Source organism: Setaria italica, chromosome III, assembly GCF_000263155.2.
Source record: "Setaria italica strain Yugu1 chromosome III, Setaria_italica_v2.0, whole genome shotgun sequence".
NCBI classification, from domain to species: Eukaryota; Viridiplantae; Streptophyta; class Magnoliopsida; order Poales; family Poaceae; genus Setaria; species Setaria italica.
In genome coordinates, this window is record NC_028452.1 from 21,511,603 (window position 1) to 21,581,937 (window position 70,335).

The following is a 70,335-nucleotide window of genomic DNA, read 5'->3' on the forward strand; positions in this document are numbered from 1 at the left end:
GTCGCGATTTGGAGTCTTGGAGCAGGAGTGGTCGGCGAAACAATAGAGAATCCTCCCGCGCCGAGCCATCCTCAAGATACCCTGCCTAACTAAACTCCTCGGCCAAGCCGAACGAAGGAAATTCTTTCTCCCTGATCAACAACAGTTTGCAGGACAAACAGGAGTCTCCGACGGACGGCGAAGGCAGCCTCTGGAGGAGCATCCTTTGCTCCACCAAAGGCTCGGGGGCTACTGTTGGGGGAAAATATTAACGACCTCCTTAAGCCCCTTAAACAACAAATCATAAAGGCCTAGGCCCACCTGCGGTAATGACGATTGCCACCGACCCAGCATGGGTAGGGAACATCCCACTCCGTCTCGCCCGACCCAGGGTTCCGGGGTCGGACACTCCCGAACCCTCGATGGCAGAACTCCGCCTCGCCCGACCCACGGTCCCAGGGTCAGGTGCGCCCGACCCCTCGCCGCAAGGCTCCGCCTCGCCCGACCCTAGGTGTAGGGGGTCGGACTCATCCGGGCCCACAAGACAAGTATCCGCCTCGGGCGCAGACCAGCAGACGAGGGCGTGGATCTCGTGGACCCCCCGTCGATCTTGCCATAAATGCACCGCGGCTCTAGCGCGCAGAAAGGCGCCCGCTCCCCTCGATGTGACCCGCCATAAGTACCCAAGCGGAACACTGTAGCCACGACCGCACAGGCTACAGTGGCCGCGGCTCCCTCTGATTCGCCATAGGGCACTCATAGCATGCGCCGCCCGGCATAGGAGGGAGCGCCGCCCGTTCCTCGCGCCCAGCGTATCCGGCGACAGGGACGCGACGTCCGTGTTCCACGAGACGTAAGCAGGACAACAGGGGTCAGCCGTCTCCCCCAACGTGCACAGTTGCCACGACCGGACACCATCATCATGCCCGGCGGCGACGGTCGCCCAGAGGACCGGCGACAGGATCCGGCGACAACCGCCCTCCCCCGATGGCTGTGCTGACAGGAGCCCGAGGCTGGAGCAGGAGGTGGCGACCCGGGGACTTGGTCCTTCTCCTTGTACTTTACTTTACTTAGCTTATCTCTTTTACTTCTCCTGACACCTGGCTCACCTATAACCCTTGAGCTCTCCTTGTGCTATAAAAGGAGAACCAGGGGGCCCGAGACCGGCAGGACTCTCAAGCCAACAGAACCCACACACTCACCTCTAGAGCATCAGTACACACCCAAGAGACTTGGGACCGGCTCCCTCTCTCGCCTGTTTGTAACCCCTACTACAGACCTCGCGTGAGTAACACGAGCAGCTCCTCATACTGGACGTAGGGCTTTCTTTGCCCGAACCAGTCTACCCCGTGTCCTCTCACGCCACCATCCGAAGCCTTACGCGCATAAAAGAAATTTACTAGCCGTAGTCTTGATCCGCTAATCTTGACAACAACAATGGTCTTAAGTGGAATCAACATCCATGCATTTTCCTCTCTATCTCCCTGCAGAAATGCAACCATATAATACATTATTCCACCCTTAAGTATAAAAAATGGATCCAACTTAGGAGGAACTAGGTGGTTTTCATTAAGAATTAAGAAGAAGAAAATAAGCACCTAAATTCAAGCTAGAGGGGATTTGAACCTGGGTGGTTAGGGTGCACGATCACACCTTCCATCCTAATCAATTGAGCTAGGCTCACTTCCTCTAACACCCTTAAGTATTATTCAATTAACCAAAATTCACTTAAGGGACTAGGTGCACTTTCAAACCATGAAAGTATTCATGCATAATTTAGGAGAAGAATCTAACTGATGTAATGGCATAGAGGCGATAGAGATAGGGCCGTAGTGGATGGAGATGGAGTGCTGATCTCCTTCAATGGCCTTCAATAAATGGTGATGTCTTGTATTTGTACACCATCAAGATCTTCTACACGACAAAAGCATTGCGCGCTCCTTGCATTCCTCAGGTTTTCAATGTGCAGTATGAGAAATTAGGGATACAATCATAAACATGGAAACTCAGAATAAAAATGGGAAAGTATACTAATCACAATGGCGTTGATTATCATAAAATTGGCTAACGTACTGAACATTGCGTCACTTGAAAAAATACAGAAAAGATAAGTATTATATCATGCCCTGATGCCCATGCCCGACGTGTGTTCATCTAGCGCAAAGGATGTGCCCTTACAGTTTCAGATGTAAATTAAGTTTTATATCCCACGGTTTTGTATCCCACGGTTTTGTAACCCTAGGAAAACATGAGAATTATATTATATCATCCTAGTAGTGGAAAAGATTTTATCACGACATGTTTGGCTACCTTAAACTGCACAATGTTATTTATTGCATCGCTTACTAGCTCCCAGTTTTCACCCATGTCGTGGACGAGGACAACAAGTGCCTGAAATATTAAAACATTTGGGTTTATACCATACTGGGTCCAGAGAAATTAATGAGATTTTGAGAAGAGTTACTCTTTGGAGAGCACAATACGATGAATTTTTTTTTATTCTATTGGATTCGAAGAATTACAACAAAATCTTTAGAAATCATTTTTTTTCTAAACATGGTAGATACTTGTATTCAACTTTTTTTCGTCCACCTGTTTTCGGCCCTCGAATTTTTTAGAACCCTTTGAAAATACGTTCAAGGGTTCTCAAACAAAAAAAAAAGGATGTCCTCCGGGAAGCTTGTATCATCAAACAAAAAAGGTATCTCCTCCTCGAAGCTTGGAAGATCAAACAAATAAGGGATCTCCCATACACTACGTGAAGCCATCTGCCAGATGGATAAAACTTTTCAATGAACAAATCGTGAGAAAGAATCATGCGCGTATAATAATTCCACTATGATATTTGCATGTTTACAAATATTACTGCTTATAATCCAGTTACTCACCAAGAAGAATGTGTCAGAACTCAGAAATTCAGTAATTTATCTAGCGGTCCATATCCCAATAAACCTTTTAAAATTTGTTCTTGTCCTAGATCTAAGATCGTCAATGTATAGGCAGGCATGATTAGGGGTGATCAGGCATGGTTAGGGGTGATCAGATCGTGGAACGAAGCTCATTAGATGCCAAGCCGGATCAGCTGAGCTGGATATGCTGACAAACAAAAGTGCGAGCATGGCTAATTTACAGGCGAGTCCCGTCGATCCGACAACCTATCGGCCCGTGCCCACGTGCATCTCCTGGGCACTCCATCCTCCTACGTGCTTCTCAAATCATCAAGAAAAACTATATATAAACTTTTACACACAATATTTCCGTGCAAAATTATTTGCATGCAAAAATTTGCGAACCAACTTTTGTAGAAAGAAGTTGTTGAAAAAAATCGGAACAAAACTATAGGAAAAATTTGGGCAAAAAAGTTTTGAAAAAAATTTAGGAAAGATACAGCAAAAAAATTAAAAAAAATGAAACAAAAATTTATGAGCAAAATTTGTAACAAAGATTTATGGAAAAATCTAGAAATTTAGAGAATTTTTTGGAAGAATGAAACGAAAAGAAAAAAAAACAAATCGGCCTGGCGCGACCGCTACCGGCGGGCGAGCACTCCATGCGGCGGGGCCCCGCGCGCTGCCGCCGCCGGTGGGGGGAGCTCCCCTCGTGCCCGCACCGGCGCTCCAGGCGGTGGACCTCGCCGCCGGGGCTCACGCTCGCCCGGCGGGGGAGCTCCTGCCGGGGAGGCCACGCCCCGCCGCTCCCGCGCGGGAGAGCTCGGCTGGGGGGCCACACGCCACCGCTCCCGGCCGGGGCCGCAGCTCGCCCGAGGGTGCCGTGCGCCGCCGCTCTCGGCGAGGGGCAGGAGCTCGCCGCTGCCCGCGCGTGCGAGAGCTAGAGCTCGCCCCGGCACCTCCGAGCAAGCACGCCCAGGTCGCCAGGATGCTGCCCCTGCGCTGGATCTGAGGTAGAGGTGTGGGGAATGGAGGGACGCGAGGTGGATGGGGAGAGAGCGCGTGGTGTGAGGTTAATGCCACGATGAGGTCATCTTGCACTCCGGCGCTGAGGCGGACGAGTTCTGTGAGGAGCTGATGCTTCCGTCGCCCCAGCCGCGGACATATTAGCATGTTTGGTTTTGACCAGGGGTTGGCTCTGTTCCATTTTTTTTTGTTTGATCCAATTTATCTAGTATTGGATTGAAAGGATAGGTCTAAGCTATCTCATGTTTAGTTGAAAGGGTTGAGAGGGTCGGTTGGATGTCATTTTAACACCATTTGTAATTATTATACATTGGTTTCAGTATAATTTTTTTATCCATCCTTCTTCTCTACTTCTCCCCACCGGGCTCCCCCACCCCTCCCTATCTCTCCCCACGCCACCATTGCTCCCTCTCACGCGTCGGCCATCGCTCGTCGGCTGCCCCTGCCCAGCCTGTCGCCGCCTACCTCGCCGCCCACGAGCTTTGCGCACCCTGATAACCTCCCTCCACGCAGCGTCGGCTCGCGAGCACAACACCACCAAGCAAGCGCCGCCGCCGCCGCCTTTTGGTCTCACCCCGTCGCGCTCTCTTCCGAGCTGCCGCCGCCGCCGCCTCACGGGATCCACACCGACTAGGACCTGGCGAGGCCATCCCCCGCCAGCCTCTCTCTACCTCGCGTCGCCGTCCTGGCCGCGCGGCGCCACACAACTGGAGAGCCGCCGCCGCCGCCCCACGGGATCCACCCCGACCAGGACCTGGCGAGGCCGTCCCCCGCCAGCCTCCCTCTACCTCGCGTCGCCGTCCTGGCCGCGCGGCGCCACACAACTGGAGAGCCGCCGCCGCCGCCCCACGGGATCCACCCCGACCAGGACCTGGCGAGGCCGTCCCCCGCCAGCCTCCCTCTGCCTCGCGTCGCCGTCCCGGTCGCGCGCCACCACACGACTGGAGAGTCGCCGCCGCCGCCCCATGGGATCCACCCCGACCAGCACCTGGCGAGGTCGTCCCCCGCCAACCGCCCTCTGCCTCGTGTCGCCGTCCCAGCCGCGCGCCGCCACGCGATTGGAGGCCGCCCCCACCCCTGCCCCACCTGATGCCGCTGCCCCATGCAAGAACGGAGACAAACGGGATCGAAGCGGGCTGAGTGCGTCCGCTCGTTTTGGACGGATGCATTCGACCCGCATCTAGGAGGAATATTCCCTCCTAGGATCGACCCAACCCAGATGCATTTCCAACCAAACGCGGGTCGAGATTTCCAACTAAACGCGGGTCGAGAGAGTCGAATCCGTTCCAACCTAGTTCGACCCCAAACAAACACACGCTTAGGGTCTCCATCCTACCCTTCTCGTGGCGACCACACACCTAGTGCGCCCGCCGCTAGCCTTAATGCCCCTGCATCTGCCGAGGCATATGGATTTTAACAATAGCCAACTCGAAATGCGTGGCCCTCAATCAAGAAGAATGTGCTCGCCGGAGATACTCTCTGAAGCTTAGTGCTCGAATCCACCTAGTTCATTGTATATATTTTTCCGTTCCACAGATTCATTGCAGACACAACTAAGTAACTAACCATATAATTCAGGGATTTATAAATCCAATTTATTTGTATAATCTATAATCCAAATTCTTATAATTTATAGAGTAAATTGTAATCACCGTACAATACAACAACTTGTGCACATTGGTCCAACAACTTGTAAAATACTCGTTTAGTGCAATAACTAGGCAGTGGGTGTAGATTGGGCAACCAACTTGTAAAACGCTCAATTAAGTACATTAACTTGGTAAATTGATGCATCCATAGTTCAAATGTTACAATGGCAACGTATTTGCTAATACTAGGTCGCAATGGATGGTATATTCACGTCGGAATAAATAATTGAGCATTATTTGGTCATTGATATTTGCATCACAATAGCAATGTATTTGGCTAAGGCAAGAACCTTCCCAGTGTAAGAAATTAATGTATGTCTTCATATTAATTATATTTTATACAATAATTTAATTTTAATTAAGAATATTTAATTTCCTAATCGATTTTAATAAGTTCAGCCGCACTGTTTTCTACTAATATGATTATATGCAGTTCAACTAAAAAAACAATATATTTATACCTATTAACAATACCTATTACGAGCTTGGCATAAATATTTTTGAAGCCTCCTGGAGCTAACGTGTTCTATACATTTGTAGCACATAACGAACCTAAGAGATCAGGATGGACTTCAGTCTCTCGGTAATGTTAATGGCATAATTCTAAAACTTGATTTGAACTAATGAATAAATAAATTTTGTACACAGTTGAGAAGCAACAATCTGATCATGATCAATAACTTTTATTGACAAAAATATAGAATTATTGGCTTGAAGAAATTTACATGTCCATCTCATTTACTTAATACGTTGTTGCTGCAATGTTTGGACTTAGATGCACCGATTTACCAAAGTTATTGTACTAAATTGATCCTTATGGACCAATTTGCACCCACCTGTAAAATTATTGTACTAAATTGAGCATTTTGACAAGCTAATAGACCAATTTGCACTTATGTGCTAAGTTATTGTATGGTGAATGCAATTTTCTAATTAATTTTTAGTACCTTTATCTATAGATTTGTATAATAATATACATGAGATTCAAAACAGCATCTTAGATTACTGGCCTTAAACTGTGTTCCTCTATCTATGGATTCGTAATCTATTGCGGCTCCTTTGGCTCGCTGCGCTGTTGAGCAGGTTCGAGTCAGCACGTTAATCATTCAAGCTAAAAATTTAAGTCTGGCTTGTTCACAAAACACAACGAGGCAAGCTTTCCCCGACCCCAGTTTTTTTTTTCAAAAAGAAAGAGAGAGAGAGAGCTTGCCCCGACCCGAACAAGCCCGTTTTCGTCCAGCTCTCCAGCTCTAGGTACGTTTGGCCCAGTAAACTCACCTCAGATCTGGCTGCTTTGCAGCTGGCTGTTGCTCAGAGAGTAAGCAGCTGCAGCAATCTCCTCCAGCACGCACCAGCCGAACAGCGGGACCTCTTTGGTAGGGCTCTGGAGCTGTTTTTGCTAGAGCCGAGCCAAACGCATAAAAATGAAACGGCTTCAACCGAGGAGCCGGAGCTCTTTTTCAATTGGGCGCACGGAGCTGGAAATTTTGGCTCTGGCGGCTCCCTCCCACATGCGTCTGCTAATTGTTACGAGATGGCCCACATAGTTGCTCAAATTTACACCCAAATGCCACCGCAAACAACAGAGGAGCCAGAGCCCTTCGCCCCTCCGCACGCGTTCAATCCCGCACCGTTTTCTCGCCTCGCGTCGCAATAGCAGCGTTGGCGGCGCCATGAACCAGGGACATCGCCCAATAGCGGCATGCAGGGAAGTTCCTCCGGGTGGGGAAACCAGCTGATCGAGCCTGGCTGACCTCGATCCGGGAGTTGGGGGGCGGTGGAGGCGATACATCTAGGTTGGATGCGGCCCTTCCTGGATCGGCGGCGGCCAGCCAAGCGAAGGAGCATGGCCCGGCTTCAACCGCAGGCGGAAGAGTAGGAGCTAGGCAACGGGGAGTGGGGCGGCGGGGCGCTGGGTGGTGGGGAGCTGGGCGACGCGATGATGGGGAGCTAGGCGACGGGAGGCCGGACGACAACTCGAGGCTGCGCGGTGACTGGGATGGCAACGAGCCGAGGCGGCGCGGCACCAGGGAACCCGAGGGTCGGGCGGCGACAGGGAGCTGGGCGGCGATGGAGACGAGATAAGGTAGAACGTGGAGAAAAAAGAAAAGGAGAAGGAAAATGAAGAAAAAAGAGAAGGTGAAGGAAAAAAAGAAAACAAAGAAAAGGAGGGAGGAGTCCCTTTGCATTTATTTTAATCTGTAATTATTTTAATTAATCCTTCTCACATTATATACAGGAAGAAGGAAAATTATTGAAAAAAGAAGGAAAATAAATAGGAAGAAAAGAAAAAAGGAAAAGGAAAATAAAAGGGTATTATAGGTATTTCATCTTATCTAACTATTTTAAACTACACGGAAGAGACGTTTTGCCAAACGGTTTTCAAAAGGAGGAGCCGGAGCCGGAGAAGCCACTCCGCCACATGATCCGGAGCCGTTTTCAGATAAGCCGGAGCGCCGCGAAACAGTTGCAGCATGCAGCAGTAGGCAGTGACAGCAGCAGCAGATTTGCACCAGCCGAACAGCGGCCTCATCTCCCCCAGCACGTACCAGTAGCCAGCGGCAGTAAGAACCATGCAGAAGCCGAACAGCTTCCTGATCTCCCCTGCTTTAGGTTGCAGCGGCACGCACAAGCAGGCAGCGGCAGCAGCAGCTAAGCTCCAGCAGAACAGCTCTCGGATCTCCCGTGCTTTAGGTTGCAGTGCTACTTTAGGTTCCAGCAGCACGCACCAGTAGGCAACGGGAGCGGCAGTACCAGCTATGATCCAGCGGAACAGCATCGGATCCCCTGCTTTACGTTGTTCGCGAACAGTCGCCAGTTTCACCTGGCGCCCCTCATGGTCGTCCTTTTCGTTGTGACTTCTCTGCAAGTATAGAATGGCCTGCTCGTTTAACTGAGAGAACAATGTTCACATTAACGATAAACAGCAGGAAAGGATATACACTGCTCTTTTTATCTGCATAGACCATGGAGTACAAGAATTTAGGTTGAGCCCTAAGAGTTAAGGAGTTGTAAAACAAATAACTACATGATCAGTCATTGTGCTGTCTGTCTCCTAGATGAATTATTTTGGACTGCGACAATTGAAATCAGTTCGTGCAATCATTAGTATTTTTAGGGAAATTCCCGCAATCATGCATCTTGGACTACCATTTCATAAAAAGGAAGAAGAATAAGACTGGTATAGACAACTGTTCGTTTAAAAAAGGTATAGATTATTCCCACCGGAGCCACATGGTTACTGAGCTAAATATAATGTTCCAACTCACCACTTTTTGCATCCTTTGAGCCAAAATCTTAATCGCTAGAAATACCATACCGCTAAAATACTCAAGTATTACTACTACTGTTCCGACAATTGAACGGTAATGGTGAGAACTTGCCTTGGAACTTCCCCTCCTTAGGATTTTAGGTGTGCCTTGCTGCAGCCCACTAGAAGTCATTTCTGCCTGTTGAACAACTACCTACAGTATTGATCTCAGCCATTAGCTACGTTTGAGTAACACAAACGAAAACAGAGATGTACACATACTCTCGAAAATGAAATTCCATGTTGCATGAATTTACCGGTGCTATCGAAAAAAAGTTACTCACGTCGGTCTCCGTAAACCTATCCATACTCTCCGCTTTAACAAGCCTATCGACTATTTGCTTTGCATCTGGTCTCCTCCTTGGGTCATAGTCAGTGCATTCTGTCCCTATCTCAAAGCATACTCTTAACTGTTCCAACTGTGAGCTTGTCTCCAACCTGTCTCTCCAACTTTCTATTACCTAAGGAATTGCAGAAGTGAATAAGGGTTTTATGAAAATGAGCAACATCTTTTAGATGGGAAATTAGAGCATGTAGTGTATGCAAACCGCATACTTGATGTAAAGTAACAAAAAAAATCCAAAAAGGTAAATGAAATCCCACAGTTCATAGTCTACGTTGCTTTGCCCCCTTTGCATATTTTAGTGCTGCAAATGATGCATTGATACTCGCGGAAAAATTGTTTGTTTCTTTGTGGCCAATTTGTGCTTTGGGCTGCTCGATATACTTCATAGTGCTTAAATATGGAACAATGATATTATGAAGATTAAAAATGTAACATAATTATTTTAACATCTATTCTTTATCTTGAAACAACGTCACTATTGTAAAACTTACATCATAATCCTCGGGGGACACCTTTTGTCCTGTCAATATCTCTTTTATTATAACACCGAGACTATATATATCCGACTTGAACGTGATTATTCCACTGTGAATTTCCGGTGGTAAATAACCTCTGGTTGGAAATTTATATAGTCAAATAATTGAAAGGAAATAAGAGAATGTGATATACTCCTTCCTGTCAATATCTCTTTTATTATAACACCGAGACTATATATATCCGACTTGAACGTGATTATTCCACTGTGAATTTCCGGTGGTAAATAACCTCTGGTTGGAAATTTATATAGTCAAATAATTGAAAGGAAATAAGAGAATGTGATATACTCCTTCCATACCAAATTGTAGGTCGTTTTGACTTTTCTAAATTTATAAATATTATTATGCATCTAGATACAATGTATGTCTAGATGCATAATAATATCTATAAACTAGAAAAACTAAAATGACCTACAATTTGAAATTGAGGGAGTAATTCATATCCCCATGATCCTTCCGGATACGTACCCCTCAGAAAGAGCTTTCAAGAGGCTTAGTAAGCTTACAGTGATCCCCAAATATTTGAAGTAATAGCCCAGCTTTGCTTTTCATCAAAGCACCTTGAGAGACCAAAGTCAGCAATTTTCGGCACTATATCATAATCTAGCAGTATATTAGCAGGTTTCAGATCTGAGTGTACAATACGATTCCGATGAAGATAATTCAAACCTATGCAGATTCCTTTGATTATTTCATAGCGTTGCCTCCATTCAAGTCCACTGGATGCATCTAGAGTAGAGGATAAAGTGACTTTAGTACTTGGGGATACATTCGCAATATAATATTTGAAATCCAGCAACCCAGCAAATGTACGACAAGGTAAGTAATTTCCGTTATATGCTGGGATGCTTAAAAGAAATAATCTTTGATAAAGAAAAAAGAGATGAAAAGAAACCAATACTCCTTCTGTTTCAAGGTAAGTAATTTCCGTGTTATATGCTGGGATGCTTGAAAGAAATAATCTTTGATAAAGAAAAAAGAGATGAAAAGAAACCAATACTCCTTCTGTTTCAAATTGTAGGTCGTTTTAGCTTTTCTAAGTTTATAGATATTATTATGCATCTAGACATACACTGTATCTAGATGCATGATAATATCTATGCACCTAGAAAAGCCAAAACGATCTATAATTTGAAATGGAGGGAGTACAATCGTACCGGTAATTTGATCACGGAGACTCCCTTTAGCTACATATTCAAAGCAAAGCAATCTTTGTTGTACATCTGCCATGACAAGCTTTCCGTTGAAGCTTTCCATTTTCCCTTGTGTATTAGCACAATATCCAAGAAAACGTACTATATTTTTGTGCTTCACTTTCATCATACATTCAATCTCTTGATGGAATTTCTTCTCATGCATATACGTATGGGACAATTTCTTAACAGCAATCGTTCCGCTCCGAATCATTCCCTGCAATTGCGGCAAGGCTTTTCAGCATGAACTTGAGTTTTCAAATCAGCTATAATAATGTACGCACTGACCAGTCTAACTAAAAAAAACTTAAGCTGAAGGAAAAAGTGTGCAATTTACTTATAATTTAATAGTTTCTCTCACGTGCGGCTTCCTCAGACCTCAAGGATGGAATTACTGATACTATTTAATTACATCTGCTAGGATTCAAACTCAAGACACATTGAGTAGCATACACCTACCAGTATAAGCTGATTAAGAAAAGTGTGCAATTCAATTATACTTCAACATTTTGTCTTCACTCAAACTTGTCATCAATACTATAGAAAAAAATATATTGACATCTAAATAAGCAAATAAAAACCTTACCAAAACATATTTTATTATGGATTTAATTAAACTAGCTTGATGTTATAGATGCTGACGCATAATTATAAAACCTATCAGGTTAAAATTAGAAAAGGAAATTGACCTAGGATGAAACTAAAAGCACAATACAAGTTGGAAAGAATGGAGCAGCGTACCTTGTATACCACCGCAAACCCACCCCTGCCAATTTCCTTATCAGCTGAGAAATTATTTGTAATGTCTTCCAAAAGTGACAATGGCAGGTCAGTCGGCTCTACACTTTCATCGAGTAGCATGAGCTCCAGGACATCGCGTTTTGTACTTGCTGCGTGATCCATTTATTAAGATACTCCTGAAAAAGGAACAAAGATCTTGCCGAAATTACTCAACTGATCATTTTTTTTCCGAAAGACCATCAACTGATCATAAACACATAATTACAGAATGATGATCGCTCTTATTTCCCTCACTCCCTTATCACGCAAACATTGTTTTAATTAGATAAAAGACCATTACTGTCCTGCTTTTGATCGAAAGCAGATAATCACGCAAACATTGTGAAACAAATACTCTAAATAAACTGGACAGCTTTTATAAAAGGAGACGAGAATATCTCTTCCGTAAACAAAAAATTATTTTTGTTTACTATTTAATTCAACCGGCGAGCTATAGGTAGCTATAACAAGATGGCAGCAAAATTGGCGTTGAACCATCAGGGACAACCTTGGCATAATAAATCCCTTGGTACGACACAATTGAACATAATTAACCAAGGGAAACAAGCTCAAGCTCTTTAGCCTTACAGAAATACGGAGTACAACCATATGGTTCATAGAAATTACAAATACAAACTACGAAAATATTCAAGAAAGTGAACTACACTCTCGTTTCACTGCTTTCTCCACCTTTCTTTTCCACACGAGGTAGAACCCCATTTCAATTAAGGATCAATGGAAATACATGAGTCCTTTTGCACTCCCTTATTATCAAAATATTTGTCACTATTATTCGAAAAAAATATTTGTCCCTGTTGACTTTTTCTTACAACGTCTGACCATTTGTTTTATTTAAAAATTTGTTGTAAACATATGAAAAGATAAGTTATGTTTAACGTATTTTTCATGATAAACTGAGTCACACACAATAAATGTACTTATATAAATTATTTAATAAAACAAATGATCAAATATCATGATGTGATAAATATTTTGACACGTAAGTAGCAGACATCAACGAGGCCTGACCTGCTACCTAGATAGGAAGACTGAAAGGGGAACTAGACCGGGAAAGATAGTTCTAACCAGCGCGTCGTTACCAGTAGTAAAGAGGATACCAGACTGAGGGAGAACTAGAGTAACTGACCAGCCACCTGTCTAGATCCCCACACTATACAACGAAATTGGCCGACCAAGCTGTCATGGGAGAAGGTGGGCGAGATGCGAACTTCCTCCATCCATTCGGCGGTGGCCGCTTCGAGAGCTATACTCAGCTTCCTTCACCTACTACTTTTTTTTTTTGGGATCCAATCATAGGGTGATTGAACCAAACGGTGTGGAATCATCAAAAAATCATGAAAGTATTTAGCCAAACATCAAAACTTTAGTTGTTACGAGTAATAGCTTCGTTTGCTGGGTCTCGACACCTTAGTCCTGGAACCAGCGTGCACGGATTCATAAACAGATCTGCAGCGTCTTCTTCGCCTGACTAAGACGCCATGGCTGTTCCTTCCTAACCCCAGCAGTTCAGCACTGCCGCAAAGGACAAAGGTTCTACCCTGGGAGCATGCATGCATGGATGGAAGTTTCAAAGCATTCTATGACTAAGCGACAGCTTCTGAAATTTAAGTGAGCGCTCATGGGAGAAGGGCATTTGCACAACAGCAACCGAATTAATCATCTGGAGATCTTTCAAAGGAAAATTGGTAAATACCTGGACACACCCAGTTGCGTTGTGAAGGCGAATTTCAGAAGTTGCCCAGTCCGCGAGAGCGACGGAGACAAAAACGGAGGGTAAGGGATGTGAATCATTTGACTCCAGGGCAGGCAGCTTGAGAAAAGGGCCGCGGCACATAGACAGAGATTAGATCTGGACATTACTTTAGAAAGTGTACCATAACGCGGAATACTAGGGATGAGCTTTTTTTTTTCTCGAAAAAGAAAGTGTACCATAACGCGGAATACTCGGGATGAGCTTTTTTTTTCTCGAAAAAGAGGAGCTATTGACTATACTATTTCTGATAGGCTGGTAGTAATTCTTTCACTATCGCATATAATTGGCTTTGAGAACGGGACGGTACTCCCTCCGTTCGTATTCGCTTTTGTTAACCATATTTCAACAATGACACAATCATAAAAAAAATAACTCTGCTTATTATCTAGAAGTTTTTTCACATTAGCCCTATGACGTTTGCTATAATAACTTCTCATTGTCGATACAATTATTACTGTAGATCATATTTTCGCCCACCGCACCCACACTGCCGGATTTGACCACCGTGCTACACTGCCGCTGGCTTGCCCTGTTTACCGTGCCCCTCTGCCATGGGTCGCCGCACCTCTTGCCCCGTGCGAGGCCGCAGCTGCTTCTTGGCCCCATCGGCCACCGTCATGCCCCACTGGCCGCGACCGCCGCTCCTAGCCCCGCGGCCGCTCCTCACCCGCTGATATATTTCGACGAGGGCAAATCGGAAGGGGGAGGAGAAGGGCCACGAGAGAGAGAGAGGAGAGAGGGGGGGATCGGAGGAGGGAGGAGAGGTGCCACGAGCGAGTGGAGAGAGGGGATCGGAGGGGGAAGAGAGGGGTGAGAGAGGAGATAGCGGATGTAGGAGAGGGGGAGGCACTGCGGCAGAGGGATATATATAAAGAGAGAGGGGGGGTGGGGAGGGAGAGGGAGAGTGAGAGGAGAGAGCGAATGCGGGAGAGGGGGAGGCGCGGGACTCCTGAAGACTATCAACTCAAATGGATAAAAATTTCGGATCCGACACCTATCACCAAAAGGTTTGTTATACGAGCCGCCGGTAATAACATCACCGGTCGTTGGAACCGATAGTGATAACTATTACTGCTGGTTCGTCGTTGGAACCAGCAGTGAAGATGTTTTCACTGTTGGTTCCAACATTCACAACGCCCGCCCACTTGATAATCGGCAGTGATACTACATCACCGTTGGTTCATCTAAAACTGGTGGTGATAGGTCATTAGTTATAGAATAGCTCGTTCTATAGTAGTGCTAGGCTAGCTCCTAGGTATATACAATAATTAATGAGTACTATGTAACTTGACACATTATCTTTTTCTTACACGTGACACGCAATTCATGAGGATAGAAAGGGGCTTGTCTTCGTCTCGCTCGCCTGAGGACGGCAGCAGCTTGTGCTAGGAGCCTCCGATGCAAATCGACAATATCTGTTATCGTTGTACCTTCCGTTGCCCACCCATCAGTAAGTGAATCCAGTTGGTTAGAGCAATTATAATAAGATGATGTAACCAGAATAATGTAGAGTGTAACACACCAAATTGGTAATGAGGTGGAGGATAGAGTGGGAAAGAGAGAAGGGAAGTGGGTTCAGCTAGCTAAAATGCACGCTTCGTCAAAAAAATTTATGAGCGTTGAGATGGGCTGTGGAGTACTCCGTATATTATAACTATGGTATATATCAATTACCAAACCTTAGAGCAGTATAACAAAAAGCGAATCGACCGCCGTGTCAGCCTGCAAGATGAGGTGGATGTAAGAGAAAGTGCATGCCTGTCGATGTTGCCGTCGAACACGCACCAAGACTCTCATCCCACTTGCTAGGGCCCACCACGTCCCGCTCTCGTCACAGGTCACAGCATGCAGGTGAGGAAGAAAACGACGATAATAAAGTATCCTGTGTTTTAGCATGTGAAGAGCTAAACTGCTGTACCATTTGGTCTTACATGATGACAAGAACTGTCTAGCTAGTAGCCAAGTGTTTGTCTCAACTTATTAATCTTACTGTTATATGAATCGGCTGCTAGATTAGCTGTAACGAGACACTAGTTAAAGCTAGTAACGGGCTAAATTATTAGCCAGACGTACGGTAAATATGTGTGATTTCTCAACCGTGCACTGGTCGCTATTTCTACAAACGGTAACGGTGGGTAACATGCGCCCGATGCATCGTACGCCACCCGCTCCACTCTGCTAGAAAAAGCTTTCGCTTTCTCCCATAAGCCATAATCACGTCCAGAAGTCCGTATTTTTTTCCTTACTAATCGCTACAGGCAATACAAATCATAGATAAATAATGTACTAATCTTACTGGCAAGCAATCAATTCAGTAGATAATATAAACTACATTTGATCATGTTAATGAAAAGCATACATGTAGTTGCAAAGTATTAAACAATATACTTAAATATAGTTTATTATAATCAATACTCTTGCGTGCATACGAAAATTAATCTTCTCCTCACTCATAATATCAATTGGGCATTTATCATTACTGAGCATTACTGAATAGTGCAATACACATAAATGGAATTACAACTAATCATGAAATTGGACTAAAAAACGACATGCTTACTGTACCGGAAATATCACTACTGCAGGTACCCTCATATGTGCCGAATCGAAATTGTCATTCGTGCCGTGATGGCCCCGCACCACGGAACTGGTACGAATGAGGGTCTGTTATTCATGCCAGCGCACAAGAAGCACCTGTTAGAATATGTCTTTATTCTAATCGGTTTTTGTTAAGCACCGGTACATATAAATAACTAAGACTACTGGTGTTTCTTAAGCGCATACTCCTACCGGTGTTTTTAGAAGAGAAATATTATTCTCAAAGATTTAGAAAAATTTAGTTAATGAATGACTCATTTAAAAATTTCTTAATGAACATCAATAAACTAATAATCCTAAAGATATAAATAAAAACTCGTATATACTCATTTAATTGATTTTTGAATGCATGTTTTTGAAGAGATGCCGTTGAGAAGAATGGCTAAAGGTTAAATATACCTAATAACTACTTTGCGATAGCTCATCTCCTTTGGTAGGGTTCAAAGCGCGAGGTATGAAAAAAACTGAGATTCCGTGAGTAGAAGGTTTATGAAGAGTGACTTGGGTTGGTGGAGATGAATCACGATGATTTCAATTCCAAAGATACATATGCCGGATGGAGAGTTTACGTGATGATAGTGATGGTGATATTTGTAACCTTGATGGTGATATTTATAACCTTTTGTAGTGGCCAAATTCCAATTCTGGTTGTAAGCGAAAGAATGATTACAGGTCACATTTTTTTAATGAACACATCTCTATGCCTCGTTATCATTATGTTATCCTACTTTATTTGTTGCGATTTGTGAAAGCATGAACTGGCTAGGAACTATTGCTATATTACATTGATTTCGTTTCTCGCTTGTCTTTCATCTGTTCCCTTCTTTCCTTTTTCTGAACAAATTCGTCAACAAAAGCAGTTTTATATTTGCTAGGGAAAGATATTTGAACAGGCAAAACCAGTTAGGTTCTGTTTGTTTGAGCTTCCTGGCAAATTCTCAACGTGAAAATCCACAAGCTCAAATAAACAACAAATTTCTCATGCAGCTTCTGAAAAGCTAAAAGCTCAGAAAAGCTAAGTTTATATGGAAAGTTGGAAAACTCAGTTTTATGAACTTTTCGTAGCTTTTTGAGTTCAGAAAGCTAAACACATGTTTTAAAAACTAGTGATGGCTTTTCAGAAAAAAGCCAGTAACAATTTTTCAGAAAAGTTCAAAAGCTGCCACTCAAGCAAACAAACTTTACTACTGCTCTAAAGGATAAGGGAGTGTGCTTTTGTTGGGGGTGCAGGTTATTGTTGTAGTTGTAAGTACAATTTTCATTGTAATGTGCCTCTTTATTTGTTACCTTTAAATATGAAGGTTTGGCCCACTGAGTGATGTGTGTCTTGGCTCACATTCAACAAAGGTTGATGTGGAGTTGTCAGAAGTTTTTTTTAATTCAGGCTGTTGTGCTGTTACAAACCACGTTCATTACTGTCGATGATATGAAAGGTCAAGCTTAGATATTATGTATTGGGAGATGGACCTACTCTCTTCCATTGCTAATGAAAATCTGAACTCTGTATTTTTCCTATCTAATACTAGAGGTCAGATGGCCAATTTCTATACTTGGAGCTGAGATTAACAAAATATCCCCATAAGAATTAGTTAAGCCGTTCGGGAAGGTTCTTTCTACAAACTTTGAAGTAAGTTCTCAGGTCTTTTTGTTTGAGGTTATTGATAGCTTCTCTGCATGAAATGACAGAAGTTGAAACAAATAGCAAACAGCGAACTTCTTGTGCGGTTTTAAAAAGCTGGGAGCCTAGAAAGTCGAGTAATCTCAATTTTATTAATTTTTTTAGCTTTCTAAGATAAGAAAGATAAACACATCTTCTAAAAGATAGTATTAGCTTTTAAAGAAAAATAGCAATAGGTTTTATAGAAAAACTTAAAATTTGATGACTCGAAATTTAAATAAAAGCTGAAGGTACCCGTCAGTCGGCATGCAAGATCACCGTAAAGGGACACGCCAGCTCCACGGAGCTATCTGAAGTCTTTAGCTAGAGGTTCAATACGCGGAACTAACTTTTTTGAAGATAATATATAAAGTTTATTGCTCAGCGTAGTGGAATGTACCTTTTCCTATTTGGTCAAAGTTCCGCGTCCGGGTCCCCTGCGCTTCCTAGTTCCATCGGTTAGGAAACAGACAGGTCCCGCTCCCCCACCCTTGCCAACCGGAAGCGTTCCTCACCCTCTGCCACCGACCGTCAGGCCGATCGGCGGCAGCGCATCCCACAGGCCAATCGACGGTGATGCCCCAAGGAGTGTGAGGCCGACGCTTTACCAGGCTGACAGACGACGCTCCCCCAAGCCAGCTGGAGACGACGCCCCACGCGTCCAGGCCCCACAGCCAAGCTGTAGCGCGTCCCACAAGCCGACCGGTGGCTGATTGCCCATCCTTCTGTTTTTCGTAGAAACTGGGTAAGAGGCTAAATACGGTCCTGGTATCGCATTATAGGGAATGTTTACATGAGGTGCTAAACTTTAGTAGGGTCACATCGGATGTTCGGATACTAATTAGAAGAACTAAACATAAGCTAATTATAAAACTAATTGCATGGATGGAGTCTAATTCGCGAGACGAATCTATTAAGGCTAATTAATCCATCATTATCAAATGGTTACTGTAGCACCACATTATCAAATCATGGACTAATTAGACTTAATAGATTTGTCTCACGAATTAGACTCCATCTGTGCAATTAGTTTTGTAATTAGACTATATTTAATACTCCTAATTAGTATCCAAACATATGATGTGACAGGTGCTAAAGTTTAGCGGGATGTATCCAAACACCCCCTTAGTTTCATGGATATGTGGCTTCGTGCAGATCAGCGGCGTCTGAATTTGGCAGCACCAGGCTACCCCAGGTAATTGCTATTTTCTTAGTTTAAAAAAAAATATGCGGACGATTAAATTTGCTGTTGTTGTAAATGCTATTCTCACAAGATGGCTAGCTCATATTCAAGAATCATCTCTTAGCTGCGACATCCATGATTGGATCTCAGTGAAATAAAATAATAGCAAGTGGAAGTAGCTAGTGATATCGTGGTGTAGTTCCCTTTCTTCACATTTTGTATTTGGTAATTTCTATGAACTGTTTTAGTTGTACATATACATATTTGTGCAAGACTAGAGAACTTAGATTATTTTCTGTTGAAATACGCAATGCATACTTGGAACATTCTAGAAGATTGTGGAGATCTCAAGAGACTAACTTTGCTATGTACAAGGATAAGATCATAGTAAGGTAGGAAGGTTCTAGAAAATTGGAGAGAATGCATGAGCCATAGTTGTCATGGTTCATGGTGAAGTGTAGAATATTCTAGAACTAGATATTTTAGCATGGTAGAAATATAAGAAACTAGATAAGGATGAGGAGGGTTCTAGAGTTAGGATATTTCGTATGGAAGAGTGTGAAAACTGCCACATGGCAACACCACAATGACCATGAGCACCTATAAATAGATGTGCTCTCCTCCCCCCTAGTCCTACCATGGTATGTGAGCCATAGGTGAAGAGATGGCAAGGTTGTCATGTAGTACAGTGGTGTCATGGTAGGGTAGCCACATACAGAGTGTAAGAGTGAGTGTTGTATCAAGTTGTGAGTAGGTGAATAAAATATTTGAGTTCCCTTGTAGAGAGTTGATCTCCCGTGTTGGTGTCGGTGTGAAGGTCTTCTCAGAGTAGTGTGGGTATAAGGTCCACAGAAGAAGTGGTGTCACACCACTTTGGTGCCACTTCTAGGGAGTCGGTGTCAAGATTTGGCCGCCGATTTCTCAACTATTTCTTTCATTTATTATGCTGGATCATTGTAGCCCTACTATGTTTTAGTTCAACCTTGTTATTGTCACCAATGCTATCAAAGTTGGCCAGTCGACAGGTAAACAACAAATTAATCATGTACGTCTAGGGGAGATATATTTGTCCCTCTATGCGGTACTTGTTTTTGTTCACATAGAACTTTTGTTTTACAATGTTTGCCATTGAGTGAACAACACTAAAACAGAAGAGTGTTCAACTGAGTAATTGCACATTTGTTTTTGTTCCTGTTTAAAGGAGATTGTGGTACATGGATCGAGCAACAACTACAAAGCGTGAAGTCCTTGAGCGCATGCTACTCAATGAAAGCGTAGAGCCTATTGACATGCCATTATCACTTTTGAAAGACATCACCAATGGTTTCTCTGATGATAAGAAAATTGGCATAGGTGGGTTTGCAGTGGTTTACAAGGTATCATGGCTCTCAAGTCGATCAATCTTAGGCCCCGTTTGGCAGGGCTCCAGGAGCGGCTCCTCCTGCGGCTTCTCCTGAAGCCCTGCCAAAGGGCGCGCTCCGGGTGAAAGGGCTCTGGCACCGGCTCCGAAGCCCCGTGAATCCTGCTGAGAGGAGCTATTTCGGGGAGGCGGAGGCCAAAAAATCGGCTCCCACGGCTCCTCCTCAGCTGTTTCCCACCGTGCCCTCGGGGGAGGGCCCGCAGGCAGCGGAGCCGGCAGCAGGTAGGCCGGGAGGCGGCGACCGGCGGGAGGCTGCCGGCGGCGGGGAGGTGAGGGCGGGTGGAGACGGCGATGGCCGGGAGGTGACCGGTGGCGGGGAGGTGGGGGCAGGTGGAGACGGCATCGGCGACAGCCGGGAGGCAAGGGTGGAGGTGGCTAACGGTGACGGCGGGAGGTGGGGGCCAGCCGCGGGCCGGCGGCGGGAGATGGGAGCTGGGCGACGGGGGCTGGAAGCAGATAGGGAAGAAAGGGAGCAAATAGGGAGCCGATGGTGGGAGGTGAAAGAAATAGGAAGGGAAAATAGGGAGAGAAATAGGAAGGGAAAAGAGAAAAATAAATAAAAATGGAAAAGGAAAGGGTATTATGGGTATTTCATTTTATCTAACCATTTTGAACTACATAGAAGAGCCGTTTTACCAAATGATTTTTCAAAAGGAGGAGCCAGAGCCGGAGAAGCCACTCCACCGGTGGAGCTAGAGCCGGAGCCATTTTCAGAGGAGCCGGAGCCCTCCTAAACTGGGAGCCCTCCCAAACTGGCCCTTAGTCACAGTTGGTCTGAAAACTCATGTTGATACTGACAAGCCTTTCTGTGAGTGCAGGGAATGCTTCAGAATGGGACGATCGCTGTGAAGAAGTTGTTTCACACGCATATCCACGAGCAGAAATTCCAGCAAGAGGTTGAATGTATGATGAAGGTAAAGCACAAAAATATAGTACGATTTCTTGGGTGCTGTGCTGACACACAAGTGAAAATGGAGAGCTTCAACCGGAAGCTTGTCACGGCTGATGTACAACAAAGACTGCTCTGCTTTGAATATCTACCTAATGGGAGTCTCCGTGATCAAATCACCGGTAGGATAATGTGTGGCAGGTAGTGTTGATCTTTCCATCTCTGTTTTCTCTATTAAAGATTATTTACTTCAAGCATCCCAAACATATAATAAGAAATATATACCTTCACTTTATCATACTACCTAGACTTTATAAAATACTATATTGCAAAAGTATCTAAAGTACTAAAGTAGCTTTATTACTCGCCTTTATAGATGCATCCTATGAACTTGAACGGAGACAATGCTATCAAATAATCAAAGGCATCTGCGAAGGTTTACATTATCTCCATCAGAATCGTATTGTTCACTTAGACCTCAAGCCTTCTAATACATTGCTGGACGATAATATGGTGCCGAAAATAGCAGACTTTGGTCTTTCAAGGTGCTTTGATGAAAAGCAAAGGCAGGCTATAACTTCAAAACTCTGCGGATCATTGTAAGCTGCCTATGACTGTCGAAAGCCCTTTTTTGGATGCGGTGGTGCTTTCCTTTGGGAGGAAGGAGGGCTCTATGTTCTCTTTTACCGTCAGTTGATTGGGCTCTATGCATTTCCATGCAGGGGGTATTTAGCACCTGAATTCCACTGTGGGATAATCACGTTCAAGTGAGACATATACAGTCTTGGTGTTATAATTACAGAGATACTGACAGGACACAAGGTTTGTCCTGAGGATTATGATGTAAGAACAGCTTATGCGATTGTTTCAAGATAAATGCTACTTCCTCTGTCCCAAATTGCAGTTCGTTTTGATATTTTTGATTCATAATTTAGTATGTATCTAGACATAGTGTATATATAGGTACATAGCAAAAGCTATGAAGCTAGAAATGCTAAAATTACCTATAATTTGGGACGAAAGGAGTAGATGTTTAAAAAAACTTATCACGCTTTTATATTGTATAATATCATTTTCCCATTTTTAGACACCATTCTTGGAAGCACATTGAATAGAGCAAAGCACAAATTTGCTGCAAAAGGATCAAACTTCTTATTTCCTGAGTATCAGTACTGCACTTAAATATGCAAAGGGAGAAAAAAAGAGCATAGACTTGAACTTTGGGTGTACTTTATTTTTTTTGGATTCTACGTTAACCATGCGAGTCTAATATACTACTCCCTCCATCCTAAATTACTATTCGTTTTGACTTTTCTAAGTACATAGCTTTTGATATGCATCTAGATATATACTTATGTCCAGATACATAGTAAAAGTTATGTATCTAGAAAAGTCAAAACAAATAGTATTTTGGGATGAGTGAGTACATACCTCAGTTTCCATCTAGTTGCTTCATTTCGTAAATCACTACTCACTATTGCACCTGGTAGGTACTCGAAAGTTGGAGATACAGATTAGAATACACACAGCTGGAAGAATTACGGGTATGCATTCAGATAGGGAAAGAATGCACTAACTATGACCCAGAGACCAGATGCACGGCATATAGTCGATAGGCTGGATAAAGCAGAAAGTACGGATTGGTCTCTCAAGACTGTCGTGAGTAACTTATCAAGAGCAAAGGTAATTAAGTTCATGCAACATGGAATCTCAGGCTATGCGTACATCTCCAATTTCATTGCTCTGTTGTTCCAACCTACTAGGTAATGTCAATTCAGTTAGACCTTAATGTGAACTTGGTGCTCTCAGATAAACGAACAGGCCCTACTGTGTACTTGGCCCAAAACTGGGAGCTATAGTAACCCACGTGGTTAATGGCATTGTGTAGTTTAGCGTGAACTTTTCAGCCATGTATGATTTTATCATTTTTTTCAAATAATTTTGATTTATTTCCAGTCCTATGCTTTGATTTTTGTTGGTATATATGTAGTACGTACCCTTCAACATAAGTTAGGTTTCTTTGAATGGGTGCTCTAAGCATGGAATAATTATATAGTTACATTTTCTTTAATTTGAAATGATATCATGTGTTATTAGGTTTTGATAATAATATTAGCCACTGTTAATCTTTTTTAATATTTTTTGGGTTCCTTTGTATTGTTGTATCCTATCTATGCAGACCGTACAAATACAAACTAGAAGCAAAAAACGCCAGAAGGTTTTTGTGGATAGAAGTTCTAGTGATGGTGCTAGTAATGAAGAGTACTATAATACTCTACTACCTGGTATTCCGAAGGCATGCTCCTACACTAAGTTTTTTAAGTAGGTTTTACTGCTTGAATGTTAGCACAAAGGGGAAGTGAAACTCCACTATGGAAGCAGTACAATTTAATGCGGTGATTCCTCACAAGCACGTCACCAAACGCTTTGTGTGCATACAAAGAAACAGCCTCTTGGCATCACATTCACCAGAACATCTGTCCAGTCTGCACAAGATAATACCTGATAGAATAGCTCACTAGAAGATCATACTGCAATTCCCCAAGATAATCATCAACATATCAAATCACCCATGTATGTCATGCTTCAAGTGTCAACTCAAGCAAACTGCACCAAACTTGAGCAAATCTTACTATTACTAATTGAAAACTCCCTCTCAACCTCCACGTTAATTCTCACGAGAAGTGTTATGAAAAAAGATAAATTCTACAAATTCTCACAAAAATTAGAAACATCTAACTATCAATTCGGTATGCTCTTATCATCATAGCCGTTAGATTTATTATGAAAATAGTCTAAAATAACCCCCTAAATCTAGATATATAAATTACCCACCACTGCCACTATGAAAAATAATCTAGAGTACCTCATAATCTTCATCTAAATTATCCGCATATGTCATTATTTTAAGTTATTTCTATATGTAGAAAATAAATTAAAAATAACCCTCTAAATTGTATCTCAATCACACACTTCTATCGTTATTAAAATATATATATAAAAATGTATAGCTGCTAATTTTTTAAGTAACATAATCTAAAGTAATTTCTAAATCAGAATCTAAATTACCTACATGTGTCATTAAAAAGAAAGTACACCAATATGTGATTCTAAATTATATGTTTCTATCATTATTAATGTAGATAATACTAACTTAAGGTATATATGCATGATGTGTCACTAGGTCACCACATGGACCATGTATAAATGTATGCTTCCATTGAGAAGCGATGTGAATATCGAGATTTAGGGGAAGCTCCAATCACCTAACTCTGGAGAACAAGTGAACCAAACTCCTCTCAAAGTTGTGTACACTAAGGGGGTGTTTGGAAGACAGGGGCTAAATTTTAGCCCTTGTCACATCGTATGTTTGGACACTAATTAGGAGTATTAAACGTAGTTTAATTACAAAACTAATTGCACAACTCCTAGGCTAAATCGTGAGACGAATCTATTAAGCCTAATTAGTCCATGATTTGACAATGTGGTGCTACAGTAACCATTTGCTAATGATGGATTAATTAGGCTTAATAGATTCGTCTCGTGATTTAGCCTAGGGGTTCTGCTATTAGTTTTGTAATTAGCTCATGTTTAATCCTCCTAATTAGCATCCGAACATCCGACGTGACAGGGCTAAAGTTTAGCCCTTGGTATCCAAACATCCCCTAAGATCTTACTACTGCAATTTTGCCGAAAAAACCCTCGGTTTGCCAAACATCCAAAAAGTAACTTCATTTCAGCACTCTTTCATGATGTATTGGTTAAAATGAAGTCCACATGGGGAAGTTAAGATCTGCACATTGTCATGTAGAGCCATTTATTTATCCCCTTTCAGTTGCAGCTTTTATCCACACTGTTATGAAGAGCATAGCTTTTTTGAGCATGTACATCACAGACTTTGTTTCTCCAACAATGATCTTCATATATATGCCCATCTGGGTAGTGCAAGGCAACTATTCCAGCGATTTCAAGGACCATTTGAGGAAGAGAATCTTAAATTGCATTTTGAAATAATAATACAACTCATGCAAGAAGTGCAATCGAGATGCAGAAAGGTTACCCTCTCTTATTTTGGAAAGAGAGACCTTTTACTGAATGATTTATTCGCCATATGTAATGCAACATATTTACAACTCTCTAGTTCATTTATAGTGGAGGATGGGTAACTCTTGCTAAGCATTTGCTAATTTTGTATGACTCTCTTGCAAGAATAGGTTATCGTAGGTGAAGTACTCATTGCATACTCCGTTCAAATTGTATTAAGTTTTTGTAGCTGTAGCTTAAGTGTTTCTGTGTGCTATATGTGCATTCAGTTCATATGCTGTAATTAATATAATGATACTGGATATTTGCACCTTGGAGTAGTTTTTTCACCCAGGAATCTGAAATATTCTTCACACTTTTGTGTAGTACCTTTGTTTTTTTTTCTTTTTTAGTTTGCTACTCTTATATATGGTACAGCAGCCACATAGTTCCCATGTAATTGCACTTTCACAAGCATGCCGAACAGCTTATCCGGGGCTATTTTGATGTATGTGATTGTTGATTTTATATCTCTTTTTGTGGAAATTAGCAATTCATTTACCCTCCTTTCTGTTATTGCTTATTACCTGTACCCAAACCCAGAATCCAAGAGTCACCTTTGTGTCTGTATCTAATCTGTAACAGGCCATTTGATCTTTGTGATGCGTAAGTGTGATCTTGGATGCAGTTACACTTGGCAAAGGCCTAATAGTACCAGGGTTCTCAAGAAAGTGGGTTGCTCGCTGTGAAATCATCATTGTTCCATTGATCCAACTACACCTGCTTCAAAATAAAATTCCAGGTTACCATGGCCATGTCGAATGTTTGCAGGCAGCAACTTACCATGACCTTCTACATCAAGTAACCATTCTAGGTGAAAGGATCAAGTATCTTCATAAAGGTAGTGGATATTTGGCCGTGGACTGCATGGCAAAGTTCATTCTTAATACTTTATGTTGTTCTAGTTTTAGATGTCGATAGACACTATGAGTATCTTCCACTCAGTTAGGGTCCATTTGTTTGAGCATTTGCTTTTAAATTGATTGACTGTTGAATAAATAAGACATATACTACATGTAATACTCTTCATATAGCATCCCACATAAGCCAGCAAAACCACATCTGGGCCTACTTTTGACTTCTAACACCTATACAGCTGTTGCTTCTCCGAAGCCAATTTCAAAAGCTGTTTGTTTTTTTTCACTTTAGCAAAAACTAAAACAAGCAGGGCCTTTGGTCTATTTATATATTTATTACACGTGCTGAAAGCCCTGCTGCCTCAGGCACTTGAGTCGGGCTGAAATCACATTTGCTTTGACCTGATGCTTGTTTTTAGTCAAGCAAGTAGTGTGTGAATGCTTCCACGACGGAGCCAACAAATTGGCTTTTTTTTAGAGATGAAAGCCACAAAGTCTGGCTTTACAAATAAATCCAAGCTTTCTGGATAATGTAACCAATTTATTTAGGTTATAAATGAAGCCTGGATGTCCTTACGCCTGGTTGTCAGTGAGTTCAAATCTGATTTATTTGATATGTAAATTTCTACTACCTTGTAACTACGTCTTTATTGATAGATTAAAATCTCCATCTACCTAGCACTGCGTGAAAATGCATTGTAGGTACATGTAAGTCCTAGGATAGGCCAGCCCCGGTTATGTTGGTGCATGTTACCTTTTTATGCAAACAAAGGCTAAAATACTTGTAACAGTCTTTAATAAAACCATTTACAGATGTGGTTAATATTTGTAATGGGCATTTGCCCGTTACCTATGTGGTCATAGGTGGAGCTCCCCATACGGGCAGCTGCCCTAGCTAAAAATTTGAGCGAGCTCCGCCGCGGTATTTGGTAAACACTTGTAATGGGCATTATCGCCATTACATGTTTTCATAATGTGTAACTGGCACTTTCTATGACAGTTACATTTCTTCTAGCTCCATTATTAGAGCTCGCCAGCTGCTGCTCGCAGGCAGACACTGTTGCTTCTCACTACTATAGCAGCCCGCGGCTAGCAATTTAGGCAATTTTCGCCAGATTTGTGTGATTGAAGTTGGATTCCACCTTGGCACCCCTAAAGGTTTGTGATGTAGCACTGGCCCGACCTTCCGATAGGTATAGATAAACTTGATTTGATGGAGACTCGACATTGACGATCCGGCTTCAAATCAAACATGATTCAAACCCTACAACCGCTACACCACTCCTCCGTTGGTTATCAGCCAAGCACAACTTGATTGACCTCGCCGAAAAGGCTTTCCCTGCAAGCGAATCGAAGAACACAAGTAAGAGAACAGTAAACACGCAATCTGAAATTGCAAATATGGATGAAGCAAAGATCAATATGGGGTTCAAGCTCTCGATTCGAACGGACTAGTCGTCACAGGTGAGGAGAACAAGAACATGGGCCCTGGATCACTGTAAACGGATTTGGCATCACAGTTACAATGAATCAATCTCAGTTTCTCGATGGAAAATAAGAACCAAACAAAACCCGCGTTCTAAAGGGAGCGGCTACTGAGTTTTATACCCAAAGGGGCGTCCTAGGGTTGAGGGCGACCAGGGGGGAGGCGCCCACAACATGGGCTTAAGGCCCGACACGATACAAGGTCAAGTTGGTCCAAACAGGTGATGTAGCACCTTGTCATGGTCACACAGAATAATCCACGAACCTTCTGGAGCTAGTACTAGGACCAAAAGAACGGCGGTGGCATCCCCTTTCCAACGCATTAAGGAACACCTCGTTTCGATGTTGTATGAGGGACATATGGCCGAAACCGTGCAAGGGTGTCGGCTGAATCCGAACTGAACGCGATGACCGAGTTGGTGACGACTTGTGACTTGGGGAAGACCATGACTCGTGTGTGTCCAGCAAGGTGATGTCCCCATCAGTTTGCCTCTATGGATCCTCATGTTTTATGGCCCTTTTCCTCCCTTTTCTCCTATCCACCCTCCTCCTCTTGCTCCTAATTGAGAAAAGTTGAATTTTGCCATTTCCTCTCATTTTTTGGTCTAAGGAGATGCCATGCATGTTAGATTTGGTTATAGGCTTACCCGATCTACCATAAATCTCGTGTTTTAATACCACGTGTATTATTTAATCATTAATGATTAGAGATTTTTAATTATGTAAATGGCGTATAGAAGTTGGATATACCTTGAGTCTTGTCGTTGTGCAGACTTTATGATGGAGGTTAAGTATTTCATTGATGCCGTGGAGGTGTATATGATTGCTCAAGAGGCACAAACAATTTATTGTCTGTGCCAAGATTGTCATAATCAAAAGAATTTCCGGTAATCTGGAAATATTTTCTCTAATTTGATAATGCATGGATTCAGAGACAAATATACATGCTAGAACAAGCACGGCAAGGACAGCTATAACAAAGAGGAAGATGAGCCATAACAAAGGAAAAGATGAGGCTGAAGGCAAGGGTGAAGGGGAGGGTGGGTTTGAGGATGACAATGGAGATCAAGAAACCCCACCTATGAAGGATGATCTCATGATGAGGATATAGTAGATTTCAATAATGGTGATGTTAGGGAACACATGGAGTAATGTGAGCCAGGTGGTGATGGATGTAGAGTTGCAAGGTGTGTACACCATTGTTGAGTTAAAGAAACTCAAGTAGTTTATGGAAGATTCCAAGAAATCCCTTTATGTCGACTGCCTATCTTGCAACATAAAGCTTTTGCAACCGAAGGCAATCCATGGTTGGGTAGATAGAAGTTTTAAAGCATTGTTGCTTCTACTAAACAAAATATTACTGGAGGTTGAATGAGATTGCCAAGTTCGTGTATGAGGCAAAGAAGATCATTTGTCCTTTGGGACTGGAAGTACAAAAATGCATGCCTATAAGGAGAGTTGTGTCATTCTGGGGAGAATATGCAAGCATGATAATTTCCTTGAATGTAGGCTCTCCCGATATAAACGTAGAAAAGGTGGTGGCGATGGCAATGATAGGGAATACACCCGGTGGCGAATCCAGGGGTTGGGGGGTTGCAGCCCCCCTTACAGGCCGCATCCTCCATTTGAGCAAGGGGAGCTAGGGGAAGAGAAAGGTGAGAGGAAAAGAAGAAGAAGAAGAAGAAGAGAGAGAGAGAGGAGGCATGGGAGAGGAAGAAGAAGAAGAGGTCAGACCCCTTTGGAGTTGTCTCTTGGGTCCGCCCTTGATTACACCAATAATAAGAGTAAAGGCAAGAAGAGTAATAAAGAGGCTCCTAAGAGGGTGGCATGGTATTTTATTCAATTTCCCATCTAGAATGTGTGTTTCCCACCAAAAAGGAGGCCTAATTATTGTGTTGGCATAGGGAGGGTTGCTAGGAAAACGAACCAATGATATGTCACCCGGCAGATGCCGCTAAATGTGGAAACTTCCACCCCCACTATAATAGGTTTGCTATGAGCACATATGGCATGAATCCATTTGGTAATTAGAGTTTCATGCATATCACATTGCATGTTGTGTTGTCAATCTACAACCTTCCACCACGCCTTTTAAGAAACAAAAATACATGATGTTGTCGATCCTAATATTAGGTCATCCCTAGTAACTATGCAATAAATACGTGCACCTCAAGCAATTGGTTGATGATCTAAAGTTTTTGCTATGGAGGGGTGTTGCCAAGGTTTGGGATGTGTTCAAGTGACAACACTTCACACCATGAATGACATCCCGGCACATTGCAACTTGTCATGGAAGAGCAAAAGAAAGGGTCAACCTTGCCCTCATTGCTTATAGGATGATCTCATGATGAGGATACACTAGGTTCCAAGAATGTGAGGCAGATGGTGATGGATGCAGATTTCCATGATGTGCACACCATTGCTGAGTTACAGAAACTCAAATAGTTGATGGAAGATTCCAAGAAACCCCTTTATGCTGATTGTATGAAGTTCTCATGCCTATCTTGGGACATAAAGCTTTTTGCAACTGAAGGCAACCCATGGTTGGACGGATAGCAGTTTCAAAGCATTATCGCTTCTGCTGAAGAAAATACTACTAGAAGGGGAACGAGATTGTCAAGTCTGTGTATGAGGCAAAGAAGATCATTTGTACTTTTGGACTAGAATTAGAAAAAATGAACGCCTGTAAGGAAAGTTGTGTCATTCCAGGGAGAATTTGCCTTCTCTCTCGGTGCAAGTGTAGAAAAGATGGTGGCAATGACAGGGATGATGGGGATTGGACCAATAAGAGCAAAGGCAACAAAAAAAAGTAATAAAGAGGCTCCTAAGAGGGTGGCATGGTTTATTTCTTGTATTTTCCCAGCTGAAACTCATGTTTGCATAAGGAGGGTTGCCAGGAAAAGGAATCAATGATATGTCAATGTCACTAAATGTGGAAACTTGCACGCCCACTATAGTAGGTTTGCTATGAGCACAGATGGCATGAATCCATTTAGTAATCAAAGTTTCACATACCGTCTTGCCTGTTGTATTGTCAATCTACAACCTTCCACCCTGGCTTTGTAAGAAATGAAAATATACATGATGCTATTGTCAATCCTAATATTAGGTCCCAAGCAACCTTGCAATAAAATTGATGTGCACCTCAAGAAATTGGTAGATGATCTAAAGTTATTACTCTAGAGAGGTGTTGCCAAGGTTTGGGATGTGTTCAAGTGAAAACACTTCACCTTGCAGAGTTGCAGGCCATCTTGTTCACCACCATCAATGACATCCTGGCACATTGCAACTTGTCAGGGCATAGCAAAACAAAGGGTCATCCGCACCCTCATTGCTTGTAGGATGATCTCATGACGAGGATATATACAGGGATAGCTTCAACTTTAGCGTTAATTTTAGGTTCTTGTTAAACCAGCCAATCATGTCCGTTAGGGTTTCCTTAGCGCTATTCACGGCAAAGACATCATTGTGCATGTGCCTCATGCTCCATCCATGTAATGACAACTAGGGTGCTTGATCTTCCATCAAGAGTCAAGTGAGGATAACTCTCGATTTAGTGGAGTAACAATACACTTGATCTGGCTTGCTTGTGATCAGAGCAAGATCCGAATTCTTTTAAAACCCCTTAATGAAAATATAGGAGAAAATGTTATATGACATATGTGATTGCTTTGTAATGCATATTGCCTCATTAAAATCCATGTATGAGAAAAAAACCTTGATTGAAAAAACTCATTAGGAAAAGAATGCAATATTCATAATCAGAAGATTATATATAGGTTATATCAAGGATTTACTCCTCCTCATATTATTTGCTTTGAGTTGTCTCATACCTATTCCAAAAATATTATTTTGAAATAATGATGTTGGTAAAGACTTTGTGAATAAATTAGCAGGATTATCACATGATTTAGTTTGCAAGATTTCTATTTCCCCATTTTTCTATAATTCGTGAGGATAGAATAATTTAGGAGCAATGTGTTTTGTGATATTGCTCTTTATATAACATGCATCCATTCATGCTATACAAGCATAATTATCTTCATAGATAATTGTAGGATATGTGATTGAACCTACATCACATGATTGTTGTATGTGATAGATCATTCTACGAAGCCATACACACTCACATGAAGCTTCATATAATGCGATTATTTCAGAATGATTTGTGGATGTGGCTACAAGAGTCTGTTTTGATGACTTCCATGATATAGCCGTTCCACCATGTAAAAATACAAAGCCTATTTGAGATCTAGCATTATGGAGATCTGATAAGTAGCAAGCATCTATATATCCAATTATAGTTTTATCTTGTCAAATTTATAGAATAAACCAAGATCTATTCTTCCTTGGAGATATCTGAAGATATTCTTAACTCCTGCCCCAATGATGTTTTGTTGGAGCTGCGTTATATCTAGCTAGTAAGTTTACTGCAAATGCAATATTGGGCCTTGTGCAATTCGTAATATACATTAGCGCTCCAATGGCACTTAGATATGGAACTTCTAGTCCCAATAACTCTTCATCTTCATCCTTTGGTCTAAATTGATCAAGAGATGGAACGACTGTAAAATAGGAAATGTTAAACCTCCGTAGAGGCCACACCTTTGTTTATATAGGTGATAAAAGCCATCATCGTGTCATTTATAGATGAGATCTGGCGGCCAGCCTTGAGTTGTTGTTATCTACAACTAACCCAAGATTACACGCTCAAATATCCTAGGAAATACAATAAACAACTCAACAATTCTAGGTTGGCTACCCGATAAAGATTACAACTGATTCATAGGGAAATATCTCTAATATCTCTAATACTTCCCCTCAATCATAACTTATTGAAGTTTAGATTGTGTCTAAATCCTTCAAGTTGACGAACTACCAATGGCTTAGTAAACCCATCCGCAACCTGATCAGTAGTAGACACAAGACGAATCTGCAATAAACCTTGCGCAACCCTTTCTTTGACAAAGTAAAAATCAACTACAATATATTTTGTTCGAGCATGAAAAATAGAGTTTGCAGACATATATGTAGCACCAATATTATCACACCAAAGCCGAGCTGCTGGTGGGCTTTTAATCCCTAGCTCAGTCAACAATGTTTGTACCCACATGATTTTTGCAGTTGCATTGGCCATAGATTTATATTCTGCCTCAGTGCTTGAGCGTGAAACAATGGCTTGCTTTCGTGCACTCCATGAAATAAGATCAGAGCTAAGAAACATAGCAAAACCTCAAATTCTGCAATTTAACACTAAGATGATGTCGTCCATACATCTATGGGGCCACCAGAAGGTTTGGACAGTTCTAGATACAGGCTTGTACACCGAAACATGTCAGATATGGAGACTACGGTGCAGGATAGCGTAGTCTACGTGGAGGACAAGAACTAGTCAAGGATTAGGAAACTACTCGTAGAAATTAGAGTAGGACTCTCTAGTCGAATCTGACTAGTATTCTTGTAAACAACCGACCTATAACCCTACCCTCCCCCCCCCCCCGCCCGCAATATAAGGTGAGGAAGGGACACCCTCCAAACAAGTCCAATCAATACAATATAACCAACACACAGGACGTAGGGTATTACGAGGCATAAGCGGCCCGAACCTATCTAAATTGTGTGTTCGAGTTCACCTTCGAGTTCCTGATCTCAGCGAGCCCCACACATAAAACACTGCCTTGGGTTCCCCCTCGGTAGATTGCTGGGTCTAAACACCGACAGACAAGAATACCACACTCTAGACGCTTGTTTTAAACCATACAAGGTTTTGTCCAACTTACATACATAATCTGGCCAGTTCTTATCAACATACCCAGGTGGTTGCCTCATGAACACTTCTTCCTCAAGAATACCATGAAAAAATGCATTCTGCACATCTAGCTGAGGAAGGCTCTAGCCATTTGATACTGCAATAGACAACACAAGCCTAATGGTGGCAGCTTTAACTACATGACTGAATGTGTCCTCATAGTCAATTCCATATCTCTGTTTGAATCCCTTTGCAACAAGACATGCCTTGTACCTGTCAACTGAGCCATCTGCTTTTCTTTTCACTTTATAAACCCATTTACAATCAATGATTTTATTGTTATGTGTTGGTAGTACTAAGTGCCAAGTCTTGTTCTTAATAAGAGCTCCATATTCAATATCCATGGCAGATTTCCAGTTTTTATTTTGAAGTGCCTCATTTAGACATGTTGGTTCTTCATGAATAGAAACAAGACATCCATATCCATACCTTATTGTTCCTTCTGTGTAGCCCTTGGGCTTGCGAATCCCTGACAGTGCACGCGTGCGTGGTTGAGGTTGTTCCTTTGGAGCAGGCGCAGGAGTCACAAGGGAACAGAAGACTCTATTGCTGTCACTGGTACTTCTGTGGAGGCTGATGGAGTAGGTGATCCGATGGTGTTGGTGGCCAGCGCAAAAGATCCCATGCCTGGCACGACTGGCGTGTCCGTGCGCGCAGGTGCGTCTGAGGAGGACAGACTAGACGGGCTTGTGGGTCCCATCGAATCTAGTCGTCGGGGTGTGGCGATCGCGGGTTGGCTCCGCATGGTTGAAGCCGGCATGCGCAGCTCCTGTCCCCCACCGTGGTAGCCTCTAGTGGGTTCGACCACACTGAGGTTGGAGGAGGCAATCCCGAGGAGGATTCACCAAGGATCACGACAGCAGGTGCAGGTAGCTCATCTTCACTTCCTGCGCCACTCCCTTCCTGCATAAAATCACCAGGAACACCTTCTTCTAGAGCTGAATTTTCTCAAATTTCATCAGGGAGTGAAATCAAATCAAGTGAATCATTAGCCATATCAGATGCATGTATAGTTGTACCCCTGAAAAGAGTAGATGGATTAAGGAGATGGGAAGGAAGAAGTTGGACTTCAACTTGTAATCTTTTGCTAGCATTCTCATGGAGCATGGAAAAGGGGAACACCGATTCATCAAAAGTGTACATCACGGGAGATGTAAACACGTCCAGTGGATATGTCGAGGCATTTAAAACATTTATGAAGATTGCTATAGCCTAAGAAGGTACACCATTTTGAGTGAAAAGTGAGCTTATGATGATTATAGGGATGAAGATGTGGCCAGTATGCGCAGCCAAACACACGAAGCATAGAGTAATCCGGTTTCTCTTGAAAGAGACGCTTGAGAGGGGTACTGAACTAGATGACCTTGCTAGGTGTGCGATTAATTAAATAGGTGGTGGCAAGAAAAGCTTCGCCCCAAAATATTAAGGGCATTAATGCAATAGATAGGAGCGTTAAGCCAACTTCAACTATATAGTATTGTTTTTGTTCCGCTGCCCCATTCTGTTGCTGGGCATGCGGACAAGAAACAAGATGAGCAAAGCCAACTTGTTGAAAAAAAGAATTGAGTTTCTCATATTCACCTCCCCAATCAATTTGCATAGCAATAATTTTATGATCAAAGCATTGCTCAACAAGAGTCTAAAATTCATGAAATATTTGAAAAACTTCAGATTTGTGCGTAAGATAAATCCAAGTGAATTTGCTATAGTCATCGATAAAACTCACATTATATTTCTTTCTCCCAACAGAATCAGGAGCAGGACCCCGTACATCAGAAAATATCAAATCTAATGGGAATTTAGAGTCGCTGATAGAATGGGGGTATGGGAGTTGATGACTCTTTGCTTGTTGACAATCATCACACAAACTCTTTATTGACTTATTTAGAACATGGAAGCTTATTCTCACTAATAACTCTTTGAACAATAGGAAAAGCTATATGACCCAATCTACTATGCCACCTAGACACGGTCGGTTTGACCACACTCAATGCTTCCTTGTGCAACGCAGGGAGAGGATAGAGACCTCCCTTACACTTTCCTCCCAAAATGATTCTCCTTATTGCCTGATCCTTGATTAAGAAAAAATTAGGGTGAAATTCAAGAAAGGTTTGGTTATCGGAAGCAAGGCCGCCTTTTAGAAAGAGCCGCTAAATTAAATTCGCGATGAATAGAAACTAGATTTTTCTTGGCTAGGGAAACATGAAGGATGTTATTTAGATGCAAATTTTGATTTGGGGTACGAACAATAGCATGACCAATATGGTTAATTTTCATACCTGCACCACTCGCACTGCGAATCAGGTCGTTGTCGTGGTACTTGTCATGGACGGTCATCTTGTCAAGCTCGCTGGTGATGTGGTCAGTGGCGCCCGTGTTAGTGTACCAGTTGGTGTCAATGCCATAGGAGTGAGTTGCAGCACTAACGTTCCTCTCATCCGGAATGAAATCAGGTTCAAAACGATGCCAACAATTAACAGCACTATGTCCTTCCTTGAAGCATACCTAGCATCTACCATTGTACCTTGGTTTCTTGCTAGGGTTGGAGTTGCCTTTGCGCACTGTTATTTTTGCCACGTCCTCCTCGGCCACCACTGCCCCGGCCACAGCCAGAGCCTCCATGGACGCCACCTCCTCTGCTGAAGCCACCACGACCTCTAGCTACGGAGTTCACCGAGGACTGAGAGCCTCCTTTGCCAAAGATCAAGGCAGCCCTCAAAGCTCAACAGCTGCACCATCAAATCACTGACGGAGATGGGTTCCACCCGTGCTAGGACAACATACACGAGCTGGTTGTACTCCATGTCGAGCCCCATCAGGATGTACGAGGTGAGCTCTTCTTCACCGAGAGGTTTCCCAGCCGCCTCCATCTCATCTGCTAATATCTTCATCTTGTTGCAGTACTCGGTGACGGTCATGTTCCCCTTCTTGGTGGTGGCTAGCGTGATGTGGGTATTCACCGCTCGCGCCCGTGTCGTGGAGAAGAAGATCACCTCCACGGTTGACCACAGCTCCACTGCGTTCTTGGCTATGCCGACCTACATTAGGACGCCGCGGGAGATGGTGGTCAGCATGTATCGTAGAACCTGCTAATCAAGTGCAACCCATCTTGCGTACTCGGGGTTTGGCATGGCCATCGTCTTGTCTCCTTTCTTCTCATCGACCGTCGCCGGTGGAGCACGGTCAATGCCATCAAGGAACCCCTTAAGCTGGGCGCCTCGAATAGCAGGAAGCACTTGCATCTTCCATAGCCCAAGATTGTTCTTGGCTAGCTTCTCAGAGATTGGATAGTTGAGCAGAGGAGCAGCGAAGATGTTGCTGGAGCTCGCCATTCTAATCTAGATGTGTATGTTGAGGTAGGCTCTGAAGCATTGAACCTCAATAGAGGCCGCACCTTTATTTACATAGGAGATAACTGTTGTAGGTATGCCCTAGAGGCAATCATAGAGATGATGATATTCCATTTGTATCCATGATTTATATTGTGTTCCTTGAATATCCATTAAAGGCTACTTGAATTGATTTGCAATTATGTGAATTGTGTGTGAAACTCTTTTACTTGTATGGTTATTCTAAAGTTGTCCCTAGTCGGAGTTCACGTGAGGACACACATGAATATTAGACTAGCGCATGTATTAGTTGATGACTATGTTTCACAAGTCATGGGCATGGAGATGTTGAACTAATAATGTGGGCACATGTGGAGACATGTGCTAGGACTGACCCAACACGAGAAGTAGTTCTCTCTTTACACAACATATACGCTTTGTCCTTAGACTTGAGATTGTCGCATGTATCCAAGATGTGGATCGACCTACTTAGGGGCTATCAAACGCTACGTCATAACAGGGTAGTTATAAAGGTAGCTTTCGGGTTTGTCAAGAAGCATGCTATGAGACATGGTCAATCAAGATGGGATTTGCCCCTCTCTGATTGAGAGTGATATCTCTGGGCCCCTCGAGTGATCGGATCCGAAAATGCATGGCCATGCTACGTACGGTTAAGAGTTAACCTACAAAGGGATTCCAAATCACAGGATCGAGAAAGAGCGGTCGGCTTGAAGCTAGACCAAATATCGTGAGGCAAAAGGAATAGCATGTATATAATGTTGTGATGGTTCGTCTGATATGATCTTCGTGTGCGTATAGGAGTTGGCACGTCTTGCTAGAGGCTGCTACCGACTATTGGGCCGAGTAGGAGTACTCGGGCCATGTCTATACGTATCCGAACCCATAGGGTCACACACTTAAGGGGCTGGAAGCCCAATTCGGATGTGATCCGAGTTGGATTAGGTTTAGAAGTACTAATGGGCCTCGGACCCAGAGGCCCGTTAGTAACCTCTATAAATAGAGGGGTGGGGGCGCCCTAGGGTTTACACCTTTTGGCGAAACACATCTGCCGCACCTCCCACGCCCTTGCCTGTTGCAACTCACGGATCTAGTAGTCCGGCTTGCGACGCTTCTTCCCTGCACGTGTGGATACCTTGGAGGTGTTGCGCCTGCAGCACTTGGACGAGCCGCCGACGAGCCGCCGACGAGCCACCGACGAGCCGCGGCACGAGGGCGATCTTGTTGCACGTGGACGAGCTGCTGAGGAGCTGCTGGACGTCAACGTGATCGACTACGTACGACTTCGCTGCATCGACACGAATCTACATCTTCCGCACCAGTGCGTCGAGTGGTAATCCCGTGATCCTTATACGGCAGTTTTCCTGGTTTACGCGGTAGAAATTTTGATTTGCGCTAGTGTAGCCTACCTCGTATCCCTACAATAACAGCTATCACCGTGGCGTTTACATATGAGATTCGGCAGCCAGCCTTGAGTTGTTACAACAAACTCCAGGCCGGCTACCACATAAATATTACAACTGATTCACAGGGAAATAACTCTAGTATCTCTAACAATGACCATAGGTGTTTTGGATGTGGCATGCACCTTCGTCTCCTCCTTTGCCTGGTCCTGAAGCCCACTTGGCCGGCTCATACCCAGCAAGACGTTCTCGCTCGAGGCGCGCGCCGCGGGGCAAAGCGTCGCCGTCTGCACCAACCTGCTCCTCACCTTCGTCATGGCGCAGGCGTTCCTCTCCATGCTCTGACGGCTAAAGCACACCATCTTCACATTCTTTGTCGTCTGGATCCTCATCATGTCGCTCTTTGTGCTTTTCTTCCTCCCGGAGAACAAGAACGTGCCCATCGAGGAGATGGCTGAGAGGGTGTGGAGGCAGCACTGGTTCTGGAAGTGCTTCATGGACGATGGCAACCACCTCGCTGCCAACCTGAACAGCACTGCCAATAACTAATGGCGTCCTTTCTAGCATTTTCCACTATAATCAACATGCAGCAAGTGATCTTCTCGTGGTTTTGCAACCAGTGGCGTTATTCAGGCATGTAGACATCTAGGATATGTTTGGTAGAGCTCCATCTGATTTTGATTCTCTATGAGAGTTGATTCTCTGAGAGAAGGTTGAACGTGATTCTCTTTGATTATCTAGCATAAACTCTTACAATCAGGATGGATAATCACTTCACAGAATCAGGAGAAGCTACTTTTTCCAGCTCTCAGCCTCTTAGTTCATTTCAGAGAATCATTTCACGGAATCAACAGAGAATTACTTCTCTCTGAAAAACTGTTTTGGTAGAGCTCCTACTGAATTCAGCAGAGAATCAGCTCTGGAAGCTCTGCTAGTAGTTGATCACATCGAATGTCCTCATTTATGTTGGTGCAATGACACCTTTGAATTGGGAGGTGCAAACTTGGACCTATACAGATTGAAGATGCATTTGTTTACCAATCACAAATGATCCCAGCAGAAGTGCCACACGCATATATCTGGAATGGGAAAATATATAGCAAATTGTAGATAATGAACACCAAACTCAACTAATAGTTTGGCGTGGCTTCATGCGAAATAGCTCCGACTCCTGCTGCACTTGTGCGCTACTGTTTTGCCCTGCAGCAGTGAAAAAAGGGTACCGGCTCCACTCGTTTTTTGCCCAGGGACAGGAGGAGCCGGAGGAGCTGGGTTGGAATGGATCCCGCCGCTCCGTCACAGTGGTGCACGTGCTGGAGCCGGAGCTGGTAGGAGTCGCGCCAAACGCGCTCTAGTAGAAGTAGTAGACGCGGGTAGAGTGCTAAAATACCCAGCACACATGTACAAGCTCAACTGAAGTCAAGGTTGCACGTCCAAGATGGGAGACCATTATTCTCCGCTGAAATAGCTCTATTAAACAATACGTTGGTTGAGTAGAACTAAAGATTTTGCAAAACCACCCCATCACACAGACTCAAAAATCACAGCTCAAAAGTATATTCACGTACAGAATCAATATAATGCCTTTCTTGTTAAGTGTTAACCAATGTTACAAAATCATTTTCATCTTGTCACTTGCATCGAGGCATCTTGTCACTTGTCACAGTTCAAAAGTATGTTCAACGTACAGAATCCATATAATGCAAATCTTGTTAAGTGTTAACCAATGTTACAAAATCAATATCCCCTACTGATTTATATTAAATCAATATCGTCTTGTCACTTGCACTAGACATGCTGCCTACAATCCTACCCCAGCTCCCTATCATCTTTGCTCCCCGCCGTTCAGCCGTGCGCTTGCCTCCTCGTCCGAGTCACAGCGTACTCAAACGCGATGCCGAGCTCCTGCAAGTCCCACGGGTATATGGTTTCGTCGGGGAGCGCCGCCCTCTCCATCTCGACCACCTCCTGGCGACACTTCTCCCGAGCCTTGTCGACCGGTTTGGCCAACGAGCGCTTGGTCGGCGGCGGCGTGGCACTCTGGACGAGCGGGCGCTGCTGCTTCTTCATCGCTGGTTCCGTGCTCTGCTGCGCCGCCTCCGATACGCGCTTCACTGGCGACGTATTCCTCCTCTTCGCTGTTAGTACCTCCATCGGCGCAACCGATCGTGCTCCGGCAGCCGAGAAACGCGCGCCGTCATTGGATTTGGAGCCGGGGGCCGCGCCGCGGGACAAGAGCACGGCCTTCCTGTGCAGGACGCGGATGGCGTCGAGCTCCGCCCTCATCCGCTCCTGGAGTCGCTGCTGCCCCAGCGCAGGGATGACGGACGCCTTGCCGTCGAAGCCGTCGCCATAGTGCTTGTGCGTGAGCGCAGAGGACACCACGGCGCCGACGCGGGGGACCGGACCCCTGGCCATCGCGCCGCAAGCCTCGGGCTCGCCCCGACGCCGGTCGAGAGACGTGCGCGCGCCGGCGGTGTCGCCGAAGTCGAGACAGAGAGCGGTGGGAGGAGCCAGGCTGCACATGGTTTGCTGCACCAGAAGCGAGCGAGCACGGCGAGACCTTGCCCGTTGAAGCCGATCGCCGGAGGGAGGGAGAGGAAGGTGGGGCGACGGATGGATCGGATGGGTAGGAGGTAGGAGACGGTGGCTATTTATCGCGCCGACGAGTGATTCCGACTCGAAGTCAGGGTGAGATGGCGGCGGCAGGACGCGGTTGGCTGCTGCTCCGATCGGATCGAGGCCATGTCCATTCATCGGAAAGGCTTTCGGACTCCGAGCAAGCCACGGAAAATTAACCGGCCACGCAACTTCACAGACTTGGTTACGTAGATGCAGCGACGCAAAACACGCTAATGCAGATCGGGTACTGCATCGTGCAGATTCGAAGTGATTAATGGTGGTAAACTGGCGAAACTAACATCAATGAAGTTACCATTTTGTTTTTCAACCGGACAACGCAAAACAGAGCATTGCTTAGCAGAGCAGAGCCCTGTGCCGCTGTGCCATGGCAAATCGCCAAATCCGGTTGGTCGCAAAAAAAAATCAAAAAAAATCGCCAAATCCGGTGCGGGTGAGAATAATTTCAGGAAGTTTTTTGTAGCTCTAGCCGTAGTCGTTTTCGTTCACGTAATAGCATCGATTCACCATCTTAGCGAGCCTAGCGTCGTGTAAAGGCTGTAGTTCTCTTCTTGTTTCAGAGCATGAAAGACGAAGTGAGACTTCGAATCAACTGATAGTGCCGACTTTAAACAGATATCCCAGAAAAGTAGTGTTTGCTTGTTAGATGGAAGGCTGCAACTTCAGAATGCAGTCCAGGTTCTCCTCAGCACTCTTCACAGTCGTTTGCTGCACCAGGGAAAATCTTTACAAAGTGATCGAGCAGTACACCAGAAGGTCAAAGCCAACTCAAATCAAAGCTCCAGCGCGACAGAAATGGGAATCAGGTGGATCCTGGTTTTTGGGTCAGTCATAAAAAACTTCGAATTCGTCTTAAATTTATAAGTCGAGGCTGAGGGTAACTTCAATGGCAACGCAAACTAAAGCGTGGTTAAACTTTTGCCGAGAGCTCACGATGCATTGTGCTTTGCTCTGTGCCACGGAGCAGCACTTCAGTTCTGCAAGTCCATCTCTGACAGCAACTCTAATAGCTTGACAGTTATGCACAGCTTCTCCGAGGGACTAAAGGTTGAGCATTGAGTCCTCAACTCAGCCACACCCCAGATTAATTTTCTTTCTGAAACTCTCAGACTAATTTTTACCATAAGTTCAGTATATTTTACTTCACATCCATGGAAACAAGTATACACTGAGAAATATAGAGCCCATTTGTTACAGATACGTATACTTGTAATAATTGCTAGTTCTATTGCGTTCACAATCTGCTGCTATAAGTATACGTGACGAGAAATCAGCATGAGTCACCAAATAACTGAAGATGGAGGACCTGAATTGCAGATAACCAAGAATACTTGCAACAGTGAGTAGAGTAGCAAGGGCTTATAGAATTTAAAGCTGTGACTTCAGAGTTCATTTCAGGTTCTTGTTAAACCAGTCGATTGTGTCCCCTAGTGCTTCCTCAGCACTCTTCACGGCAGCCGGATCATCATGGTTGTATCTCACGCTCCACCCATGCGCCACACCAGGGAAAATCTTCACAAAGTGAGCAACCTGTTGACCATAAAAGCAAAAGCAATTCAGGATCAAAAGTTTACAGAAGCAATAATACCAGCTAGAAAAGAATCAAACGCATGGCTGAAATGATTTGGAAGGAGCCCAGGATGCTAGCGCATATACACGAGTGGCATGGTTTAGCACTAGAATAATTTAATTTTGGCTGATTCTGTAAATGGTCTAGCTTGTCAATTAAGCTGCTGAAGGTGAGTACTTACTCGTGAGTTTGCTAAAAGGACCTGCTCGAATTGCTTGACTAATTCTGGTGGAGCAGTATGGTCAAACTCGGCTCCAAGTATCGAAATTGGGCACTTGACCTCTGATGTTAAATAGCAAGTAATATAGTTAGTTTTTGAGTCATATGCAATAGAATTATAGAGAAGTGTTAAAGAGTATCTCCAAAATTAAAGAGAAAGAAGATTGACCTTTGATATCATCAACGGCAATAGGCCCAGGGTGCAATACTACAGCAGCATGGATTTCATGAGCTTTTGCCAACTCCACAACAACAACTCCTGAATGTGAGAGAAAGCAAAATGCTCAGCAGGCAAAACTTTAAAATTTTAAGTTCACAACTAAATAAGCACCGTACAAACAAAAGATGGTACTTACCGCCCCAGCAGTAGCCTGCAGCCCCAACAGAAGACACTCCCTTCTCCTTGAGAGCAGCAATAACAGGTTTTGCCTCTTCAAACCCTTTTTTCTAGCAAAAGATACATATTTTTGTTATGACTTTGTTCCAGAAATAATTTAAACAAAAAAAGAGATGCGAAAAAACCACTGCACAATAATTCCTACCCAATTCATATTGTGCTTGAAGAGATGTGTAGATATATCATGTTAACCATTGTAACCAAGATTCATATATATATATGTTGCATGTGTGCGCGCCTACTTAAATCTAAAAACTTCCAAAGCATGCTAGAAATTAGAATCAGTGAAGTTTAGCACCCAATTGATTTTGAACTTGATGGGAATTTTTCATATTTCTCACTTAACAGTGAGGGCATGCAATTAAGAAAACTTTAGTCAATAAGAGGCATCCTAAGCAGATTATTGTGACTGTGCAGTAACAGACAGAACCAAACTACCCCGTACTGTGCATGTTATTGGGAAGTCATCAGTTATTGTATTGCCATTCTTTGCTACCTTTTTCACTCTTTTTTCTTATTATTATCTCAACTTGGTTTCTCACTTGCATAGAAACCAAATACTTCTGCTAGGGAAAAAATGAAAAGGGTGTCCCCTAATATTTACAGATTCACAAAATGGCCAGGGGAAAACAAACCGGAGAATGTGACTTTATCCACACAGGTAGAGGCCTCTCAGCGTTCTCAGGTGTGTAAGGATCTCCATGTAGGAAATCTGGTACCACAACAAAGTAACCAGACAAAGCAACCTTGTCGGCTATCTTCCTTCATGAGATAAGTGATTCGATTACTCGAGAAGCAATTATCGATTACTATCAAGGTCCATTTATCACTGAAACTTATTAGTGCATAGAAAAAACTTGGAAGTACTGCAGACTTTAGAACTACACTTTAAAGAGGCCATAGGACATTATGTAACTTTAGTGACCAGATTAAGAACCAGGTTCAAGTTTAGCACAGTAACAAACTGCGTGGCATCCAGTCCCCAGTCTGTGAAAACATTCAGATGAAAATCATTTATCCAAAGTGCACGGATTGTATAAATGGTTAATTCACAAAGTAGAGAATGAGGAATATCCGATTATCCGAATATGTAGTAGTCACAGTGATGATTTTCCACAGACAAGTAGTAGAACACGGTGAAAGACCACCCAAAGACACATATTGTAGAAAATCAGAGTAAAACTATTTGCAACTAACCTAGCAATTTTACAGATCTCCAGAGGCACGGACCTTTGCAAAAATCACAGATATAACGAACATAAAAACAAAAGGTCAACCGTCAGTTGGCACAGAAATTCATACCTCAGATTCGGTGATTGGAACCCTGCAAAAGGAGAAGCGCTGTCATTTGCAACTCGTTCCTATCCCGACCAAAAGAATCGGAGGCCATAGAGCAGGAGATCGATTGATTTTGAAGTGGGGGATCAGAGAGGAGCAGTTGCCCATCATCTCAAAAAACAGAGGAGCAATTACCGAAGATATCAGAGATGAGGATGACGGCTGCCTTGGACTCGTCGGAGCCGGCGACGTAGGCCTTGAGCCCGCCGAAGCTGTCGACGACCTTGCCCTCCCCGCCGGTGGGGTTCAGCGCCGGAGGGTTGTCGCAGCACTGCGAACCTGCCATGATGCTGAGCCGAGGCTGGCGTGCGTGGAATGGAAGCGACAAGATCACAAGACGGCCGTAGTGGAAGCCAGTGTAAATGGAAATGGAGACAGCGAGAGGTGGGACTTGGGACTTGGGAGAGACAGCCAGAGCCAGACAACGACATGATTGACCAGCTGGCCTGTTATTCATTTCGCGCGAGTACGTGACAACTGACAAGAGACGTTTGATCTCGCGCATGAAATATATTTTTGAACACAATTCAGAAAAACAGTCAGTGTTATGGACGCATATCGCCGTCGTGATTTACCTCGTTTTATTACGGATTCAGCACAACCAGTCTACAGCGAATGTGTACGGGCATAAAGACTGAGACTTCCAATTATCCGACGGCGCAAGCCCTAAAACAACAGATAAGCCCACAATGCTCGAACAATGAGCGCACTGGGATGTGCTTTATTACAAGGCGGGATGGAACTGCAGAGTTCATTTCAGGTTCTTGTTAAACCAATCGATCATGTCCGCCAGGGCTTCCTCAGCACTTTTCACGGCAGCTGCATCATCGTGGCTGTACCGCACGCTCCATCCATGAGACACACCAGGGAAAACCTTGACAAAGTGACCAACCTGTAGAGAACATAAGGTGAAAACCAATTCAAGATCAGAAGCTCCAATGAATTATAACGCATATCAGCATCTAGAGAAGAATCAATGAAAATTAATGACGAATGTGTCCAGCATGATTTGCACAAATGACACGTTTGGCACTAGAATAATTATAATTTGGCTGATTTCTGTAACTCAAGCAAATGCGGATTAAGTTGCTTAAAATGAGAACTTACCCCTGATTTCGCAGAAAGGACCTGCTCGAATTGCTTGACTAATTCTGGTGGGGACATTTTGTCAACCTCAGCTCCCAGTATAGAAATAGGGCACTTGACCTCTGATGAAGTATCACAGAGTTAACAAATGAACCATTTGCAATAGAACAATGTTTGTGCATCTCCAGAATTCAAAGAAAGAATCTTGACCTTTCATATCATCAACGCTAACAAACGAAGGGTGCAACAGTACAGCAGCCTGGATCTCCTGAGCTTTTGACAACTCCACAACAACCTTCGCTGAATGTGAGGGAAGAAAGAAAAAGCTCAGTGGGCCAAAACTTCAGATGTCAATATGACTATTACAGAACCACATGAGCATTGAAAAATGCTACTTACCACCCCAGCAATAACCTGCAGCTCCAATAGCAGACACTCCCTGCTCCTTTAGAGCAGCAATAACTGGTTTTGCATCTTCAAACCCTTTTTCCTAGCAAAGAAATACCTTCTTTGTTGATGAAATTTGTGCAGCAAAAGAAAGAAAGGAAAGAAACCAATATGTAACAGTTCCAATCCAATACATGCTTTTGCAAGAAATAGGGTAAGAGAAAATAAGGATACGACATTACAGAGCTGATTAGACATACTGACATAGCCTTCCTAACTAGTGTAATATAACTTGTGTCCTATACTCCTATCATCATATAAATATACGAAATAGTCAGTCAACCTACAGATTTTGAACCAGAGATGAAAATCTCATAGCACCAGAAAGAATGTATTGTCAATTTGTCATTGAAAAGTTACTAAGCATGTAGGCAATCTTAGTTTTAGTCACCATTTATATGAAAAGAGGCATCCTCGGCACTCTATTGGTAGGCAATAACATTAGAGACAGCAATTTCAAGGTTCCAAGAGAGCTTCACTCATAAAAAATTGGAGAGAGAATCGCTGTCATTAGAAAGTCATCTTATATATCATGACATAAAGATATTTACTCTTACGGGTTAGAAACATTCTCTAATTACCTATTACTTTCTTCATTATCATCTTAATTTGATTTCTCATTTGAATCAGCATAAATAGAAACAAGGTACACAAAATATTTGCAGAAATAGTTCAGAAAAGGGGCTGGGGCAACAAACCGGAGCATGCGACTTTAGCCACTCATGTATGGGCTTCTCATTCTCAGGTATGTAAGCATCCCCATGAAAGAAATCTGGCACCACAACAAAGTATCCTGATAAAGCAACCTTGTCGGCTATCTTCCTTCATGAGATAAGGTAAACATTACTATCAGATATTTGTTTATAAGTGATGCTCAATGATTATATCAACTTTGATAGTATTTAAGAGGTCACAACCAGAGGCCACCATTGAACTTTAGTACTGGCATTTGGAAACAACTTTAAAATACCCAACACAGTAACAGCACGCATGGTCGTCCAGTCCCAAAGTTTGTGAATCACATTCCAATGATCCATTTGTCAAAATTCACAGGAAAATGCACATATATAATACTCCCTCCAGTCAACTTTAAATGGTATTTTCAAAAACGAATTTAGCTTTCTTGCAGTTCTTTTTTTTTCTTTTTGCAGTCCAAAACATCATATAATGATGACCGAGGTAGCTTACCAGTAGGCTTATATAAGCAAGCTGTTTACTACTCCCTCCGTTTCAAATTGCACGTCGTTTTAGCTTTTCTAGATACATAGTGTTTGCTATATATTAAAAGCCAAAACGACTTCCAAATTAGGAGTAGTAGAGAACTAGGTATAGGTACGGTTTCTATGATTTACAGGACCTTTCTCCATATCGTTTTTTTCCTAAAAGGTTTTTTGTTGAAAAGGATTTCTCCATCTCGTGGCCACGAATTTCCACACCGAACCAGCAGGAGATGGTGACTTGAGGACCCACTGCCATAAACCTGAATCCTAAATAAATAACGCCAACTTGACCGCAGCACCAAGCAAGAGGATACAACCACTCCAGCACAAAATTTCCACTCTGCAACCACTCCAGCACAAAATTTCCAGTCTTGATATCACATATATCCCCCAAAAAACTCCACCAAGATCCATCTCCACCTATCCTGGTGATTCTACAGAACTATCGATGCACAGAGTTTTGCCCCCAAAAAAATAAGAAGAAGAAAATAATGAGCGCAAAAGGAAACCCAGTATCACTTCATCACTTCTCACAATGATTCATACCTCAGATTCGGCGCTTCGAACCCTGCAAGAGGAGGAGGACCAACACTTGTTACTCGTCACGATCCCAAGCGAAAGATCCGGGGAGCGAGCCGGATTCGACGGGGGGCATGGAAAGGAAGCAATCAAGTACCGAAGACGTCGGCGATGAGGACGACGGCGGCCTTGGAGTCCTCGGCGCCGGCGACGTACGCCTTGAGCCCGCCGAAGCTGTCCACGACCTTCCCCGCCCCGCCGGCCGGGTCCAGCGCCGGCGGGTTCTCGCAGCACTGAGAGCTCGCCATTCCTCTCTCTGTCCTCTCTGTCGGAATATGGTGGTGGGCTGAGGCAAAGATGGGCGCAGCAGAAGGGACGAGACGGGAACAACGGACGGGGGATGGTATAAATGGGGGACACGTAGAGAGAGTGCCGTGATCGCGTGGGTTTTTCCATCGAGGGATGGCGAGCGCTGAGCGGCGATTCGAGATTCCAAATTGCGTGGGGAACGAGCGGAGGGGGCCCGGCCGGCCGGCCGGCCGGCGGGGAGACCGGGAGATGAGAAGGTTCGAGACTGCTGGGGGTTTCGGTCGCGGCGGAAGGGTCCAGTAGGCTAATGATGGCCTATCGTACCCGAGGTCAGGGGTCTACGGGAGGACGTGGCCGGGTCCTACGCCAATGGAGGAGGGGGCGGAAGGGTCTAGCTGTTTGGATAAGTTTGAATGAGATGGATATTGTCATATTTATTCTTAGATCTGGTTTGGTTCCTTGATTTATTTTTAAGCACCCATCACATCGAATGTTTAGATACTAATTAGGAGTATTAAACGTAGACTATTTACAAAACCTATGGAGGCTAAACGGTGAGACGAATCTATTAAGCCTAATTAGTCCATGATTTGAAAATATGTTGCTACAGTAAATATTTGTTAATGATGGATTAATTAGGCTTAATAGATTCGTCTCGTCGTTTAGCCTCCACTTATGTAATGGGTTTTGTAAATAGTCTACGTTTAATACTCCTAATTAGTATCTAAACATTCGATGTGACACGTGCTAAAAAAATAAGCAAAGGAACCAAACACCCCCTTAATCATGGAGAGAGAGGGAGGACAACTAGGCATTCAATGAGGGCAAGACGTGTAAAGTGCATCTTTTAGAGTTGCTTATGGGCAAAAAATAAGCAGCCCCATAAGCAACCTCATAAGTAAGGGTGTTTGGTATTTTTAGGCTAAAAGTTGCTTATTTTTAGTTGCTTATGCATAAGCAACTCAAACCAAACATCCCCTAATAATGACACGATGCGTATTCGCATTCCGCCCTCGATCAGGGATCACCGTTCACCAGCATCACCGCGCTAGAGGGTATTTGATACTAGGTGCTAAACTTTAGCAGTGTCACATTGAATGTTCGGATGCTAATTAGGAGGACTAAATATGAGCTAATTACAAAACTAATTACACATATGGAGTCTAATTCGCGAGACGAATCTATTAAGACTAATTAATCCATCGTTAGCAAATGGTTACTGTAGCACCACATTGTCAAATCATAGACTAATTAGGCTTAATACATTCGTCTCGCGAATTAGACTCCATTTGTGCAATTAGTTTTATAATTAGTCTATATTTAATACTCCTAATTAGCATCTAAATATCAGATGTGACGGGTGCTAAAACTTTAGCACCCTAAAGCCAAACAGGCCCACAATACACGGAGGAATCACCGCAGCAAATCAACCGGGGTTGGATCAGCAGTGATGTCACCTACTCACCGTGCTGTTGCCCCTTCCGAAGTTCCGAGAGAGGATCTGGTGCTCGCTGTTGTGCAGTTGTCGGCGGCTCGATGCGCTCCTGTTCTCAACGGCTGTCTCACTCACAGTGCACAGATGTTTGTTGGTCTCAAATAGGAGGGGAAAGAATGTATCCGCAGCCGGTGTTCACTCGGCAGCCCATTCCCTCCCTCCCGGGAGTCAAGTATTCGGCCCGCCCCTACCTCATTTGCACCGCGGCCCAATCCTCCTCTTCGCTAGAGGCCCGTTCCCAATGCTTGTTTTTTTGCTTGGTAGTGTAGTGTGTGTTGGTTTGGCGATGGAAGATCTCTTTCTGTCACATGGATAAATTGATTATCTGTGGGCTTCTGAGCCTTTTCAGCCATCCCATCTCTTCTTGTTGCACAAATGTTCAAGAGCCCAGAGAGCTCATGAGCAGAAGAAAGAGAGATTATTTCTATTTTCATCTTATATCTTTAAAGTAGTTCATCCAAAAAAAAATGGTAGAGCACACCGTACGCTTTCGCCAGTATAATCACGATGCACTACTTGCGATCATGCCTTTGCAAGCCCAGGAGAAGAGGGGAGCTCTATACATTAAGGAAACCCTGTAACGCGCTTTGTGGATGGCCAGCCCCAGTATTGGATACCATTATACCAGCCACAGCCAAGACTATGAGGTCTTGTTGGCGCACTGAGAGGAGCTCATGAAGATGACGTGCTCCAGGGCCGGTCTGAGCGGCGTGGAGGAGCAGGACATGGACGGCTTGGCGATGGGGATCAGCGACTGCACCACGTCCGTCATCAGCGGCCGGTACTCCGCCTTCGTCTGGATGCACATCGCGGCGATGGCGGCGACCTGCATCGTATCCATTTTTGTTGCCCATTTGCATTTGTATCAGTGGATTTGGAGAGCGCGCGGCTTTGGTAAATCGTTAGAATAGATTGACTACGGAGGAGAATAACAGGCTAAGCAGAGCAGAAACGGGACCTGGATCAGATCCTTGAGGGCAAACTGGCCTTTCAGGGCAGGGTCCACCATCTGCGCGAGCTTCTGGCGATCCGTGAGTCGTGGAAGGGCCTGTCGAGACGGGAAGAAAACACTCGTTCAGTCAAACATGAAACACACAGCCTAGTGTACGTGCAGTACAGTGGTAGGTTGTTATATTGATTCAGAGCGTCCTCCCATCCGTCATCCTAAATCATCATTTCGTGCATGATTGCTGAACTGAACGATCAGACAGTAAGCGGTGGTGGTGACGCACTGACCCATGAGACCAGGACGTGCTGGCCGGGCGGCCGCTGCGTGTCGACCGGCACCCGGCCGGTGAGCAGCTCCAGGAGCACGACCCCGTAGCTGTACACGTCCGACTTGGTCGTCAGCTTTCCCGTCGACGCGTACCTGCAAGCAATCCGCGATCAATCCATCGATGACAAAACTAGTGACCTATAGAGCGAAAAGCAAGCAGGGGGGGCACGCGTACTCTGGGGCGAGGTAGCCGGTGGTGCCGATCACGCGGGTGACGACCTGGCCGTCGGCCTTGTTGGAGCCGACCTTGGCCATGCCGAAGTCGGATACGCGGGCGCGGTAGTTGTGGTCGAGCAGGACGTTGCTGCAGTTGAAGTCGCGGTGGATCACGGCGGGGGTGCTGTGCTCGTGCAGGAACTCGAGCGCGCGCGCGCAGTCCAGCGCGATGCCCAGCCGCGTCTGCCAGTCCAGCGGCTGCCGCGGCGGGAGGCCTCCGGCCGCCGTGGCCGGCCGGGGCGGCGGGTGGAGGTGGCTCCGGAGGCTGCCGTTGGGCATGAACTCGAACACCAGCAGCCGGTGGCTCTGGTCGGCGCAGTAGCCCAGCAGCCCCACCAGGTACGGCGACTCCATCCGGCTCAGCAGGTCCACCTGCATTGCATTTTTGCAGTTAGTTTCTTTTCAGTTATTGGTATTACTGCTGCAACCAACAATGAGATCGCCAAGTCAAGTTCGGTTTGCAGGGTACACAAGGACTGTACTGTGCTCCATCTGGGTTCCAGGAAATGTGAAAGCTAAGCAAAAGCAATGCAGCCAGCATCGCGCGTCGACAGACCCACACAGCACATGCACGGGTTAATTTCGTCCCCGATCCAACTCGATCACCGGCTCGACCTCATCTCAGCTCTCAAAGCAGGTGAGCCATGCGGCCGTGCCGGTGTCAACTGGTACGGTACCTGAGATATCCTTAATGGCTGGATGAACCCACTGTGCTTCCATGGCATGCATTAGCACACAACGTATTGGCTTTGCGTGCATCTGCGATGATCTGTGGCCGCCGGGCTTTATTGCTGGCACTGGTGAACGTGTGATCGAGAAACTGGACCATGTCAGGCAACCAAACGGACAGATCGATGTGTGCAGTGCAGCCGTGCAGGTGTCGGGCTCTCGGACACGGCTAGTGTTGGTGGATCCTACTCGGCTACTCCTACTCTGCGAGATGTTTGGGTCAAAATGACCGGGCCGAACGAGCAGGGCCAGCAGCGGTCCACGGCCACCCTGGTGCGAATGCGTTGCCGGCAGATCCCAGTCCCACGCAGGGTACACAAACGTCTCTGTTGACGATCTGCAGCTGTTTGCAACGTCGCGCCCATCTCTGAACGAGTCTACTACTCGGAAAGTCTTGAGACAAGCTTACGCCACCGGAAACGCAAGCAAACAACAGCACAGTAAATCAAGCTGCCATCCGCGGCTCCTAGTGCATGGCCCTAAACAGCGAACGTGATAGCGTTTGCCGGCTCATTAGGAATATGAAATGCAAGGCCAAAGGTAGTTTGGCCCATGGCACCCAATGATTGCCCAGCGTAAGCTTCCAAAGGTCCTAGACCCAAACCTAGATTACGCTCGTGACATTGGTCCCGTGCCCACACATCGTGAAAGCCTAATGGCCGAGCCGGGACGCAACGAACACTATTCGTTAGCGCACACGCCGCGCGTGACGCGCCCAACCAGAAGACCACGGAACCGGTCGCCGTACGCACGCCCTGCCGGCCGCAGGGCGCTTCAGTGCTGCGCCCCGGAACGGCGTGCTGGTGCAGGCAAGCAGCGGCACCGTACCCGACAGGATCGGGATCGGCGTGGCTCACGCGCCTCCCGCCCGCCGAACGGCCGCGACCAACCGGAGCCAGGGCCAGGGCCTCACCCACCGCGAAACGCAAGCTCTCCTCGGAAGCGAGCAAGCTTTTTCCCGTGCCTCGGCAAGCTGGTCGCGCGTCCGCCAAGGCATCCGCGCGCAACGGACGAGCCCGGCCCCATCGGCTTCGGTCATGCGCCCGGCTAGAGACGAGATGAAACAGTCTGTCACCGGAGGCGGCTCGCACTCGCGGTCACGCTCACGCACGAACGCTCTGGCCTTTCCACCGCTGACGCACCGAAGCGAGCGAGCGGGCAGGCGGGCGCAGTTAATTGCCTTCCTTCCAGGTTACGTCCCGGCGCCACGCCACGCCACGCCACACCGCCCGCCCCAACGGCTGATCCCAGGCGGCACCAACCGCTGGGGCTCGAACTACCCGTACCCGCTGCGCTGCTCTGCTCTGCTCGCGGCGGCAACGGGTAATAAGGTTGGTGCGCCGTGCGCGACGCGGAGGGCGACGGAGGTGGACGTACACGTACGTGCACATGGACGGTGGCGTGAGCCGACGGCGACGTGTGTGTGCGGCGTGCGTGCGCGCGCGCTAGCTGGGGCGGGGCGGGGGTGTGTGGTGCGGTGGGGTTGCTTGGGTTACCTCGATGCGGAACTCGCGCTCGCCCTGGCGCCGATGGTCGAGCCGCAGGCGCTTGATGGCGGCAGGGGTGCCGTCGGCGAGCCGGCCGCGGAAGACCGCGCCGGACGCGCCCCGCCCCACCACGTTGGCCTCGCTGAACCCGTCCGTCGCGCGCTCCAGCTCCCGGTACGTGAACACCTGCGCGCCCCGGCTCCGCGGCGCCGCCGCCGAGAAGCCCAGCCGCCCGGCGTATATGCACCCGACGCCTGCGCACACCGCCGCCGCGGCAGAGGACCGAAATGAAAGAGACGAGCCATCAGAATTCAGCACCAAGATAATGCAAGGGACATGCTGATTACACGCATGACTCGCTCGCTCGCTCGCTCGCATCGGGGTTTTCAGCTACTTACCGGCGGCGGCGTAGCCGCACCTGGCGTTATGGCTGCCGCAGCTGGACGTGGGCGCGCCGGGCTTGTCGTCGCCGTTGCAGCTGCCGCCGGCGTCCACCTTCCGCGGCCTCGCGCGGCGGGTCACCACCAGGATGACGGCCACGGCGACAAGCAGCACGAGGCCTATCGCCAGCGCCGAGACGGGAAGTATGGTGAACAGGGGGTTCACCCGCCCGCCTCCACCGTCGTTCCGGCGGGGCGCCGGCGGGGAGGGCTGCCACGGCGCGAGGCGCGCGTCCGCGAGGTCCTCCGCGGCGAGAGGTGACGGCGCCGGCGGTGGAGAAGGCGGGGAGAACGCATCGTCCGCCATCATATCCCGGCGGCCCTCCAGGACGGCCCGGCCGGGTACGTAGCCGGGACAGGTTCGTGGACACAGCGCGCGTGCACAGGGAGATAAGGAAAGGCAACGAGCGTACAGATATACATATACTCTCGATCGCTAGCTACAAGGGGGTGGCTGCAGTGAGAGAAGAGAATTGGCCATTAGCGTAGAGTAGAAACTCTCCGAATCTACTGGACAGTAGCTGTTGTTTGGTTTTACTCAGACCTGAGCAGGTATTCCCTGCGCGGCTGCAGACCCTGCAGTGCACGCAGAGGAATGTACTAATGGAACAGCACCAGCTGCTACTTGTACCCGGCGGCTACCCCGCGTCTTCCAACGAACTGGGGGGCGGCAGCACTGGCATCGGTCGGCGCTCGGCATTCACCAGTCACCGTGGCGTCCATGTGACAGGCCGGTAGAAGTGTAGAACTTGGTCTAGATTCTCCGTAGGTCTCAGTTCGGTTTTAACGCCGTGGCTACGCTGTCTGATGGCAACGATCGCGCTCTCGGACGGTTTCTTCCGTTGTCATGGAACGAAATGGACCACGCAGCGAGACACTCGAACTGATGATGCCCGATGCCAAAACTCGCAGGTAAAACTAGGTGGGTAAGTGGGTTCGTCCTCTGACGGTAGATGCGACCATGTGTACGGCGCGCGATGGCTTTTGCACTAGCATATAATGCAGCCAGCCTCCGCGGCACGGCGAGCTACCGCGAGACAAGTCAACCGGGTGGGAAAATCTCAAATCCGGGCGGGGGCAAGGCGCCAAAACGGCCGAGATCACATGCGGCCCCCGTCACCGTCTCGTGACTCGTGGGCTTCGTCCGCTTGCGCTCGCGAGCGCGCGCCGTGGCCTTGCGGACTTGCACTCTTGGAGGGAAGAAGAAAACACGCTGGTCCAGTAGGAGGGTGGTAAAGTAGAGAGCGTCCTGGTATTCCCTGCAGATTCTTGTAGCCAGGTGGGAATTTTGTACAGGTTCGCGGCGAGTACACAGCGCACGGGGGGATACCAGAACTGAACTGGTCGCTGCATTCCATCGGCGCGAAACTCGAGGCAGGCTGTTCTTGGGATTTGAGTGAATTTTGCACCGGATCTGTTTAGGCCATGTTTAGTTACTCCCAACTCCCAACTTTGACACTATGCAAAAAGAAGATTCCCCATCACATCAAACTTGCGGTACATGCATGGAGTACTAAATGTAGATGAAATTAAAAACTAATTGCACAGTTTTGTTGTACTTTGCGAGACGAATCTTTTGAGCCTAATTAGTCAATATTTGGACAATAATTCACAAATACAAACGAAACGCTACAGTGTGCTACAGTGCTGTAACAGTAATTTAGCACCCCCAAATTCGCCAAACTAAACACGGCCTTAGACGCATCCTGCATTGAAACAGAAATGTCTGAATATCTAGCCGGGCGCCGTGGTTGGAAGGACACATCTTTGGTGGGTGTAACGCAGTGGCGCTCCGAGCGTTGTACGGGAAATGTTTCGCAAGTAAATTAAAGGCGTGCATGCGTATTTCGTGCAAGAAAACACCTTTTTGAGCTCTGCTTTGCTATCGTGTTTGGTAGATCTGCGTGGAAGGGTTACAGAGAAATAAATGGTGCTTCACAGTTAATCGGAGACTCGGAGTACCTGCGAGCAACAAGTACGTGCACACATTATTACACACAGACCTCGCAATCTCGCACTGTCCCAGCCTCTCAAACTTCTGAAAATTCTAGTGCCCAGCATATACCACCAGGACCCTACGCGTGTGTGGTTAGTGGTATTGTTTATCTGATTATCTCACACTACTATGCTTTTTTTTAAAAAAAAAATCAACTGGTACTACGCTACTCATGCTCATGATTTGGTTCCTCGCCTCGCTGAGCAAGGAGAGATGACCCAGCAAAGGATAGGCTCCTTCTCTGGCTTCCTCGCCGATCGATTTGCTCTCTTGCCTCTCCATCCTCTGTCCACAAGAGATGGAGCATATCATTTCGATGGGATTCAGCCATCTCCTCAAGGTCCGACAGCCGAGAGAGGCAAGCAGATACAACAGGTAGAGGTAGCGTAGTGCAAAATCCTACTACAGTCACACGACAAAACGGCCATGGAGCTTTTCTTTTTTTTTAAAAAAAAAAGAAGAACGGCCATGGAGCTCAAAACATACTTTTTGAGTTTTAATTTTGGTTTCTTCCTGGATGTGGAGTAGAGCTCGTGGAAGTCGCTCACGTTGGCTCGTTGAGGCGCTGTGTCAACGAGGATTGGCCGCACGGGTTCCTTGCTCGCTTGCTGGGCAAAGCGAGGAAAACTACTGTCCTGCCAAACACGGTTCTTTGATATGTGAGCTGAATCAGTGCCTAGCAAGGAAACGAGCGAATGCTATTTGCCAAACACGGTTCCTTGGCTAACGACTCATTTTTGAGTAAAGAAATTTTAAATAAAAAGGTAGGTAAATTCAAAAGAAAAGGAAAAATCCCTATGCATGTTGTTTAGATTATAGGATGACATCATAGGGATTTTAGAGTATAAGAAAGTTTCATGTAAATTATAGAGGAGTTCTAGCATGGGATCACATCTCATTCTTCCGACTACTTTAGGAGTTTTCAATTTATAGATACTCTCTTTTCTTTCACTCCCTTTTTTAAAACACACTACAGATGTAGCCAGTCTCAGTGGACAATTTCATTACACAGCTACTAAGACTGAGAACTTGATAATTATGCCGGTTGAGTGTCATGGGGATGAAAATCATCTCTCTTCTGATGAAACTCCCTCTCATAATGATTTTGCCAAGTCAGCAATTTTGTTGATGTGGCAACAAATTTAATGCTCATGAAACTCCCATTAAAACTAGCCTTATATACGCGCATACACTCAATCTTGGAACGTTCTCCTACAAGCACTTCCAAGAAGTTGGGTTGGAAAATCTTAAGATTGAAAAGTACCGCAAGTACCTATCTGTCGACGAGCTTGCACATAGCGCTGAAAGAATAGCCATTAATTCTTGAAATAAACCTTAGAAAAATATGAGCGATCCGTCATAAGTAACTAACTAGCTGAATATGCTCGATCCGCCTCTCTTGCTAGTGACATGTGACTATGAGATAGGTAATGTGGGTAATTTATGTGTTTCCACTTCCACAATATTCGAGGGTTTAAGCTTCAATCATGAGCCTTACCTATTTCTCTTGTTCGAGAATTCTATATTTAAAACGGCCTAAAACTAGCGAATGGCATGAAATAATTACATATCAATCATGACGAAACCTCTTTCTAAGTTGGTTTAAGCTTATTCATCACCGTGTAGTCTTGCCAGCTAATAAATTTTAAGAGATGTGCATCCTCTTAGTAAATTTTAAGATATGCGCATACATGTTAGGTGACGTTCATGGATAATTTTGTGGCCTACAGCTAATTAAAATTGCCTATCACTGCTGTCTCCTTTAATTTTCTCATATTCTAACATAATACTTTACTTTTATCTGGTTACGATATACTATGGATTAGTTTGTTTTTTTCTTACCCTTTCATAGTTTTTCCTTTTGCATCATACCTATATGTATGCGTGATTTGCATGCATTATTCAATTGAAATCTTACCTAGATGCATATATACATGGTATGCATGATAATACTGATTATGCACGTATATTCGAGTTAGTTTTCTCCTATTAACAATGGAAGAAATGTTTTTAGCGAAACCCGTTATATACATATGCGCTCACACGTGGGTGCACTTTATCCTTGAGGGATAAGCATACCCACGGGTCCCCACCGATCAGGATACTAGTCGGCCCTGATAGGTGGGCCCGCCCGACCACGCCGTGCGGGTCAATGCATGAAGATATATGAAGCACAAGTCTGAAGGCGGGACGAACGGATTATGCTCGGATATCACGAGATACTTGTGGTAAACCGACTCAGATTGTTTTCCATGTAACAACCGACTAGGATTAGATCCTATCCGATTGTAATCCTAGGTCATCAGCCTATATAAAGCAGCCAGGGGCGTCCCCCGAGGGTAACGCACCTCAACTCATCCCACCTCACGTTGACTCTTCGCATCCCATACCAGCAATACAATCCACCAAAACACAGGACGTAGGACATTACTCTTTGGAGGCCCAAACCTGTCTAAACCTTGCACCCCTGTGTTACCATTCGAGCTCTTGGTCTCATGATCTCCCCCGCCTACAAATCTACCACCTGGGTAACCCCCTGGTGGACTATCGATCACTAAATCTGACGGTTGGCACGCCAGGTAGGGGTGATCGTGAGATCCTCCCCAGCGAGCTCGATGGCATCCCGCCCCGGCGTCATTTTCCTCGAGAGCATGAAGGACTTTCTCGCCAATCCGGTCCAACTTCGCTTTGGGAGCATGCCGGTGGACTTCGACTCCGCCGCCTACATCGCCGACTCGGTGTCCACCGCCACCTTGGCATCCGTCGGACTTGCATCGACGGAGCAAGACCTTCACCCGAGGATCATCATGCCGCTTGCCCTGCAGGTCAGCGATCTCTCGCTCAGAGAGGATCTAACGCATCCTCGCGGCAACCCGCCCACCTACACTCTCCGATCTAATTGCAGGGCTAGATCGCATCAGCAACACCATTGCTGACTGCATCAACCTCTCCGAGATGGCACTTCGCCTCGAAAGGTTGGCGCAGGGCTCTTCCCGCGCCCTTTTGGCATCAAGACCTCGGCTGCCGTGTTTTTCGAAAAACTCGTGCAGTCTTTCCAAATCTAATCTGATGACCCACCTGAACCCACCCAATTTTCAGACTGTGGCGAATATCCAACACCTTCGGCGCTTCTACCCTTACGACCTAAAAGATATGTACTCTCTTTACATTTTTATATTGAATAAATAAAACCTCAAAGGTTCTTTGCGTACCTACTACTTTTTCGCTTTCTTATCCGAGCTCTTAATCACGCTCAGGGGTTGTCTGACCTGTTCGACAGACCACAACCTCGCCTTTACACTCGAGGGCTTCCCTCGCTACGCGCCGACCTCTAGGTCCCAACTTTTCTCCTACCCCTCTTAAGGTTGTGCGACTAACTCATGTGGACGGCGTCCTAGCATGCGAAACCTAGACAACCTTACGTTCGTCCCCTCTACAAGCTCGAGATCCGCTCTCAGTAGAGTGCTAGCCAGGCAAGGCTAGATGCTTAGCAGCTACAGGCCTAGGCCACACGGTGTCCTGTCAATCATACCAAGGGAGGGAAGAAGTTTTGCCTTTACATGAGTTAATCAACAAGTTTTCTTACCCCACGACACAGATTGATACATTTTACAGTTTTTTCGTTACATGTCCAGTTCCTTAACTACGTCCTCCATGGCATGTTGATATTGCTCGGCCAGCTCCGAGAGATTACCAGCATCAAAGTCCTCGGCAACGCCCGTTCTGACGCGCTCCACGGCCAGCCGGGGGAAGTGTGTCGTCAGAAGTGCCATGACATTCTTGGCGCACTTCACAGTACTGACTTGGCGCATTCTTTGACTCAGCCACAAACCAAGCTAAGCCATATATTTATTTAAATATTTTATGGCTTCCGTATATCTCCACATGACTCAATTTTTCTATGTCTCCGTGACTTTTGCCGACCACCTTGGTCACACCTCCGACTGCTTATACAGCTTGGTCCGTCCACTACACGAGCAGTTGGGGGTTGCGCCCTATGAGTGCCCAGCGCACGCTCTTTTTTTCCGCACAGTTCTGATTGCTTTGCGGCTTGTCCGTCTCTCTTAACGGTTGCTAAAGTACATGGGTAGCACACGCTTTAATTCGTGAAACCTCGACTCATCTTGTGATGCCCCGTCTACAAGCTCGAGATCCGCTCTCAACAAACTATTGGCTAAGCAAGGCTGGTGCTTAAACATAACAGACTAACTACCTAAGGAAATTACATGGCCCATGAGAGCAGGACGCGCAAGGATTTATTTATATGCCGAATAAAACTTCAAGCTATTTAATTATTAAATGTTCTACAATATGCTTATATAATATTTGCATTCTACTTTTACAGCTCAGAAACTACTTGGCGTGGTTCCTGCCACCTAGCCGACCTCCCAGGTTCGGGGGCTAGGAGCGGGAGGCGACTTGGAGTGCTTCTGCGGCTCGTTCGGCTCCCAAGCTTGGGGGTTGGGCGCCTATTCCAAGTTAGCGTGCCTCCTTGGCTTCGCCAGTCCTCGCGCTCGAGGGCTGGACGCTATATTTGGATCACTTTTACGACAGAAACAATACATCAAATTCTTGTCATTGGACCGATTACTTTAATTGCTTCAATGCTCGGGGGCTACTCCATATGGAATCGACTTGCGATGCCCTCCATGTGCTTCCCTTCGATCTACATGATGCCAGACATCCTAGAGCTTGACAGTCGCATAGCAATGCGCCTTTGGCCATACGCTTGTGAAAGCTTCAATTTTTCTTTCTTTTTTGAGCTGCAGCCTCTCCATCACTATGACGACACCGTCCGAGTACATTACAAGCTTCATTGCGCATCCGTCAGGCTATAGTTCAACTCCACATTGCTCGGGGGCTTGAGGGATAAGGGTACTGACGGGTCCCCATGGATTAGGATATTAGTCGGCCCTGACAGGTGGGCTTGCTCGACCATGCCATGCGAGCCAAGTCATGAAGATACATGGAGTACAAGTCCGGAGGCCGGGCGAACGAATTCTGCCGAATATCACGGGCTACTTATTGTAAACTGACTCAGATTGCTTTCCATGTAGCAACCGACTAGGATTAGATCCTATCCGATTGTAATCCTAGGTCATCAGCCTATATAAGGCAGCCAGGGGCGCCCCCCGAGGGTAACGCACCTCAACTCATCCCACCTCACGTTAACTCTTCGCATCCCATATCAGCAATACAATCCACCAGAACACACGACGTAGGGCATTACTCTCTAGAGGTTCAAACCTGTCTAAACCTTGCGCCCCTGTGTAATCATTCGAGCTCTTAGTCTCACAATCTCCCCCGCCTACAAATCTACCACCTGGGTAACCCCCTGGTGGACTGTTGGTCACTAAATCCGACAATCCCTATGAATCATGTGCATGCACAACCTATCCTATGAGCACCAATAAAGAGACTAGATCAAGATATCTTGAGATTTACAAAATCACCATAAGCATCTCATTGTCGACCAGCACCTCTCCTATCATTGGAAGAATGTTGTCATTGATTTATCAAATAACTCCAAGAAAAATGTGAGAACCTCTGCTAATTCTAAGATACGAATCTGGGTAAGCCCATGTGACAACCACAAGGGATATGTCATAGAATTAGGTAATACAAAAGTATATGTAGGTGTACTTTGGGATACTTTTAACATTGCCAAATGTAGTTAATTAGATGCATATTTATGGGATCACTTTACTCTATTTTCAAAAACACTATAGGTGGATAATTTTGATGTAAATTTAGGAGTTACTATATATTATTTATATAAGGTCATTACTTGATGCTTTAGATGAGGAGTTATATAGTTATTTTTTATAGTGGTGGATGTTGGTAATTATTTTAGGAAATAGAATCGATTGATGGTTGTTATTGTAGAAGAACAAACTACACAGATGATCCTCAAACTTCAAACTTGTTCGTGGATGACACCTAGCTCCTCGAACTAGCAATTTGCAGATCTAGGTCCCTAAATTTACTAAGTGGTTCACTCAAGATTCAATGTATGTATTCAACTTCAATATGCCTACTTGGCCTCCATGTGGAATCCATGTCATTTAATTTTTTTCAACTTGTCATACATATAAATTTTTTTTTCCAAATAACAACCAATGAAAAAAATACATCACGACATGTATGCCATCTGCTAACTTCTTCCTCATTTTCTCTGTCGATGGTCGGGAAGAGAGCTCCAAGTCACTCCTGATGGGTGGAGTAAGAGAGATGGCCATATTTCTATAGGTAATCATGTGTTAGTTGTTGATATTTAGTGCTCAAGTGATATAACAAGTTTAAGTAATGTCCCAAACAAGTTTGAAGACCGGAGATACACTTTACCAAAACTACTAACGAGCTTAATGATGGATGATGTGTAGCTCAAAGAAATAGAAGTTGAACCTACAAGTGGAAATGATGATGATTGACTTTGTAGACATTGACTATGATATTTAAGATGGAGATGATCACCTTTTTTGGAGAAATATGGATGGAGGTGTGATTGATGAAGATGCTGCCAAAGGCAAAAAATTGAAAGCTGCGAAAAGATATCTGTAGTAAACTCAAATGATAGGCTGCGGGTTAGAGAATGTTGACAATGGGGATGGAACTTTCTACATATGAGGAATGATTGCAGCTTCTAAATTTAGATGATGAAGGACTAAGTAGTAAGAGGTTTAAAGGTTTTAGGTAACAGGACTAGGAGAATTTTACATTCATGGTGGGCAAACACTTGAAACAGATGAGGTCCTGAGGAAAGCAATAATTGAATGCAATATTTGGAATAGAGTAGCTATCTTAATGCGTATTGTGCAGAAGGATGCCTAGGGGCTAGCACGATAGATGGTACTTACGGAATTGGGTAGGGACGGGGGAGGCTAGGGGTTCGAAGGGAAGGCTTGATGTCTGCGGAAGGAAGGGGTGAAGGGGGTAAGGAGAAAGTAGGAGTTCATCTCAACGACCCAAATGCATTAATCACCAACAACATCAAAAACCTACCGAATCTAGGATGAACATGCCACGCTTGATCTAATCCCACGTGTAGCTAATTTGGACGCCGGGTATTTAGAGCGTGTTTGGGACTGCTCCGCTCCAGAAAAAATAGCTCCACTCCACCAACTTCACCTTTTTTTTAGCTCCACTCCACCAACTCTAGGAAAATAGGGAGCTATGAACCTGTTTGGCTAATGGTGTAAACTCCAGCTCTAGAAATTGTAAGAATCGTTGGAAATAGTCTTTCTCACCCTTGGTTGGGGTTGGTGTTTTCTGTGCGAGCTACAGTACCCATTTGCTACAGTTCTTTGCCTAATTTTTTGCATGAAGATCGACGTACTAGAAAAATCTATAGAGTAACTAGACTGACCATAACTGAAAGTCCAGTTGAACTAACAAGCAGATTGAACCAAATAATTTGGCATCTATCTAAAGAAATATGTGTCACAAGTACCAATTGTACATCAAATACATCATTCATGAAACCGAAGACAGATCAGAACAAGTCTAATTTGACATGGTCCTTGCATGCTTGTCCAAAGTACTGCATCAATGCTAATTTTACACCTTCACACACATACACTGATGCACAGGCCAAAATTACCTGCAGAAATACACACCAAAAGCAATCTGGAACCTATCATGTCAAAAGCAAGCACAACCCATGATTCCTTCTGCCACCACAGCACCACCAGTGTCGTGTCAGTCACATTGGTCCACACCGCCACCTCGCCGGAGAAATACGTCGGACGGTACCCCGGCAGCCTGCGCACTATCGCTGATAGATCTATCGTCTTCTCGTGCGCCCACACGCCGCCGCCCCGGGGCAGAGCGAAGACCTTCAGAACGCCGCCGGGCCAAGTGGTAAGGACGCATGCCTCGCCGTCCCGACCGGCGGCCACCCTCAATGCCGTGCTCCGCCCGTCCCAGTCTTCCGTACTCGGTAGCTCGGAACACGAGAGCTCGACCATGCTCCGGTCAAGAGTCATCACCATCTTCCCTTCGCCGTGCCAGTACAGGGACGCCCTAGTGTGCCCCATGAAGAGCCTCATCCTCCGCCCATCCACGCTGTACCTGTGCCACGAGCCGCAGTCACGCTTACGCAAGGTGAACATGGAGCCATGGTAGCGGCGGCGGCGGTCACAGATCACACACATCACCCTGAAGCTCAACAAGTCGATGCCGCCGCCGCTACCGCCGACCGTCGACGTCAAGGAGGAATGGCCCGGAGTGGATGTGGTAGCGGTCGGGCTTCACCAAGGGAGGGATCGCCTTGTAGCGCCGCTCGAGGGGATCACAGACGACCACGTGCAAGCTCCAGGTAGGGCTGAAGTCGTACCGCTCCTCGAGAGCCCACAGGAGGCTGCCGGTGTTTTGGGCGCCGGAGGGAGGGGAGGAGGAGGCAGCGGCACAGAACAGTCGTGAGAGGGAAGGGGAGGGGGGCGCCAATGAACAGTCGGGGGGAGGAGGGGGCGTCGATCTATTGTTCTCTCGAACCGGTATGCGTAATAAGTGGTATTGGTGGGTAGTTTCCACCCAACTCCAAGAGAAGGTACGAAACCTGTGTTTTCGGAGTATCCTTTGATGTGCTCCAGAAAAACCTTAGAGTTGCCTTCCAGATTCATCTTTTTTCTGAAGTCAGAATTGTTGGAGATGAAGATACTTGGTAAGATGGTTTGGGAACGGAGCTGGAAAAACTGGAGCGGAGGCTAAACGAAACCTCCGGATAGACCGTACACTTTACTTATTCAAATACTAGCTGCCTTTTAAATTAAACTTCAACATATGTACAACTCTAATATATCTGATCGAAGTAAAGCACAAAATGTGAGAAAAACTGAACCGTTTTTTACAGCAAATGCCCATTTCTAGTTTTCCACCGAACACGAAATATACCCTATCGCGCTGGGCGCAAACTCCTTCCTTCCGCCTTTTCCTCCTCAACCTCCGACACGCTCACCCCGCCGCCGTCGACCTCTCGGATGGAGGCGGAGCAGCAGAAGCAGCAGCCCCAGCGCCCGCGCCGCAAGGGGCAGAAGCGGAAGTTGGAGGACGAGGCGGCCGCCGCCGCCGTCGCCGCGGCGGCAGCGGCAGCGGCAGCGGCCGCGGCGTCCTCGCTCGGCAGCGCGGGCGCCGACGATGACAACGAGGAGGAGGAGGACGGCTCGGCGGCGGCCTCAGAGATCTGCTGCCGCCACTCCTCCCAAGCAGCGATTGCCCGCGAGGTCCGCACGCAGGTCGACGTCCTCCTCCGCTGCGCCTCCTCATGGCGCCACGCCGACCGCGTCGCCGCCAAGCGCGCCACCCACGTCCTCGCCGAGCTCGCCAAAAACGGTAACCTCCCTTCGCCCAACCGCACGCCGGCCGCGCCGATCCGTGCGCCCGCACCCTTACTGAGGCGGATCTGGTGGTTGTCAATTGCGCAGAGGAGGTTGCCAACGTGATCGTAGAGGGCGGCGCCGTGCCGGCCTTGGTGGGCCACCTGGAGGAGCCTGCGGCGGCGGCGGCGGCGCAGGAGGATCAGCAGCTGCGGCCGTTCGAGCATGAGGTCGAGAAGGGCGCTGCCTTCGCTCTGGGTCTCCTAGCTGTAAAGGTTCCTTCTGATTTCCTAATTGAGTTCTAGTCTAAATTTTTCTTCCCTTCTACTGCAATTGCTTGTATTACTGTCAAATTTGTGCTCTACATAGGGCTGTGAATTTAAATTCAAGTTTCCTGTGACATAGTTAGGGACTTCAACTTCCCCATACACAGTAATCCTGAACCTCCTAGCCCGCATCCTGACGCGTCTGCATTTCTTTTAAACTGTAGTAACATCCAACCTACCAAAGTGATCCTTACTTGGTGTCTCGCTAGTCATCTCTAGTACCGTTTACATAGAAACTTAGGAAAAGCATATCCTAGTCTCCAATACCCTATAGGAATCCTTGAATAATTATGCTTTGAGTGTGTATGCTTCACTGTTACAGTTTTCATCAAGTTATAATTGTGCTTTGAGCAATTTAGTCATTTACTCGGTGTCTTGCTGCAACAGCCTGAACATCAACAACTTATTGTTGATGCTGGTGCCCTACCTCCGCTTGTGAACCTCTTGAGAAGGCAGAAAAATACTACAAACTCGAGGGTAGTTAACAGTGTCATCAAGAGAGCAGCTGATGCAATTACCAATCTCGCTCATGAAAATAGCAACATCAAAACTAGCGTCAGGTTTTTGTTCTACGCCTCTTTGATCTTCGACGTTCCTTGGGAATTTTTCACTTGTTGCTGAGGGTTTTGTTCCACTGCAGAATGGAAGGTGGAATACCACCCCTTGTTGAATTGCTTGAATCGCAGGATCTTAAGGTGCAGAGAGCAGCTGCAGGGGCCTTGCGTACTCTAGCTTTTAAAAATGATGAGAACAAAGCCCTGGTGAGACATCAAAATAAATGAAGCCAACATTTATTTTAGATTTTGACATCTGAACTTGCATATGATTTTATGCCTATACAGCATGGTAAAGTTTCCCTGTTATGCAGATTGTTCAATGCAATGCTTTGCCAACTTTGATCTTAATGCTGCGGTCAGAGGATGCTGCAATTCACTATGAAGCAGTAAGACTCTGAATACTCTGATTTTTTGTGTACTCCACTTCTCTAACAGTGTTTTTACACCATGTTATCCATCTATTAGAGTTAGTTTGTTATAGAGAAATGGTCATATGCTTCTGTCTGGTGCTGTTTTTCTCCAATTTTGTACAATACTTAATCAACATTTGTTTTAAGGCTGCATGGAATGTAAATTTTTAACATTCCATACTGAAAGCTTAATGCTGGACCATAGCATTGTGCATTTAGTTAGCATTGTACATTTAGCTAGAAAAATTTCATGCTGGACTCCATCCTGGTTTGCATGGAAAATTTCTAGGTGTATTTCCGAAGGCTGAATGAAACTTAATTTAGTTGGCTGCAGTTACCTTCCAGATAGTATGTTGCTACACAACACATTTTCACCTGGGGCGTTGCATGATTTCTTAAGCGTTTGTTGTCATGTATAAGGTGCCATTTGATTAATATTTTCTGATCATCATCCATGACATTATATTAATTTGGTTCGTGCATTGATATTGATATAACATAGAGCCGACTTTAGCCAAACTAGTGGGGCTTATTGGATTGACAGAGCCATAGAGTTAAGCGCCTTTGAGGTCCCTTCCATGGTCGCCATGTCACTTTTATGTCAATTGTGATAAGCGTTAGTGGCTGAATTAAGCTAGTTCAGGGACCTCTGATGCTAAAATTGAAGGTTAGGAGCCTTGGCAACACAACTAAATAATTTTGGGACCTTTGGGCTCTGGTGCAGGCTAGTCTTTGTCATGGTGCACATACATGGATTACTGGGAAAATTTATTAATTTTTTTAGTGCATTTGATTACTTTGAAGCTAAAAGGAAAGTTTTATAGGACGGCGATTAGACATGCAATGCTGTATGGTGCAAAATGTTGTCCTACAAAAAGACGACATGTCCAGCAGATAAGTGTTGCGGAAATACGTATGTTGCGTTGGATTTGTGGTCATACGAGAAGGGATCGAGTCCGGAATGAGGATATACGTGATAGATTAGGGGTAGCACCAATTGAAGAAAAGCTTATCCAACACCGGCTGAGATGGTTTGGACATGTCCAATGAAGGCCTCCGGAGGCACCGGTGCGTAGTGGAACCCTAAGGCGTGACAGTAATGTGAAGAGAGGCAGAGGAAGACCAAAATTGACATGGGAAGAGGCAATAAAAGGAGATTTGAAGGGATAGAATATACCCAAAGATTTAGCCCTGGATAGGAGTGCTTGGAAAACAGCTATTCATGTGCCCGAACACTGATTTGTGGCTCTTGTTGGGTTTCAACTCTAGCCTACCCCAACTTGCTTGGGACTGAAAGGCTATGTTGTTGTTGTTATTGTATTTGATTCTTGGTGAGCAGTGCTATGCCCAAAATTTGCTTCCCCCATGTGGGGTGGGCTCATGCATCCACATAGCACCTCTTACACTTTCATCCTTGCTTTTGTGTAAAAGGGTTAACCAAGAGATGCTAGTTTGGAGCATCAAGGCTTATAACTTTGCCCTCACATGCCTAAACTCCCAAGATAGTAGTAAGCCACCACACCGACACAACAGGACCAAATAAGCCAACAATACCACTGCTAACAGACTACTAATTTGATGGGGTGTGGGGTGTTACATATTACACTAGAGGGTGAAGCTATTTACTTGTTTCATGGAATATTGCAAAAACCATTCGGCACCAGCTACTTGGATCATGTTTAGAAATATCAATCTGCACCTCTTTGCTTGTGCAAAACAATAAGTTGCATGAAGTTGGTCTGAGTTATATGCTTATATTTCAAGCATGATGTTCTATGCTCATTTACCCATAAGGTCACTTCTATGCTCATTTGTACTTCTACAAGTGCAAGACTACCTGTCTATATCAACTTTTTAACAATAAAAAATGAGTGGGTGGAATATGACCATAGTCTTGGAACTATTATATTCATGATCTATTTAATGTTTGTTGCAATGTACTCTAATAAATACTCTCTGCTGACACGTTAGGTTGGTGTTATTGGAAATTTGGTTCATTCGTCACCAAACATCAAGAAGGAGGTTCTTAATGCCGGGGCACTGCAACCTGTGATTGGATTATTAAGGTATGGTCATGATACGAAGGTGCAGCTTTATCGCACACAAAGAAATGTTTTACAATATTAGTTGGTTTCTGCTAAAATTATTGATTCTTTAGTTGTGCATGGGAACTTTGAATTATTATAATATAGACTAATTGCTCTGTTGAATATACCTTATTAATTGTCAAGTACTGTGAGGACACCAGTGTACATGTTTTTTTCTGAATGCATAAACTTTACTGATTTAAGCAACTAAAAAAAAGCTAATTATTATATATTAAGAAACCTTCAATTGTAAGATTGTACATTCTTACTTCTGTTCCATTTCCATATCCTTAACGTTTGTAGTCTAGAACATCATCTTATTCATCTGAGAAGGTTTTCTTCACTGTTGCTTAAATTTTCAAAGGGTATTACTATGATTTGCTCTAGTTTGGGATCTATGCTGGTCCAACTCATCTCAAGAATATCTGGTTGATGAATGAAACACTTCGTTTTTCAGTTCTTCTTGTACAGAAAGCCAACGAGAGGCTGCTTTGTTGCTAGGGCAATTTGCTTCTGCCGACTCTGATTGCAAGGTGCTTGACAAATGCCTCACTCATTGTTTACAAGTCTTAGTAAATTTTACAAATCTACTGGTTGTTAGTCAACACTGTTGGCAACTGCATCTCTATGAGGTGCGAATTGCAAACTGCAGTGGGGATAAAATTTTCAGTGGAAAACAACTGGTAGTTGCATATATAGCTTTCAATTTATGCGAATTACATATTGTGATGGAAATGAAATTTTTAATGAACTGCAGACTGTGATCCTTATCTTTGGGGAGTGAGGGAAAGATAGAAAAAGAATGAACTAACCAATTGAATCTTGAGTTAAATGCACCAGCGGCCAATAAACTTGTCCCGCCATTTAGGTCCACAAACTCTCAAAATCGAAATCCACCACCTTAAACTTGTTAAGTGATTCACCGGAGGTCCATACCCCTTCAATGGACTTTTAGATCTGACGTGGCATGCCAACGTGGTGCCACATGGATGGATATATGCAAAAAAGACCTTAGTTTTTGTCATCTTCTAGCTCAGCTACCTCTTTCTCCCCCTGAGCTCCGCCCCCCACTGCTGCTCCAGCATGTCGGCTTGCCCTCCATTGAGTTTGCCTCCTGCAACTACTGAGATGGCTGTGCTTGTCGACGCGTGGGCGCCGCTGTACAACCGCCGTCATGAAGGTCAAAGCAACGTGTGGGTGCCGTTTCACCAGCGCAGCCGCACGCACAGCTTCCACGACCTTGTCCCCCAAGGGTGCTGGTGGCGGCCACCTGAGACTGCAATACCATGGGCGAGTTCTTCTCCTAGTGGCTGCACCGTCAGCACCCTCCGCCCTCCGCTTGCCGTTGCCAGCGTGGCTTCGACATCTTCGGCAGGATTGAGGCTGGCAACGTTCGGCCCATGAGCTGCAGGAGGAACAAAGCTCAATCCTCATCGCTGCATGAGCTCACCCTCCACGGAATCGTGCAGATGAGCTCGCTCACGGCTCATCCACGAGAAATACTTGCCTCTCCTCCACGGCTCCATGCGAAGAACGACGAGTGCTGTCATTGCCTCGATGGATCTTGTGCGCCGTCTGAATCCAAACTGATCTTCCTGCGCCTCCGTGAATCCAGCTGCAGAACAGGAAGGAGAGGGGATAGAGATCGCAAGGGGGAAAGATGATAGGAAACAAGCAAGGTGAGGGGGATAATGCAAAAACACATTCCACCAAGGCATGCCACATCAGCAACAAAGCGCTGACGAAGCGATATGGACTTCCAGTGAATCACTTAAGAAGTTTAGGGTGCTAGATTTCGATTTTGAGAGTTTGTGGACCTATGTGGCACGGCGGGACAAGTTTAAGGACCTCCGGCGTATTTAACTCTTGAATCTTTTATAGTATACAAGTACAAGGAAATCTGGAATAATATATCTCAAGGAACGGGAACGCTTTAACAGAATTAGGATGGTTTTTAGTTGTTCTTTTCTTAACTTCATAGATTTGTTTACAGGTCCATATTGTGCAAAGGGGTGCAGTCCGACCACTAATTGAAATGCTACAGT

The 70,335-nt window shown here is 45.2% G+C and overlaps 5 protein-coding genes and 1 pseudogene across 6 annotated transcripts in view; 2 read left to right on the top strand and 4 right to left on the bottom strand.

The window, feature by feature from the left end:
• Nucleotides 1-7,682: 7,682 nt before the first annotated feature.
• On the bottom strand, nt 7,683-13,600 carry LOC101771849 (G-type lectin S-receptor-like serine/threonine-protein kinase At1g61370). Of its 2 annotated transcripts, none has more exons than XM_012844329.2 (9): nt 13,422-13,600; nt 11,669-11,844; nt 10,892-11,144; nt 10,241-10,463; nt 9,884-9,965; nt 9,690-9,728; nt 9,110-9,313; nt 8,926-9,006; nt 7,683-8,405 (listed from the first exon to the last, which is right to left on the bottom strand). In XM_012844329.2, the coding sequence occupies exons 2-9, from the start codon at nt 11,828-11,830 to the stop codon at nt 7,893-7,895; spliced, it is 1,557 nt and encodes a 518-aa protein (XP_012699783.1). In that variant the 5' UTR covers nt 11,831-11,844; nt 13,422-13,600; the 3' UTR covers nt 7,683-7,892. The 2 variants fall into 2 exon arrangements, with proteins under 2 accessions (XP_012699783.1, XP_012699784.1); XM_012844330.2 differs by having other exon boundaries at nt 9,137-9,313; nt 13,422-13,597.
• A 6,533-nt stretch (nt 13,601-20,133) lies between these two features.
• On the top strand, nt 20,134-22,104 carry LOC106804200 (annotated as a pseudogene).
• A 19,832-nt stretch (nt 22,105-41,936) lies between these two features.
• Nucleotides 41,937-44,750, bottom strand: LOC101772259 (endo-1,3;1,4-beta-D-glucanase). Its single transcript, XM_004962101.3, has 7 exons — nt 44,512-44,750; nt 44,341-44,362; nt 43,674-43,800; nt 42,998-43,088; nt 42,811-42,900; nt 42,604-42,704; nt 41,937-42,382 (listed from the first exon to the last, which is right to left on the bottom strand). The coding sequence occupies exons 1-7, from the start codon at nt 44,660-44,662 to the stop codon at nt 42,242-42,244; spliced, it is 723 nt and encodes a 240-aa protein (XP_004962158.1). The 5' UTR covers nt 44,663-44,750; the 3' UTR covers nt 41,937-42,241.
• A 169-nt stretch (nt 44,751-44,919) lies between these two features.
• On the bottom strand, nt 44,920-48,198 carry LOC101772660 (endo-1,3;1,4-beta-D-glucanase). Its single transcript, XM_004962102.4, has 7 exons — nt 47,806-48,198; nt 47,676-47,697; nt 46,608-46,731; nt 45,862-45,952; nt 45,673-45,762; nt 45,484-45,584; nt 44,920-45,268 (listed from the first exon to the last, which is right to left on the bottom strand). Exons 1-7 carry the CDS (start codon nt 47,954-47,956, stop codon nt 45,128-45,130), a joined length of 720 nt encoding a protein of 239 aa, XP_004962159.1. The 5' UTR covers nt 47,957-48,198; the 3' UTR covers nt 44,920-45,127.
• A 1,655-nt stretch (nt 48,199-49,853) lies between these two features.
• Nucleotides 49,854-54,154, bottom strand: LOC101773063 (probable serine/threonine-protein kinase PBL7). Its single transcript, XM_004962103.4, has 6 exons — nt 53,559-54,154; nt 53,170-53,414; nt 50,904-51,316; nt 50,689-50,821; nt 50,411-50,500; nt 49,854-50,278 (listed from the first exon to the last, which is right to left on the bottom strand). Exons 1-6 carry the CDS (start codon nt 53,908-53,910, stop codon nt 50,093-50,095), a joined length of 1,419 nt encoding a protein of 472 aa, XP_004962160.1. The 5' UTR covers nt 53,911-54,154; the 3' UTR covers nt 49,854-50,092.
• Nucleotides 54,155-64,503: 10,349 nt separating this feature from the next.
• The window catches only part of LOC101773470 (ARM REPEAT PROTEIN INTERACTING WITH ABF2), an 11,040-nt gene continuing 5,208 nt past the window's right edge, over nt 64,504-70,335 (top strand). Inside the window, exons 1-8 of the mRNA XM_004962104.3 lie at nt 64,504-64,926; nt 65,019-65,185; nt 65,624-65,796; nt 65,877-65,997; nt 66,105-66,179; nt 68,175-68,269; nt 68,748-68,823; nt 70,284-70,335. The exon at nt 70,284-70,335 is cut by the window's right edge and continues 56 nt beyond it. Of these exons, the coding sequence (XP_004962161.1) occupies nt 64,575-64,926; nt 65,019-65,185; nt 65,624-65,796; nt 65,877-65,997; nt 66,105-66,179; nt 68,175-68,269; nt 68,748-68,823; nt 70,284-70,335 (1,111 nt within the window). The 5' untranslated portion in view covers nt 64,504-64,574. The remainder of the gene's footprint in view (nt 64,927-65,018; nt 65,186-65,623; nt 65,797-65,876; nt 65,998-66,104; nt 66,180-68,174; nt 68,270-68,747; nt 68,824-70,283) is intronic.

Excerpts from the sequence above, each read along its gene's own strand:
- LOC101771849 (XM_012844329.2), bottom strand. The coding sequence starts at position 11,830 with ATGGATCACGCAGCAAGTACAAAACGCGATGTCCTGGAGCTCATGCTA. Across the intron at positions 11,145-11,668 it reads GGTTTGCGGTGGTATACAAG|GGAATGATTCGGAGCGGAAC; the intron begins GTACGCTGCTCC and ends CCGCAATTGCAG. Across the intron at positions 9,729-9,883 it reads TCGGTGTTATAATAAAAGAG|ATATTGACAGGACAAAAGGT; the intron begins ATATTGACAGGA and ends ATAATAAAAGAG.
- LOC101772259 (XM_004962101.3), bottom strand. The coding sequence starts at position 44,662 with ATGGCAGGTTCGCAGTGCTGCGACAACCCTCCGGCGCTGAACCCCACC. Across the intron at positions 42,705-42,810 it reads TGCCGTTGATGATATCAAAG|AGGTCAAGTGCCCAATTTCG; the intron begins GTCAATCTTCTT and ends ATTTAACATCAG. Across the intron at positions 42,383-42,603 it reads TCCTTTTAGCAAACTCACGA|GTTGCTCACTTTGTGAAGAT; the intron begins GTAAGTACTCAC and ends TATGGTCAACAG.
- LOC101772660 (XM_004962102.4), bottom strand. The coding sequence starts at position 47,956 with ATGGCGAGCTCTCAGTGCTGCGAGAACCCGCCGGCGCTGGACCCGGCC. Across the intron at positions 46,732-47,675 it reads TTCGAAGCGCCGAATCTGAG|GAAGATAGCCGACAAGGTTG; the intron begins GTATGAATCATT and ends TATCTCATGAAG. Across the intron at positions 45,953-46,607 it reads GGCTAAAGTCGCATGCTCCG|GAAAAAGGGTTTGAAGATGC; the intron begins GTTTGTTGCCCC and ends TTTCTTTGCTAG.
- LOC101773063 (XM_004962103.4), bottom strand. The coding sequence starts at position 53,910 with ATGATGGCGGACGATGCGTTCTCCCCGCCTTCTCCACCGCCGGCGCCG. Across the intron at positions 50,501-50,688 it reads AGCACGTCCTGGTCTCATGG|GCCCTTCCACGACTCACGGA; the intron begins GTCAGTGCGTCA and ends CCGTCTCGACAG. Across the intron at positions 50,279-50,410 it reads CCCTCAAGGATCTGATCCAG|GTCGCCGCCATCGCCGCGAT; the intron begins GTCCCGTTTCTG and ends GATACGATGCAG.